Here is a 71,592-nt window from a genome sequence, read left to right on the forward strand (position 1 = left end):
GTACAAGGATGCGCTAATGCAAGCTAGCATAGCGGGTGCCACCGCCAACTTTGAGAAGCTTAATGCCAAGGGGGTGATTGACTGGAAGAAGGCTGCCCTGATGCAAGCGGAGGCAAGCCAGCCGCAGGGCGCTGAAGGTGGTCCTGAGTCGTTGCAGCCCGAAGGCAAGTGGTTTGAGAGCGGCGAGTCCCTCCATCAGTCAAGCAAAGGACCCCAGCAATCGCCCATGCCAACGGCCTTCGATGCCTCTCATGTCCGATTCATGGTGGCCCATACCCGTGATGACGGGACGATAATTACGCCAAGTCCCACCGCTCCTGGCTCTTATCAGACGAACCGCATCATCGCTCAACCAACGCAGGTAGACCGCGACTGCGTTGCCGCCCCGCAAGGAGAGTCTCAGGAGACCTAGGCTTTTGATTTTGTATGGTCGTTGAGGCGTTTTATAAGTTGTAATAGAATTACTAGCCTTTAATGAAATGAATCCATTTCTTTCTTGAATTTTTTTTCCTCTAAGTGTCGAGTTGCCGCTGATAATATGTTGGCGTTGTCTGAATGTTTTTATACCGTTAGAACTTTGACTTAGGCTTTTGTTGATCAATGAAACATTAAAGGAATTAAAATTGTTCCAAGTGCACGATGTAGCGGCCCACAGGACGTGGTCCGCTGGCTATTGTTGGCGTGGCCAGTTAACTTGTGCTATGGAGAACAATGGTTTGAATAATTCCTCGTTTCATTGATAGCTGAGAGATCAGCGTTTACAAAAGAGGGGTTGTACCCGTTGGGTGGCTTCCCTTAGCTAAATATTGAGCAAAAATTTAGCTAAGTCAAGATGCTCTTGGGTAGCAGCGAGACTACTTGTAATAATATCGAAGGTATTCGGTATTCCAAGGGTGGGTCGTTGTGACGCTATCTTTGTCCATTAAGTAGAAGGTGTCGGGGCTGATGACTTCCACTATTTTGTATGGTCCTTCCCATGTGGGACGGAGTGCCGTTGGCGGTGGAATAACTTCCTTCATAACCCAGTCTCCAAGTTGGAGTTTCTGGGCTTTGGCTCTGGAGTTATAGAAACGTGATACCTACTGTTTGTTTTGCAAGTTGTGCAAAAGGGCCTTTTGGCGTTTCTCCTCGGGGAGATCCTTGTCAAGGTTGATGCCTTCACTATTGGTCTCGGAGGAGTAGCCCTCGACCTTAGCGGTAAGTTGGGTGACCTCGATGGGTAGTACGGCCTCAGTTCCAAACATCATGCAAAATGGTGTCTCTCCGTTAGCGGTTGTTAGGGTTGTCCTGATGGCCCACAGAACTTCCGGGAGCTTCTCCGCCCGTAAACACTTGGCGTCGTCGAGTTTCTTTTTTAGCAACTTCTTGATTATCTTGTTTGTCGCTTCAACTTGGCCGTTGGTTTGGGGGTGAGCGATAGATGCAAAGCTCATCCTGGTGCCCAAGTTAGCGGTGAAAGATATGAGCTCCTTGTTGTATAACTGTGTTCTGTTGTCTGTTATGATGGTATGGGGGATGCCGTAGCGGCAATAGATGTTCTTCCAAAGGAAGTGAGTTACCTTGGCGGTAGTTATTTCTGTTAGCGGCTCCGCTTCTATCCATTTGCTGTTGTAGTATATAGCAACAATGATGTATTTGAACTGACCCCTAGCAGTTGGGAACTTGCCAAGTAGATCCAAGCCCCAAGTGGAGTGAATCCATGGGCCGATGATGATCGAAAGGGGCTCCACCGGGGCATGGGGGAGGTCAGCGTACTGTTGACACTTGTGGTAAGACCTGGAAACCTTTCTGGCGTCGTAGCCCAGCGTGGGTCAGAAGTAGCCTTGTCGCATTGTGCGATTGGCTAGAGACCTAGCGCCAATGTTAATGTCGAAGATTTGGCTGCTAAATCTCTATTTACGCTGGTCCGATGGGCGGACAGCTACTTGTGATATTCTCAGAGTTCACGCTATTTGTCAAGTAAAATACAAAGGGGAGTCAGAGGGAGACCGCGTTGGGCGGTCTTCTCTTCTCCGATATCTAAGTTAGTCAATGTATTTATGTTGACAGAATAACAGTAGGTAAGTAGTAAATGCGTAGGTGGGGAAGAGGCTGACCTCTTCCTTGTTTTCGATGTGGGACTGATATGCTTCAGTTCCCAGCTTCTGATGCTTCAGCGAGGCGATCTTGGAGCAGCGCATGGCGGGGCGTTAGCGGTGATCTGGGGGTGAGCCGGGGCTCAGGTGATAGCTTGCTTGGCTGTGTTTCCGTAGGTCGCACAATTGGTGGTTGTTGGTATCGCCGACGGTAATATGAGCATGGCTCATTATAGCTAATTATGTTTGGCAAATGCTTATGTAAGTACATCAGGCATAACTACAGCATTCGGCAGCCTAATGGGGAGCCAACGGTCCTGATCGACGTGCCTCCTCCTCCTCTTGAAGCTTGCGGCGGTAGTTCACGGCAATTTGGCCAGAAAACTGCAAATCAAAGCCTTGAAGTTTACTGTAGCAATTGGAGGTCATTGTCGATTTCTCTCGATTCTGGCCATCTCCGGCGACTAAACAGGTTCTGGTAGAAGTGCCTTGGTATGCACTTGAAGCCCTCCAAGCCTTTTGTAGCAAATCGGAGTGTGAAGGAAGAATTGAAGGTTTGAATTTCTCACTGTTCAAAATCGGAGATTTACTGTTGGGCTTGATTTCCGTCCATTCTAGGAATTTTTTGACTTGGTGGCAGTTAAGAAAAGTGTTGGGCTTGTTGAGATGATGTTGTTGCTAAAATTTGGTGACCGGAGGTAAAGTTGTCTTGCGGCGAGTGGGCCCCACACGCCGCCATTGTGGGTGGCGCGTGGAGGCGTGTAGGGCAGGATTTTGGCTTCTGTTTTTAGTTAGATAAATTACTTGTGAGTTGTAGAATATGTAAATGTATTTTTGGTGGAATTGGAGAAGTTTGTTATCGAATGTGGATTTCTGAAGTTTGGAGTTTCGAATGTCGATTTATGGGAATCTGACCTTCGGGTTTCTCTTATTTTTCTGCTATGGAATACTGTAATCGACAGATTGTTATTACTGCTGAAGTTTGGGTTGATGTGAGGTTTTCGGGTTTCGTTTTAGAATCGTATTTACTTGTCGAATTGTCGTTTACGGAATATAATTTTGTACAAGACGAGGTTTCGACCCATTGCTCGATGAGGATCCATATGTTTGGCCACGTTAGCTGTATACTGTGAGTGTACCTTTGATTTTAAATGATGCATGCAAATTTTTTCTGAGTTATTGATTTATTGATTTATCGGGCATATATTTTAGTTTTGGATTATAATTTGATTTCGGAAATGAATTTGTTTCGGATTATAATTTGTTTTATTGATTGGTTTTCCATAATGAATTTCGGATGTGAGTTTGTTATGCTCGGATTTGGATTTACGATTTAGGTTGATTTTCGACGAATTATTTTCCGATGTGATTTCAGGAATTAAACATTATATTTTCATTCGTCGATTTGAGATTTTTGAAAAGTTTTCAAAAATGGGATTTTCGAGAGAATTATACTCATCAATTAATTCTTGCTTATTTGTTGTTGGATTTGAGAATATTATTTTGGCGTGCGGGGTCATGTCATTGGTGTGGTGTGTGTGTGTGTGTATGTGTGTGTGCATATATATATATATATATATATTTTTTTTTTTTCTCATGAGATTTTTGGGAAGCCTTACTGATTTTCAATTTTTGTGGATTTTAATCTACCATATCTGGGTCGTTTTATTTTATTGCTAGCTAGCCTATTAGAACTCCTCCTCACTTACTATGTATTTGCGACTGAGTTGAGCAGAACCTCCCAGGTTATAGAGCCTGGGAGGCTCCCTTACTATGGTGATAACTCCTTCCTCATACTCTACTATTACTTAACTAGCGGGGATAGTCTGATGTACGTCTCTCAACTAGTGGGGCTGGTATATTTTCACGAGTTTACGAACTTAAAGAAATGTGTTTTATAAACGTTGCATGCATCGAATTTTTTTTTAAGGAATAAACGTGAGAAAGTATAAAATCTCTTTTCTTTACAATTACTTATTTTTGTCCACTCACGCTAATATTTTTATGTGCTTTCCCCCTGGGCCCTTTGATTTCAAATGCCCAGTTTGCAGAGTAGGTAGTTCAGTATAGTAGGATTCGGGGCCTAGCATCTGCTGCTGTTGTTTTCTTTATTGTAAAGGAATAACCGTGGGAAAATATAAAATCCCTTTTCTTTACAATTACTTATTTTTGTTCACTCACGCTAACATTTTTATTGCTCTCCCCCTGGGCCCTTTGGTTTCAAATGCCCAGTCTGCAGAGTAGCTGGTTTAGCACAGTAGGATTTGGGGCATAGCATCTGCTGCTATTGTTTTCTTTATTGTAGGTTATTTATTGAAGAGAAAATGTTACAAACAGTACCCGAACTAAGGCTCATTCTTAACTTCAGTACCTGACTATGCAAAACTATCACTTTGGTACCCCAAGTTTGAAGTCCGACCCAAGAATGTTACACGCCATCCATCACGGCGTTAACTAGCTAACCACGTGGCATATTTTGAGGGCCCTCATGGTTTGCCACGTAGCAAAAACTTAACGTTGTGATGGACGACGTATACCATTCTTGGGTCGAGCTTCAAACTTGGGTACCAAAGTGATAGTTTTGCATAGCCGGGTACTAAAGTTAGGAGTCGGCCTAAGTTCGGTACTATTTGAAATATTTTCTCTTTATTGAACCTACTTGTATCTTGAATTCTTATCCACTTTTAGATTGCTTTGATAACCTATGGGACAATAACAATTGTTGTAAAGTTTGGGAATTACATTTGTGTATTTGGAACATGTTGTATTTCGAATCTCAATTGCTTGCAGAGTTGTTGTAATTTGGGGAGCCGAGTGGCTCCAGGAGATTAAGGATGGCTAGCTTTTTAGAAGTGTGAATGTTTTTCTACAAGTTTTGGGTAGTCTATTTTTAGGGGTGACTCAGCCAAATTTTTGGTAGAGTTATTCTTAAAGTGGGCCCCACAGGGTTGTCTCGGAACCCCACAAGGCCACCTCGGATTTCAGGGTGAAATTCGGGGAGGGTCCTGTCAAAAAGACTTATTCTTTCTACATCAATAAAGAATATGATGATGCTGCAATGGTGACTCATTAGGCCTAGAAAAATTTATGAGAACTAATTTAACTAATTTTTTTCTTTTCTTTTCTGGACCGGTGACTGTACCCAAAAAAAATGTGTGACATATTCTTTTGAGTTAAGGCTATTTCCACCCTATCAATTTCTCATTCGACCGTACATTTGAACTTTTATTCGAAATGTCCACGTTTATCCTCATATTAAATTTAAAGAAAAAATAATCTGAAATTAAGAGGGAGGAAAAAAAAATGTGAGAGAGTCGGTTGCAACCCACCACACTAATGGTGCATTAGCCTCACACGAACATGCCACCAAACCATAACTAACTTAGAGCAACCTATTTTCGGTTTCTTTCCTCTTTCTTTTCTTCTCTCTTGCCTTCTTCTCTCTCTTCTCTCTTTTCTTACTCTCTTTGTTTTCTTCTCTCTTGTAGTGATGGAGATGAGAAATACGATCATACCCGGAGGAAATTGTTGAAGCACAGACTATGCAAACACAAGAACACAATAGTATTTGGGAGTTTGAAGCTTATTCGTTCAATACATCAATGTGAAAGAAACATGACAGCCCACGTTATCAACAACCCTAAGAACGTGGTACATGGATAGGAATAATTCAAACCTAAGCAACTGAACCCTATTAACTAGGGATTATTAACAAGAACAATAAATAACCAAACATTAAATGTGTTTAACCCTAACAGTTTAACACAAAAAACCCTAATGCTCCATCAATTCCTCCCTTAAACTGTATTGCGGTTAGCAATCAGTTTATTCACAAGGCACCTTGCATATTCCAAGCAGCTCACGCATCCTTTTGAAAGTATCCAGCTTAAGAGGTTTGGTCATGATGTCTGCAATCTGACTTTGAGAACCACAATGTACTAGCTCCACTACTCCATCTCTTTTAAGATCATGTAGGAAATGGAACCTAACATCGATATGCTTGCTTCTTTCATGCATAACTGGGTTTCTAGACAACTTAATAGTGGAACTGTTATCACAAAAGATAGTCGTGCACTTACTTTGATTGCAGCCAAGCTTATCAAGAATTCTCCTCATCCATATTCCTTGGCATGCACATGAAGCTGCTGCAATGAATTCAGCTTCGGTAGTGGATAGAGTGACTACAAGTTGCTTTTTTAAGGACCATGACACAGCTCCTGAGCTTAGCAAAAATACATACCCTGAAGTGCTCCTCCGGTCATCAAGGTCTCCTGCGTAGTCACTATCTGAATAGGCTGCTAGCTTTCCATCATCTTCCTTCTTGTAACAATCTGAATAGGCTACTAGCTTTCCATCACCTCCCTTCTTGTAACAAATTCCCAAATTAGTTGTTCCCTTCAAATATCGAAGAATCCTCTTAATGGCTTGCATGTGTAACTCTGTGGGTCTCTCCATATATCGACTTACTAAACTCATCACATACATCAAATCCTGTCTAGTGGCTGTTAAGTACATGAGGCTCCCCACCATTTGCTTATACGTCGTTGCATCAACCCTAGCCCCTCCTTCATCCTTCACTAACTTACAGCTTGGAACAATTGGGTTCTTTACTGAGTTACTTCTCTCCATGCCAAACCTTTCCAACACTTCTTGGGCATATTGCTTCTGGCTGATGTATATTCCTTCAGAATTTTGCCCAACTTCCACACCAAGAAAGTGCTTCATCATGCCCAAATTTGTCATGTCAAACTCCATCTCCATTGAAGCTTTAAACTTTCCAAACATAACTTCATCATTGCCTGTGAAAATTAGATCATCTACATACAGACTTACAATCAACATCTTACCTCCCTCTTCGAATTTTATGAACAGAGTGTGTTCACATTGACATCTTTCAAAACCCTCTTTCACAAAGTAAGCTTCAATCTTACTATACCAAGCTCGGGGAGCTTGTTTTAACCCATACAATGCTTTCTTCAACTTGTACACTTTATGCTCTTCTCCCTTCTTCTCATATCCCTGTGGCTGCTCGACGTAAACATCCTCATATAACTCCCCATGCAGAAATGCACTTTTAACGTCTAACTGATAAACACACCAATTCTTTTGTGCTGCAATTGCCAGGATCATTCTGATTGTGTCCCATCGAGCTACTGGAGCAAATACTTCAGTATAATCAATGCCATATTATTGAGCATACCCCTTCGCCATAAGCCTAGCTTTATACTTATCAACTTCTCCTTTCTCATTCAACTTTGTTTTAAAAATCCACTTCACACCAATTTTTCTTGCTCCAGTTGGTAAAACAGTCAAATCCCACGTTCCATTCTTTTCGATAGCACTGATCTCCTTGTCCATAGCTTCTCTCCACCTTGGACTTTCATTAGCTTCTTCAAATGAGCTCGGATCTCCAGTAGATGTATACATGACCAAATTATGCACTTCTTCCTCTTCTGACAAACCCTCGCCTGTTTCGTAATCTTGCATCCACCATGGCCTCTTTCTACTCCTCCCTTCTCGTTCATTCGGTGAAGCCGTTTCTGAAGAATCTATGAGTGGTGTGCGGTCGACTCCACTCCCATCAATTTGTTCTACTTCTCCTCCATTAGTTTGCACATTTTCTTCATTCTCATTTTCACTTTCAACCTGCTCCTCATCCTCTTCAATCTCTGATTCATCACCCCATTCTAAGATATCATTCTTCATCTCTTCTGCACTATTATTCCAGTCCCACTTCGCATTCTCGTCAAACACCACATCCCTACTCACCACAACCTTCCTTGAAACCTGATCATAGAGCATGTATGCCTTAGACTCCTCACTTAAACCAAGAAGCACACACTTGAAGCTCTTGTTATCCAATTTAGTCTTATTGTCAGGAATGTGAACATGGCCAATACACCCAAAAAATCGAAAGTGATCTACTGTTGGCTTGATTCCACTCCATGCTTCCTCAGGAGTCATGTCTTTGACAACTAGGGTTGGGCTTCTGTTAAGTACGTGAACTGTCCAGTTGACAACTTCGGGCCAGAACTCCTTTGGAATTTGCTTCTCTGACAGCATACTACGCACCAAATTCATAATTGTTCGGTTCTTTCTTTCAGCCAGCCCATTTTGTTGAGGGGTGTAGGTTGCGGTGAGTTGTCTACGTATGCCATGTGTGCTACAAAACTGATTAAACTCATGTGAAGTAAATTCTCCGCCTCTATCTGTACGTAAACAGCAAATAACCTTCCCAGTTTCCTTCTTAACCAAGTTTTTAAACTTCTTGAAGATGACAAAAGCTTCAGATTTTTCAGATAAATAATACACCCACGCTTTCCTACTGAGGTCATCAATAAAACTAATCAAGTACCTTTTCTTGCTGTTCGATTTAGGCTTCACAGGTCCACAAATGTCAGCATGCACCAATTGTAGTTTTTGAGTGGCTCTCCATAAACTCTTCTTAGGAATAGAGTCTCGGTGTTGCTTCCCTACCAAGCAATCTGTGCACAAATTGGATGGAGCTTTAAGTAGTGGTAGGCCACTCACCATTCTTTTGTAATGAAGTGTCCTCAATCCCTTGAAGCTAAGATGTCTATACCGACGGTGCCACAGGTGCGTTTCATCCTCAGAGACAATTTGAAGGCAGGTTGACACTTTAGGTTTTTGTGCAATGGATGCTAGCAGCACAAACATTCTGTTAGCCGACATTGTAGTCTGCATAATTAGACCTCTTGTGGGATGGCATAGCTTGCACAAACCATGCTTAATTAAAATGGCTAATCCCTTCTCTTGGAGTTGACCAACACAATAAGTTGTTCCTTAACTCAGGCATATAATAAACTTCACTGAATACTTGAGTTATTCTACCAACTTGTAGCCTAATATTGCCTTTCCCCATCACAGCCATTCTTGAATTATTTCCAAGTTTTACTGAGTGCCTAAACTTCTCCTCCAAATCCAAAAACCAACTCTTATTACCACTCATGTGGTGACTGCAGCCAGAGTTGAGAAACCATACCTCTTCTCTCTTTGAGTTGTGGAGTTCTACATATGACATTAGAAGCATCTCCTCCTCCTCATCAAACTCTGCGTAGTTGGCCCCTTTTTCCCAGTCAGGACACTCATATTGAAAGTGTCCTAACTTATAACATTTGTAACACTCAATGGTAGCCTTATTGAAAGGTATTCTGCCTCTCCCTTGACCTCTTCCTCTGTAGTCACCACGAGTTCTTCCTCTCCCTCCAAACCTCTCTTCCTCTCTTCCTCCAACCCTTACCTCATTTGTGATCTTCAAGGCATGTTCATCCTCCCTATGACCTTGCATCCTTTGCTCATGTACGAGCAGACTACTCTGTAATTCATCAATGCTCATTGTTGTAAGGTTGTTTGACTCCTCAATAGAACATACTACATAATCAAACTTCGGAGTCATTGACCTTAGGACCTTCTCTACTATCACGATCTCTTCCATCCTTTCACTGTGAGCCTTCATCTTGTTGGCAATGGTGAGAGTCTGAGAGAAGTACTCATTGACTGTTTCTCCCTCTTTCATTTGAAGTATCTCAAACTCCCTTTGAAGTGCTTGTAACTGAGCTCTTTTCACCTTGGTGGAACCCTTGTATTTCTGCCTCACTGAGTCCTATATGCTCTTTGCTGTTTCTTTATTAAGGATTGTCTCCATAATTGTCTTGTCGATGGCTTGGAACAAATAATTCTTGACTTTCAGATCTTTCAGTTTTGCATCTTCGATTGCTTTTCGCTGTCCCTCAGTGAGTTCAGCCCTTTCTGCTGGTATTCCATCCTCCACTAAACCCCAGTACTCCTTTGATCTAAGGAAATTCTCCATCAACATAGCCCAATGGTCATAGTGACCATCAAACCTTGGTATTGTCGGCTGCACGAAGTTGTTCTCCGTTGCCATCCTTCGATTACTCTTCTCTCTTTGTTGTTTTCCTCTGTTTTCTCACTCTTTCTTCTTCTCTAAGAAACTGCAGTTTCTTGATCACTCTCAATCAGGCCCCATGATGGGGCTCTGATACCACTTGTTGAAGCACAGACTATGCAAACACAAGAACACAATAGTATGTGGGAGTTTGAAGCTTATTCATTCAATACATCAATGTTGGCTTATAACCAAGCCTTTTACAACTAGAAAGAAACATGACAGCTCACGTTATCAACAACCCTAAGAACGTGGTACATGGATACGAATAATTCAAACCTAAGCAACTGAACCCTATTAACTAGGGATTATTAACAAGAACAATAAATAACCAAACATTAAATGTGTTTAACCCTAACAGTTTAACACAACAAACCCTAATGCTCCATCAGAAATTTCAATTCAGGTTTAAAGTGAGGTTGATTTCTGAATGAGATTTTAGTGGTGGTGTCCTATTCAAGATCGCCGCGGGTCATGGGGAAGTGCATTTGTTGTTGACAGGGATGGTGCAATCATTGTTGGATTGCTGGGTATTTTTGTTAATTTTTTTTTTTTGGAAACTTTTTCTTTCTTTCTTTTCCTATCTTTTTTTGTTTTAATTTATTGTTTTTCTTATCCTTTGTAAAGGTAAAACGAAACATGTAAGAGTGAGAAAAACTTGATACCAATTTGAGAAAATCCTAGCTTTCTCTCCTCTTATTGCCACTTAGGTCCTCCTCAATCTATCAACGCTCGTCCAACGGTAGCTCGACTCCGGCACCGACCTTGGTCGCACTGATGTTGTGGTGTCACTGCCAGACGGGTAATGCATATAGGGTGTTCTCTATGGGTTTTGAGATAGTCTTGGCGTGAAGGCTGAACATGATGGTGTTGCCGGACTTGGTCTTGCAACTGATTTGTGGAGGATTACGGTCGTGGCTGGGTTTGGATATGTTTCCAGGTGGCGGCTCGATGACATCGGTTTCTATGAGATGTGATGTGAGGCACTGGTCTATGGGATGATGGTGGTTGCGGCGTGCATTGACAACTACACAGGGAGGCAGCGCTTGGCTGAGGTAGACCAAGCCATCTGTTTGGGCTTTGGACTGGGATGTTCTCTTTTAGACCATTGGGTTATTACCCTTCTAATTAGCTTAGTTTTTCTTTGCTTTCATATTCCCTATTTTTGTAGGGAACTATGCACTTTTGTGCCTATTTTCTATGTATGTTTCATAGTTCATAGTCTCGCTTTTAATAAGTAAGCATTGGATATAACAGTGAGTGGTGCTAGCATGCAACTTTTCTTATTTGCCCGTTGTGTTGGTAGTAAAATGTATATAGTCGTGCCATTCTGGTTGGAGTTGAATGAAAATCGCTATGTTTGATTCAAAAACATATAAGAGTGAAAAATCAATAGGAGACTGAATTGAGAAATTCACGGGGTGGCAATAGGCACACAATTTTGTTTTTATTATTTTTTTGGGAAGAAACTTCATATGGTACCTGAACTATCGTCTATTGCATTTTTTGGTACCTTAACTTTTAAAACTACTCTGATGGTACTTGAACTAAAGCACCGTTTCCCCATATGGTACTTTCATCCATTCTGTCGTTAAGTTTGCTTACGTGGTGCCAACATGTCCATATTGCCATTAGGGAAAAATCCTCATATGGTACCTGGACTATCGTCTATTGCATTTTTTGGTACCTTAACTTTTAAAACTACCTTAATGGTACCTGAACTAAAGCACAGTTTCTCTATTTTTCAAAAACGATATATTTTCTCCTATATCCCTGATATATCCCCTACATTTCCGATATCTCATTTTTTTCAAAGTTCCGATAGATATGTAGATATAGATATTTTAATCCTTGGTTGTGAATTATCAATTATATTTCAGCTACATGAAACTATTTTTGATTTTTTTAAATATCTTCCCCTATCAATTAGAACATAGCAAGGTCAGATTTTTAGGCTTACTAAAATTTAGAGAGAAAAAGTATGTATTTTGGCGGATGATATATTCTCTCCTATATCCTTGATATATCCCCAACATTTCTGATATCTTTTTTTTTCAATGTTCCGATAGATATGTAGATACAGATATTTTAATCCTTGGTTGTGAATTATCAATTATATTTCAGCTACGTGAAATTATTTTTGAATTTGTTACGGCAGAATGGATGGAAGTACCATATAGGGAAACTGTGCTTTAGTTCAGGTACTATCAGAGTAGTTTTAAAAGTTAAGAGACGATAGTCAGGTACCATATGAGGATTTTCCCTAACTTGTAATAAAGACACGTTGACACCATATAAGCAAACTTAACTGTAGAATGAATAGAAGTACCATATTGAGAAACGGTGCTTTAGACGATAGTCAAAGTACCATATTTAAAAACGGTGCTTTAGACGATAGTCCAATTACCATATGAGGATTTTTCTTTTTTTTTTCTAAAAAAAAGGACTCAGAAAAGACATAGACAAAGTTGTGTGGAGTTGTGGACTGTGGACCCTCCGACAACATATTTAAACGAAGTTAAAACCTCTACGCCTCCTCTTCTTTGGAGCCAATTTTCCATTTTCGAACGCTCCCAGTCTTCATCTCCCTCCCTCAGAACTCAAAACACCCTCAGATCCCTTCCAAAGCTTCAACAGGTAATTATTCTCTGCACCCTTTTTCTCTCGTACTGTTTCTTTACCCCAAATACGCACTGGTATTGATTACGTAATTATCGAATCTTCTACACTTTCTACGGTTCGTCAAGTTCTTCTTCTTAGGGTTTGTATATAATCTGGCATAATTGTTCAATTCGCATCTAATTTTGGGTCAACTTGTACTTCCTTACAATAGTTACAGATTTTGTTCACTTCCCTGGTTCCAATTTTGACTGCAACTCTATTGTACTAGACTACTAGGTAGTTTGTCTGCAAATCAATGGATGAGTACCCAAGTTAGATCTGAAGTGATACTCTCAGTTTTGACCATAAAAAACGAGATATGTAGGTGCCTTTTGTCATTCTGTTTATTATTGTTGCATATATATATGCTATAAAAAGTCGATTGATGTTTACATATCTAATCTGGAGTAGTGGACTGATCAATTTTTTTTTTTTTTCCTGTTACCATTTGTTGAAATTAGATTGGATTGTTGATTTTGCGTTACGTAATTGAAAGTAACTGCCTTCCTCTCTAAGTGGGCAAGTTAAACTTGAGATGCTTTCCTGATGGAGGGCGCGCTCCAAAGTTGTGTGCTCTTCTAATGTAATTTTACTTATTTCGTTATGGGGAATATGAGTCAATTTTACGATGATTACATTTTCGTCTCAAATTGCTGAATGCTTCAAGAAGTGGTATTACCTCATTAGTCTTACGCATTGATTTGGGGAGTTGTCAATTATGTTAATTTGATCTAGGTAATTGAAAGCCACTAAGCATGTGTTTGCTTGTGTGTGTTCTACATTATTGTTTCTGTTTGTTTATTCCACTCGAGTTGTCCATCAGAAGGAACCATTTGTTTTCTAACCTGTGTGTTTAATTCAATGTGTGTTTCCTTTGGAACAACCTGTGTAAGAAATAGCAGGTATTGATAGGAAATTTGCATCCCATTTTGATAACTGTTAGGCATAGTTACATATTCTTTATGTACAAACTGTCATCATTGCAAGGATAACCATTTGAATTTTTCTCTACTGCTAATTCCTGTGCAGCCAGGACATTAGGCTACTCAATTCAAGTTTGTTGTGCTAGTCCCTCAAATTAATGGTGAACTCTAGCCTCGACAACAATGCACTGGGTGACAGTGTGGTTAATTCACCTATCTCTCATAAACAATCAACATTAAGAATGAAAAAGGTGGCATTGCGAGATGTGCAGAATGATAATAGGATCTATATGCCTAATCATCCTGAAAATTCTTGTAATCTAGGACGGCAAGTTGGGGATCTTATTAAGGTTACTGGAACTAAGATAGTCACCCCTGAGCGTCCTCGGAGCTCCCCTTGCCACCAGTTCTCGAACATCAGTGGTTTATGTGAGCAAGCACTAGGCAAGAGAAGAATTCAAGACGTGACAGACCAAAGTGCTGATTGTCTCAATTCCAAACGACATTTACAGAAGCAGGCAGGTGTAACTGATGACAGAACCAAGAAGCAGGAGAATGAGAGTCCTTGTGCACCTTCATTTGCACCAAACTTTTTGACTTCTCCCATTTCCTTTTCACCTGGTAAACCACCAGTTCCACTTTTTCTTGGGAAGTCTAGTAATGCGTCGCCAGGTGCTCGTTCCAGGCACCTTAAATTTACTCCTGATCGTATGGTTTCTAACTTGGTTGATCCTAAGAGGAACAATGATGAGAACAGGACAGAGCGGTTTCTATGTCTGCAGAATCTCTTGAAGCTCATTGATGAGTCTAATCAGGGTGAATATATCCAGAGTATGTGATTCTATTAGCAATGCTGCTTCTAAATATGCAAGTTGTTTATACATGCTTTTCTGCCTTTAGTTTTGCCGGTGCTAAAAATGCTCCTCATTTATATTGTTATCAGTGCTTCGTTGTTTATCATCATCTGAGCTTAACAGACATGCTGTTGAGCTAGAGAAACGATCAATGCTGCTATCAGTCGAGGAAGGTAATTCTATATAAAATGTCTAAGAAAACTAGAGTGAAGATTTGTTAATACATTCAAGTGTGATTCACTGTTTCTTAATTGTTTTACAAACAATGATGCAAAAGTCACAATCCTTCATTCATTGAAGATGGCATGAATGAGTTAAAGCATTAAACGCGTCTTCCTGATTTTTCTTTTTCTAAGATTTCATTATGGCATAATGCAGTAGGTACCAAATTTATTTTATGGTTCTTTCATTGATATAATAAACTAACTTAGTAATCCATGCATCATATGCAGCAAAAGAGATCCAAAGGATGAAGGCTCTAAATATTTTGGTCAAGTCCCCAATGACAAGCAATTCCCCATTGACAGTTGAGCAAGTTCAATCCAAGAAGTGAAAAGCAATTACAACATTTTTTGGGTGCCGTTGTTTTAACTTTAGTGATGACCAGGTGAATGGATTTAGCTCATTCATACATATCTTCTTCTATAGGTACTTTGGTGATGTAAATTTAACTTTACTGCCATTTTTGATTTGCTGATAACCAGGTGATTTAATGAAACCTGTCACATTGAGGAATCGATGCTGTGTCTTCTACTGTAATATGCCCCTCCCTTGCTGTTTCTCAATTGCAGCAATGCAATAGGTAGTCTGTTACCAGATTTTTATCTCCATTCATTTAAGCTAAAACCCCTGAACTTCTTGTGGTTACATATAACTTTAATTTTCCCTTTTGTTGGGTGCCTTTCCTATGCATTTTTGTTTTACCACAGCAGAGGTTATAATTTCAGTACCTTGTTTATCCAACATTGACCAAGTTATTTGGTGTCTAACAAAATTAAATAATAAAACTATTTTGGACCACATTCGCGTGCCATGATGTTAGGTATACAATGGTACAGAAATGCGGTTCATCTTACATTGTCGATCAATAGTGTGGTGCAGAAGCACAAGTTGAGAAACATGACTGGCCTTATAGCCTTAGTCCAGTTACTGTGAGCCTTGAAATTATCCTCAGTGGCAATTGTTATTGTTATTATTTTTTTTTTCTACAGCATGATTGACAATTATTTGGCCTGCAGCAATTGTGAAACGCATAAGCTTCCATTCAATACAAAATTCTAGGTTGTGATGTCTTATAGGGTGAATTATATGCTGCTTTTGCTTTTATGGCCAAGATCTTGGTTATTCTCTTTTATGAGTAATATAAAAGACTAGTGTATAGAAGAGTGATATAACAAATACAGGAGGACATTTGCCGTCTTCCCCCCAAAGTTTTGTGGTTTCTTTGTTAACATCATTTTCTAATTTCATCAAAATTTCATTTCAGCAAATAGGGATTCTTAGTTTGAAAATAGACATTCTGCTGAGTCTTATGGTATTGGGAAGTGAGTGCGGCATTTCTGAATGGCACAGTTTATCAGTTTAATGACTTTAGTAAAATTGCACTAAGCATGCTTCTAAACTCGGATAAGAAGAACCTCCCAACTGATCATGGTGTGTAGAGTATCTTTTGTAGTTGTGGTATTTTCCGTCATAGAAAGAAAAAAGAAAAAAGAAAAAAAAAAAGGATTATCTGGTGATATTATGTAACAAAATGTGGCCAAGCTAATTACCTCACAGGCCCATCCCAACCTTATCAGAATATTAGAAATATTGGAAGCGTTCACACAGTCTCTTCATATAACACCAAAATAGGAAGAGCAGGAGCATATCCCCTGGCCTCTTAGCTGATAGTTTGTGTTTGTGAGCCAATAGCACACGTTTCGAGGCCCTTTATTTGCAGACGTGGCGTCTTGTGAGTGGAGCATGACAACTATTCATAAGTGGCTGTGCGCGAGGTTTTGCAAAACCCCAAAACCAGGATAAGGAACCATGACTCCATGACGTTCTCAATTATTAAATGATTATCATGCCTCAAGGCTTCATCTACCATAAAAAATATTTCCTTGTGGGTCCCCGTTCTTTAACTATCATAATAGAAATATCGGCGAGGATTTCAATATGTTGCATGATGTTCTCACTCGCGATAATTTTAGAAGTTTTCGATGAAAAGCGCCTCTTCACGTCATGGATGGCCATCTTCCCTTCTTTAGGTATTAAATAAGTAAATAAAATCATTTCATCTGTCTCATTATTCTCTTAAAATTTAAAGCATAAAAATAATTAAGCACGGATAAATAAAAAATCAAGTATTGTTCAAGTAAATTTAGAATATGTGTCACTCTAAGTTACTTGACCTTGTTGTAATAGAGTTTTGAATTAGAGATATTATCGGAGATATTTATAGATATCCGATTAATTGTACAACTATCTTTCTTTGTACAACTCTGATTCTATGTTTTGTAATCCTCTATATAAAGAGGCCCCTATTATCAATGAAAATACGACTCAATTCTCTCTCAATTTTGGTTTTCCTTAAACACGTTATCAGCACGAAACCCTAACCCTGAAACCCTAAATTCGTAGCCTTCAACTTTTAGAAACCTCTATCGACACCTTGAAGCCCCAAATCTCAAGAGTCCAGAACTGACGGTGCCATCTCAAGAACTGGCCGGATTTATACCAAACCGGCCCCTAGAAGAAGCAAAAGCTTCCCTGCCCGGTTCACACCTTTCCAGTCCACCTCTTACTGTCATCTTTCACCACCGGCGGCGATCCAAACCAGAATCCGAGAACTAGAAATTTTTTTCCCTTGAACCAGCCTAAAAGAATGTGAACCGACACAGAGAAAAAAAGAAAAAAAGAAGAAGAAGAAGAAGAAGAAGAAGAAGAAGAAGAAGCTTGGCTCAGAAAGAAAGAAGAAGCAGCCCAACCCAAAAGAAGCCCACTGATGCAGCCCAGAAGCAGGCCCACTGCCATGTTAGTAGCATCGTCAGCAACCACGTCAGCAGCCACATCAGCTGCATTGTCAACAGCCACGTCAGCACTGGTGACAAGTCACCGCCGCGCGACTTTTTCGGCGATTTTCCTATCACTATTTTGAGGTATTTTTTACTAAAAGTTCTCGTTTTTGAAGTTTTTTTTTTCTCGGGGACTTGCAAACTCTCTTCTTCTACCCCCCTTTCTTCATCATAAGAGAGACCTAATTAAGCCGAACTGAGGGGGTTCGTGCTCACTCCAAGTTTGGAGCTTGTAGAGTCCTCCAAACTCAAAAGTTTGTTGAGAAGAAACGATCAATCACAAACATCATTGTTTCGATTTAATCCAATACCTCTTGGAATCAAATTTCTTGGAAGCGAATACGCTCGAAAATTCCTAATTTCTTGAAAGCGACTACGCTCAGAAATTTTATATGTTTTCGTGATAGCTTTTTCTGCTCCGAAACTAACCATTTTTCTTATTCTCTTTCAGGATGAGTAACCTGAACAAATTGGATTTTGCTCCATTGGGAACAACTGGCTCTGGATATCACAGGTAGGTTCGTGATGTCCACCAGCATCTCAAGGCCGATGGAATCCTAGATACGATTCTCGAGCCTAGCCAGGACATGCTAACTGTTGACAAACTCAAACTTTGGAAGAAAATAGAGCAGCCTTAGAGGCAAATAAGGCGAAAACCATCATCCTAATGACTCGTCATATGGATGATTTTCTCAAATATGAGTGTATGAATGAAGAAGACCCCAGAAGGCTGTGGGTCTCACTCGAAGAAAGATTTGGCAACATCCGTGACTCCCTGCTTCCTGACCTAGAAGTGAGATGGCATAGCCTCCGCTTCCGTGATTTTAAGTTAGTTCTTGACTACAACTCGGAAGCACTTTACATTAAATCTTTAATGGAATTCTGTGGTAAAGAGATCACAGATGTGAAGTTGATTGAGAAGACTCTCTCTACTTTCCCCGTCTCTGCATTGATGGTTGCTAAGAACTATCGAATCGATGGTACTACATGACGGATCAGAAGGTTTCATGAGCTCATTAGAGCTATGAATGTCGCTGAAAAGCATGACAACATCCTTGTGAAGAACTATAATTCGAGACCCGTGGGAACAGTGCATATTCCAGAATCCAATTATAGTCGCGCTCCTAAGAGAAGGCTCCAAGAGTGAAACCGTAATCTTAGGGATACTTCTAGACGTTTTGGTCCATATAATCGCTTTACTTGGGAAGGTAACAGCCAAAATAGGCGAACACGGAATCGAAGAGGTCAAAGTGGAAAGAGAGAGGGAGGCAACGCTTCTGCCCATATTGGTGGCGCCACCAACACTAAGAGCCATCTAAATGAAGCTTTCAAAGCGTCTCAATCAATGGAGTCTGAGCAAAGATATGTATGTTCTTGATGTGGAGTATCCACTCATTGGGCACACATTTGTAGTGCTCGTGAAGAAATTGTCACCGCCTACAAAGCATATTGTGAAGCAAGAGAAGCTCACTATGTGGAACAAGAAGATCAAGAAGATGATTTAGAGTGAAGGGTTGAAGACTACAAATCTGGCTGGGATCAATAGATCGCCAATCTGTTTAAGTCTTTATTTTTCTAAGAGATGTAATAGGCAATTGCCATATACTTTGTAGTAAATGTCATTGGTTTAGTTTTTCTTCACATAGGCTCATCCAAAATGAGTATGATGTCTAGGAAGATTTTTGAGATAAATGGTATTTAAGCCAGCTTTGCTCCACTAATATTTCTCTACTTACCTGGTCATATTTATTTTGGAATTATCGAAAGAAGTCAAACGACTACCTTTGTTTTGCATTAGCTAGTATTTGGATTAGATTCTCCTAATGGTTAAGAAACAATGATGTAGTCCGTTGGCTTATGAATAAAATTTCAAGTTCTTTTTATTATGACTCCATTTTGATTCTAAGCATATTACTTTGTGACTGCGATGGCTGAGTCATCAGTTTTAATTCAAGGACATGGAATAGCCCAAGTTCCACTTACCAAATGGTGCTTTGATTACTGTCACAGAAACTCTCTACGCTCCTAGGGCAAATCGCACCTATGAATAGCCAACGGATTCCATACGAAAACACATATAGAGGACAGAAATGAGTTCATTATTGGTTGCTTACGAAAACACATATATACGAAAACACAATATAGTCAACGGATTCCATACGAAAACACATATATACGAAAACCAATTTGTTCTAACGATTATGAACAAAGGCGCATCTTAGAGAAGTTTATGTATCTCTGTAGTAGACTCTATGTCATTATTCAAGTTATTAAATCAAATAAAGTTATGAGAGGAGATTTCTTGGATTTAGACATATTGGCTTTATCACAACAGGATAGGTCATCTTAGTCACGATATGATGATCCGTATACTAAAGACTTCACATGGACATCCTTTCTCTTGAGCGAAACGAAGCATGAATCAAAAGTTGATTCCTGGACTAAGTGTGACCGCCGCCGTCCACCACCAGCCTAAGGCTGGCACAGTCCCTATCCATGACGTCATGGATGGTGTCCATCATGGTGATGGCGCCCTAGGTGATGCTGCAGTCACCAACTTTGCTTCAAATAGCGTTTCAAACGCTCAGGCCCAACCAAAATCCTTATTGGTTGCTTATACAGCCTCTCGCTCGTTTTACAAAGTCGGTTCCTTAGGGAAATTAGGACTGAGACAGTCTTATGCAAAGGATATGAAAATACTCATTATGTTCTTACATAGAGTCTGTGGGGATTATGTGGACTGATTCAACCAACTTGCGGATGTTTAAATATCTCATAATGTTGGTTGACACACAAACACGCTGGTCACGTGTTGTGTCATTGTCCGTCTGTAAATGTTGTTTATACTACACTCCTAGCACATATCATATGCCAACGGGCTCACTCCCCGGATCATCGTATTTTGTCAATTGAACTTGACAATGCTAGAGAGTTTACATCGAAGACTTTTGATGGTTATTGCATTAGGGACTGATGTTGGACATCATATCTCATGTACACACCCAAATGGTTTGGCGGAAACAACTACGATGGTAGCCGGATATTGGTAATGTGCACTAATCTCCCTATATCCACTTGGGGTGATGCAATATCGCATGCACCTATGCTAATTCGTCTACGACCCACCTCTACTAAATCTATCTCTGCGTTAGAGCTAGTGATTGGGTACAAGTATTTCGTACTTATGCACATTTTAGTAAGTCATTTATGTGCCAATTGCGCCGCCACAGCGCACTATGATGGGTTCTTATAGATGGGCAACTACGTTGGATTTGAGACTCCAACAATCGTTCACCACTTAATGCCCTTGCAAGGCGATCTTCTTACAGCTAGATTTGCGGGTTGTCACTTTGATGAGACAGTCTTCCCATCGTTAGGGGAAGATAAGAACTCAAATGTTCAGCAAGAACGATAAGAATTATCGTGGTCTGTCCCCACTATGTCTTATCTCGATCACCACTAAAGTGACGAGATCACACATATATGCTGCAAATATGTCTGCAAGGAATGACGTCCCTACCACCCTACATGGAGGTAAGCATGGCGCCAATGCCATAGAAAGTAGCATTTTGGAGTTATAGGTCATGGGCCCAGCTAGGATGCGTGGGAGGCCTGTGGGTTCGAATAATACTTTGACACATTTCAATTCTTTGATCATCAACACTCAAAATCCGTCTCATGAGAATCTTCTGGATTATAGTTATCATTGGGAGACGCCTCAACATCAGAACCTATTCCTGAGAATATAGAGCTCTATGAAAATTAAACTAGTGTACATGAGACGTGGGATAGAAACTCCATCATGATTGATGATGTAATCGCGCATTTCGTTGCGCATGAGTTTGTTTAGTCCGATAATATCGAACCACGCTCCGTTGATGAATAAATGCCAACGTAGAGAAAATTGGCCTAAATGGAAAGATGCGATCTAGATTCAGTTGGATTCTCTAATAAAGAGGAAGGTGTTGAGCTAGTGATGCCAATACCTCCAAACATAAAACCTATTGACTAATAGGTATTTGTTAGAAAAGCGTGTTGAGAAAAAGATATAGTAATCTCGCCTTATGGCACAAGGCTTCTCACAAAACGCCCTGCAATCTACTACGATGAGACATATTCTCTCGTAATGGATGTCATTGCACTCCACTACCTTGTCAGTTTGGTAGTTTCCGAATAACTGAACATACAACTTACAAATGTGGTCACTACATATTTCTATGGGGATCTAGATACGGAATATACATGAAGATTCATGGTGAACTTCATTTACCCAAGTCAAGTGGCTCTAGACCACGGAGTGTGTTTACAATAAGATTGAAACGCTCACTAAAGTGATTGCTTGATTAGGAAGGGATATACCCGCGCGTTTCCATAACAAGTTTCCAATTCTGTTCGTGTTGGACATGATCTTCATTGGAAGCCCTTAAAAAGTTAAGGGAAACCACTGAACACTTGAAATCCGAGTTTGAGATGAAGGATTTTGGGAGAACACAATCATGTCTCAGTTTGGAACTTGAGCATTGTGTTGGTAGATGCTTAGGCATTTTGACAAGGTCAAACCTTCAAGCACCCTCATGATCGTCCGTAGTCTTGATCCTGAAAATGATCATCTTCGTCCGAAGGATGATGACGAATATGTGCTAGAGGAGTGCCCTACTTAAGTACAATAGGTGCATTATTGTACTTAGCTCAATGCACAATACCGGACATCTCATATGTTGTGAATTTGTTAGTTAGTTATAGCTCTGCGCCAGGCCATTGGATTGGTGTAAAAGATATCTTTCAGTACTTGAGATGTACGATTGATATGAGCTTGTTCTATATCTACAGAGAGACGAGGGATTCGGATCTATCACATACCAGGAATGCTGCTAACACTGGGCTGCATCCTCTATCCCTATTCCAAAACTACATGTGTTTTGGATGTAGTTTTGGAAGGTTTTGCTGATGTTAGGTAGCTCTCTGACCCACACAAAGGTCATTCCCAAACTGGTTAAGTGTTCACCATGGGTAAGACAACGATATCTTGGAAGTCTACAGAACAGATCCTAGTCGCTATATCTTCGGACAATATAGAGATTATTGCTCTTCACAAAGTGGTTCGTGAATGTATATGGATTGGATCCATAATCACGCATGTTCGAACAATTGTGGTTTGAAGTTTACCACATATGAGCATACGAGCATTTAGGATAATGTTGCTTGTTTTGAACAAATGAAGTAAGGCTACATCAAAAGCGACAGCACCAAGCATAATCAGCAACAACAGATTCTCCTCAAGATCAAAGTAAACTAGGTTCGATCTGAGGACAGTGTGGCAGACTTGCTCACTAAGTCATTGTCTAAATTCCACTTTCGAGAAACATGTTGGTAACATCATTTGTGGAAGTTATTCGAACTCCCATGACCGTAGTCATCTGGGGGAGATGCAGACATCAGGTGAAGATGTCTACATGAATGGTCTCGAAACATGAAGGGTATGTTGTGCTCTTTTCCCCCTTTGACCGAGGTTATTTTTGTCCCACATGGTTTTTGTTACTCAGCAAGGTTTTTAATGAGACAATAAGAGGAGCACCACGTTTAGGCGACACAAGAGGGAGTGTTCAAGTAAATCCAGAATATGTGTCTGGCCCAAACTCTAGGTTACTTGACCTTATTGTAATAGAGTTTTGAATTAGAGATATTCTCGGAGATATTCATAAATATCCGATTAATTGTACATCTTTCTTTATACAACTCTGATTCTATGTCTTGTAATCTTCTATATAAAGAGGCCCCTATTACCAATGAAAGTACGACTTAATTCTCTCCAACTTCATTTTTCCTTAAACTATAATTAACTAACTATCTGAATATGTATGTAAATGATAATTCTATCCAACACACAATTGACACTTCACAAAGAGACATATAAATTTACAAGGTGTTGAAATTGTGCACCCTTTTTTTGTTCATCCTTTCATTATTATGTTGATTGTATAAATGCAAAAGTAGAGGAGGGAAGGGTTTTCATTCCCTCCCTAATATTATAATTTCTATATTATCACGTAAATCAATCATACTATTCTAAATCATAAACACATATATCAAGTATATGATTTCACTATTTTCTCTATTCTAGATTTGTGCGCACATCATAGAGGAGTCCTGTCATCTCGACAACTAATAAAAATAATTAAAAATTTGGGCCCATTGGCTTTATCATTATTTTAAAATCAGGATCGAGATTGAATTGAGTTTGATACGGTTCAAACTTAGACAACCCCAATTCATCAATTTTTTTTAAACAGTTCGGGCCGAATGTGATCGAACCGGTCAGTCCTGATTGGTTTTCTTGTTTTTTTAATTTTTTTTTTTTGCCCACCCTTATCAAATAGAACATTTTATGAGAAAGCTAACATCATTAAGCCAAATTATATTTAGTGGACCGTATTTAATCATCTGTGCTTTTAATGAAATAAAATATTTAATCTTAAAAAGAAATTTCCACTATTTGTTGAATGAAAGGACTGGCGAGAATGGTAGCGACTCGTGAGACGGTAAATTGGGAAAGATGATGATAAATAGATGGGATGTGTATGAGGGTGCGAGCTTCGAGAGAGTGTGTCTGTGTGGATAAGGACCCACGACCCTCCTGAGTTTATAAATTTCCCAAAATTACAAACTCCACCTCCGATTGCCACACGATTTCCATTTTGAGTGGCTGCCTTCTCTATCTCTTCTCTCTCTCACACCTCATCTCCTTCCATGGATCCTTACAAGGTACGAATCTCAACGATTTGTTCGTTCATTTTTTGATTCGTTTACTTTAATTGATGAACTATCCGCTGTTTAATCAATCATCAATTATTGGAGGAATCACACACAAATAGTTACAGAATCGTTAGCAGCTCTTTTGAATTGAAATTGTGAATTGAATTGGCCTCGAAATTGGTCATGGTTTTGATTCGTGCAGTTCCGCCCTTCAAGTGCTTTCGATTCCCCGTTTTGGACCACCAACTCCGGTGCGCCAGTGTGGAACAACAACTCTTCTTTAACTGTTGGACAGAGAGGTATTTCCTACCTCCCCTTCTTTTTATATGTTATGTTTCTGTGGGTTTTCAATTGCAAAACATTATCCTTTCTTGTTCTTATTTCGATCTACATCATCATCAGACTATCTAGTTACTTTCCAAGGGACCATCCACTATATTTTTGCTGTGTTTACGGCGTCTTTCGTATGAAAATTGTGATGTTTTGTTGATGTAGTTTCGTAAATGGATCCAAAAATTTTAGGAAGCTCAGTAGTTGCATTAAAAGAAGCAAGTACTTTGTCTGAAGAATTAAATACTCGTGTCTGTTTTCAGGTCCAATTCTCCTCGAGGACTATCATTTGGTTGAGAAACTCGCCAATTTTGATAGGGAGCGAATCCCAGAGCGTGTTGTCCATGCTAGGGGAGCCAGTGCAAAGGGATTTTTTGAGGTCACCCATGATATTTCTCATCTTACATGTGCTGACTTCCTCCGAGCCCCTGGAGTTCAGACACCTGTCATTGTGCGTTTCTCAACTGTTATCCACGAGCGTGGCAGCCCTGAAACCCTGAGGGATCCTCGTGGTTTTGCAGTGAAGTTTTACACCAGAGAGGTGAGGTTGATTAATATTGAATGACCTCAACATCCTGACTTTAGCTGTACAAATCATTACTTAGATAGACATCAGTGAATATCATAATTGTATATAATGGATGATGTAGGTGTAATGATATCGAATGTACTCAATATACTGAACTTAGCTCCATAGCAATAACTGAGATTGACATTGTGAGAATCATAGTTGTATATAATTGATGCAGGTGGCGCTTTTGACAAACTATGAGTATTTGTCATAGTTAAACCAATCAGTCTCAGAAAACTATGCAGTCTTATAACTTATTGAATAATGTTATTCATTTCTGTCATTTCATTGTTTATTTAATAATAAAGAAGGGATAGTGTGTGTGTGTGTGTGTTTTGTGGGGGGTGGTGGTTTGGCAATAGTTGTCTGTTGAAGTATGTCTATGCGGGGTACCATTTTGTTATGCATATGGGAGTTCTTTGGCAACCTCTTCTTGTGCAGAAAGTTGGTTTCTTGCTAATATGGTTATTAGTTTCATGTAGTTGTAATTTGGGTTATTTTCATATTGCAATGGTAACTCATGTTATGCATCGTCCTTCTTGAACATAGGGCAATTTTGACTTGGTGGGAAACAATTTCCCTGTCTTTTTCGTCCGTGATGGAATGAAATTCCCGGACATGGTCCATGCTCTCAAGCCTAACCCGAAGTCTCACATCCAAGAGAATTGGAGGATTCTTGACTTCTTTTCCCACCATCCAGAAAGCCTGCACATGTTCACCTTCCTATTTGATGACCTGGGAGTTCCACAAGATTACAGGCATATGGAAGGCTCTGGTGTTAATACATACACTCTTATCAGTAAAACTGGGAAGGCACACTACGTGAAATTTCACTGGAAACCCACGTGTGGAGTCAAGTGTTTATTGGATGAAGAGGCTATTAAGGTTGGAGGATCTAATCACAGCCATGCTACCCAAGATCTCTATGACTCGATTGCAGCTGGGAATTACCCTGAGTGGAAACTTTACATTCAGACAATTGATCCTGATCATGAGGACAAATTTGACTTTGATCCACTTGATGTGACCAAGACTTGGCCCGAGGATATTCTGCCCCTGCAGCCAGTTGGCCGTTTGGTTCTGAATAGAAACATCGACAACTTCTTTGCAGAGAATGAACAACTTGCATTCTGCCCTGCCATTATTGTCCCTGGTGTCTATTATTCAGATGACAAGTTGCTCCAAACTCGTATCTTCTCATATTCTGACACCCAGAGGCACCGTCTTGGCCCAAACTATCTGCAGCTCCCAGTTAATGCTCCCAAGAATGCTCACCACAACAATCACCATGAGGGATTGATGAATTTCATGCACAGGGATGAGGAGGTACTTTGTTATTACAGTATTACTGATTCCCTTCTTCAAAGTATGATATTGGTTAACATTCTTTTTTTCAATTGATGCCGTTGTTGCTGTACACTCTCGTTACTGAAGAAGCTGAGAGGTTACTCTAATTGTATGCTTGTTTACTCACCTAAATTTGCCCTTAATGGAGTTTCTATTGTTATTGTTTAGGTTAATTACTTCCCATCAAGGTTTGATCCTGTTCGTCATGCTGAGAGCCACCCCATTCCTTCTGCTGTCATTACCGGAAGGCGTGAGAAGGTACAGTTTTATCAATTCGGCAATGTTGATTTGAGTTTTCCCTGACTTCCCCGTTTCAGTGCCCTCTGCATATAAATCAAATTTTCGGTTCTCTTTCCCCTCTCTTCTCTAGTATTCCAGCATCGCAGATGATATTTTTATCTCTAGTTGAATAGAAAATCATATGTGACTTTTTAAGATTTGCCACACGGCACGGCTTTGTACTTCAGGGAACATATTCTCTCTTGAGAAATCAACAACTTTTGATCAGTGTCCTCTCCTTATTGTAGTGTTTTTGAGTTGCATGCATGGCTGTGTCTGTAATTAAAAGTGATTATACTGGCTTTGTTGGTTATGCAGAGCATCATTGAGAAGGAGAACAACTTCAAGCAACCTGGAGAGAGATACAGATCTTTTGCACCAGACAGGTACCTAGCCCTATGATGTCTGTACAAGCAAATAAATGTATTTAAATGGTATAACTTGCATCATTTTATTTCCTCTATTTCAGGCAAGAACGATATATCCGCAGGTGGGTGGACGCCCTATCTGACCCACGTTGCACCCATGAGATTCGCAGCATTTGGATCTCATACTGGTCTCAGGTGAGTCTTTTTGCAAAGTATCAAGTTGTGAATTTGTATACTTGAACATCAGTCTATACAGGAATATAAAGAGTTGGTATTAGTTTGAAGGAGTCGTGTTGTTCTGATGCTATATGCTGGTATTGACAATGCAGGCTGATAAATCTCTGGGTCAGAAACTCGCATCTCATCTCAATGTGAGGCCAAGCTTTTGAGATTGAAACTGAGCTAGATGTTCAAGTTGGGCAAGATAAACATATTGAGAGAGGATAAATCACATGTTAAATTTGTTACTCCTTTGAAATGTGTTGCACTAAACCTTGCATGTAATGTGACCTGTTACAGCAGTGTAATAAGTGCCAGTCTTATGTGCCGATTTTATCTTGTTTCCAAACATAACATACATAAATTATTTAGTTATACATATACCTATTTCGCTTAAACTGCTGAGTGCTGACATATTGCCTATTAGGGTTTTCTATAATGTGAAATTTCAGTGCATGAACAAAGCAGGATGTGAGAGGGTGCTCGGTTCTCATTGTTCGCTAACGTGCACATTCTGCTTTGATTTTGCATTGAAATTCTACAATGCACAATGCTCGCTGGCTAGTCTGCGTTATGACCCCGATGAAATCAAACCTTGTTTTGGTTTCGCATCTCTGTTCAACTGTTGTCGTTGGCGTTGTTGCTGTAACAGTACCGAGTTTGCTGTGTGCATATACAATAGAAAAATTTACCCTGCCTGTGCGTATAATTAAGGGAAAGAAACCAGTGGTGTGAACTGAAGTTTATTTTATAGTTTCTTCAATTGTTCTATCAAAAGAATAACCCTTGGCATCTGTACCTTTACCTCCGACAGAATAACATATCAAATTTGCTTCTGCTGGAGTCATGAATTTCTTCAAGTTCCACTTTCCTGCTGTGGTCCTTTGAAGGCTACTCCCTAATTTATTTTTATTTTTATTTTTTATTTACCGCAACTTGCACATCACTGATGTCAGTGCTTCACGATGGTCACAAAACTACATAAACATTTTTTCTCAAGATTAGCCGTAAGGTTTCTAGGCTCGATTCATTAATATCAGGATCAAGGAAAAACAAAACAAATTCCGCCACTGTGCTTGTAGAAGAATGTTAATTTCTGCTCCACGCCCGGATTGAGCTTCACCAATCTTTTCAACACTAGTTTTGAAACATCGTATCAGAATCTGCATCTCTCCTTTACATATATCAGCTAATCAACTAATAGAACTATAGAAATCCACCAAGTAGGTTCCCAATCAATTTGAATTTCTTGGGCTCTTATTCCACCAGGAAACTAGAGCCTTAACAAAGCTCCATGAACCACCGTTAAGAACCTTGTTCTTGTCCTTATTGCTCTCGAAAGAGAACAGGGAAGTGCAAAGCTACATAGTCATATAATCCAATATGGGTTTAAGAGGATATTGAATTTAATTTTTTGTTGATCGATTTGAGTAATGGAATACACGAAAGTGAGATCGTAAAATCCATCAAGAGCTGGCTAAAGTCACTGGGGAGTTCGAAAACAATTTTTCAAAGATGAGCAAGTTGAAAGTGTAAAATGAATAGAGAAGTCACAACTACAAAAAAATGCAGTGGATCTCAAAGAATCAATGATTAAATTTAACTTGAAAGTGTAAAATGAAAAGAGAAGTCACAACTATAAAAAAATGCAGTGGATCTCAAAGAATCAATGATTAAATTTAACTTAGAGAATACAAGTTTAACTTGTTATCTGTGACGTCAACTTTAGAATATAAATATAATGCAAAGACATTCAGTTCTTCTCCTAATTGAGATGTGACAATTCTCGTCTCTGAAACTATGATTTCACAATGCAGAAACTTAATACAATGTAATATTAAATAAAGTTTGTGATGGTAACGGGGTGAGGAGATTGAACAGTTGGATCAAAAACTAGGTAGCCATCCTAATCAACCGGTTGGTTATGACATTTGAGTTGGAATTTTCCAGATGATCTAATTTTTTTAATGACTAAAAGTATTACAAAGAAGATTCTCTTGAGAATTGGGATCTTTATGAGGTGATTATATAAATAAATTTTAATTGTACTTCGATCGAGCAATTATAAAAAAAAATAAAAAATAAAAAGAGAAAGGGAATGATATTTTAAATGCTAAATATGATGCATCTTATTCCAACATATTTCTTCAAAATCATGCCTAATTAGGTGAGCTGTGAAAATACTTAGACAATATTGTGAAAAAATCTGCTTACTATTCTTCTCACTAGAGGGAAAGTGAATGATCTTTTGGTCAATGTTCTCCTTAATGAAACGTCAATCCACTTTCACATGTTTCATCTGATCATGTTATACAAAACTATGAGCAATTTGAATGGCTTGCTATCATAGTTCATATCAAACTTAAACTCTAAGTCTGGCCTTGGGAGCATATTCCTAATCCATAATAATTCACATGTTCGATGAGTTATCCCTTTTAACTTTACTTCAACATTAGATCTTCAAATTACCTTTTGTTTCTTACTGCTCATAGTAATCAGATTGTCTCAACATGAAGTCGTTGGCAAGAGTTGTTTTCTAGTTTAATTTAAAATTTTCAAGTGACTTCTGCCGATGACTAAATTGTTGGAAAGATTGTCAATTTCTTAATTTAATTTAAATGAAAAGTTGATATTTGTGGGCAAAGGTTGTTTTCCAATTTAATTAAAAAAAAAAACAAGAATAAAATCTTTTATTATAATGGAGTCGAGGGAAAATAATATATTTTAAATTTAATTTACATCAAAACTTAGATGACCGACGAATAAATTCTTGAAAAAGGTTAGAAGACATTTTTGCTATTTGATTACAAGCGTCCAAAGCTAAGTTGCTACTTGCCATGAGTATTGACCTTCTCCACAGGTATGCTCAAGGCACCTGCAAGTTAAAATTGAAATCATCTAGTGCAGATTTTAAAACACATTAAGTGTAAAATATACACTAGATGATTTCTTAAGCCCTAAACTCTAACCATGTCTATACTGGTTTAAAACGAATGAAATATTGAGAGCTAAATATAATGATTAATCTATCGTTACATGATGTAACTTACATCAAATACACTCATCCAATACAGATATAGACTAGTTGAACCTCAAGCCAATCTATCTTCATATCTATCGAATTAACATCCATATCTCAATAACTCGCAAGAATCCAGAGTCCGATACCATAATTGAAATTACCCAAAATTTAATAAAAAACCAAAAGTCGGAAAGTTTTGTACTTGGGGAACTGGGGCGAAAAGCCGAAACTGCGCACCAGTCCTGAACGTACTGGAAGTGGAAGAATAATCGGTGCAGGTGGCTGGCACTCATTTTGTATTTCCTTGGTTCTCTCCCATTTGAAAATTCAAAATGAATAAATGGGAGGGCGAATAGTACAAAATAAAGAAGCGTGAGAGAGGGAGGGAGCTGTGGTAGAGCTGCACCATCTCTCTCTATTTCTATTTCTATATTGGTGAAAGAGAGTGCCAAGCCACGACCCCCCCTCCCCCTTCCATTTTTAACTCGCCGTTGAACAAATCATGATTCCCATCGATTCCCACTTCTTCAAGTCATTGCGTCATCAACCTAAAGAATCACCTTTCCTGATTCTCTCAATCCCTTTCATTCAACTCTAGTACTCTACCCTCCCTCTCTCTCCTCTTCCTGCACTCTCTGCTTCATATGCTGTTCTGTAAAGTTGACTTTGGAGCGTGAAGTACAATGCCTATGATGGGTTTGTTTTGCCTACGTATGAGTGGGGCCCCTCAAGTGTGCAAAGTTGGAATCTTTCTGATATAATCAAGATTCATAATAGTCGGCCCAGATTGAAAGCTTTGGAATTGTGGAGGGGATTTGTTCCTTTGTTTCCCTTCAGACTTCAGATTCAGTGTGTGTGTCTGTCTGTCAAGTGTTGGCTCTTCTTGTTCCTTGCGTTGCAGACAGTGTGTTTTCATGGGTATTTCAGGAAAGAGTACATATAAACTATGAGAAAACAAAAACCCACTTGGGTATCTTGAGGAATCCTTAACCAGTAAGTTATTCTGATTCCTTTTCTTGTTTTATACGTACTTGTTTCATTTGGAAACTACTGGGTTTGAACCTGGATTGGTTTCTATCATTCTGTTTTTGTTTCCTTGGTGAAATGTTTCTGAGTGTTACACTTTCTTTGGCCAAATTTTGAATCGTGTAAGTGAAACGGGATTTCACCAGTTGAATTCAAAGAATATTTGGAAAGTGGCGGGTTTTTGATTTTGTTGTTTCTTTACTATTTTGATTTGCGCCATGAATATTTGCATCTTTTAATTTGTATTCTATGATTTCTATTACAATACTCGCATTAACTGTTGGTTATTCGATTGGTTTTTGGGGCTTTTCGCTAGTTTGACATGTATGAGATTTGTTAAAAGAAAAGAGAATCTAATCTTCATATAGGAAGATGTACAATACTAGTTGTTGCTTTTGTTGTTTGCTATGATTGGTGAAGTTTACTTTTATATATTCTCTGGGAGAATAGTTGTTGATTCTTGTTTATGATTTTTTTGGAACCTGGACAGACTGGGATTTGAAGGCAGAACACTGGAAGTTGGATTGCTCTTGTGACATCTTCGTTTTTAATCTGTTTGAAACTTCGAGTTCATTCATTCTTGGTTCTAAGATACAGCAAAAAGGTGAGCATGGAAGATGGTGTTTCATCACCAGCTACCATGCTGGGAGCTCCAACTGATTCCGCAATGGATTTAGACTTCATGGATGAATTGTTCTTAGATGGATGCTGGTTGGAAACAATAGATGGAGCTGGATTTCCTAATCAGAGTCCCCTCAGTTCTGGTGCCATTTTGGACTCCTCGTTTTTCTGGCCTACTTTGGGGACCAATGGAAATTTCAGCACGAACCCATTTCAGACCAGTAATCAAGAAGAGACACATACACCACTGTTCAATGAACTCCAGGAAGAAGCTCCAGCCAACATGCAGTCTCCTAGCCAGAATATGACAGATGTTGTCAGGTACTCTGGTCAATCAGGAAATCATATTATTGAAGGTCATGATTTCAGTAGAGGTATCTGGATTGGTCCCATAGAGAATCAAGTTTCTGCACCGTCTGTGATGGAGAGATTAAAGAGGGCACTTGTGTACATGAAAGATGTCATGAGAGACAAAAATGTTCTTGTACAGGTATGGCTGCCTGTAAATAGAGGGGGTAGACGTGTTTTAACAACTAATGATCTACTTTCCTCACTTGATTCTAGCTGTCCAAGGCTTGCCAAGTATCACGACATCTCTGTGAATTATCAGTTCTCAACTGGAGAAGATTCTAAGGAGTTTGTCAAGGGGTTGCCTGGTCGTGTTTTTTCAGGTAAGGTTCCTGAGTGGACTCCTGATGTTCGATTATTTAGAAGTGACGAGTACCCACGGGTTGATGATGCTCAACGGTATGATGTACGAGGAACTCTTGCCCTTCCGATCTTTGAACAAGGTAGTAGAACTTGCTTGGGTGTAATTGAGGTTGTTATGACCACCCAGAAGATGCAGTATCAACCTGAGCTTGAAAGTGTTTGCAAGGCACTCGAGGTCCGCACTCTCTCCTTGAATCAGCACATTGTTCTTTTGAATTCCTTTCAATTTCAGTGAGTGAGTGCCATCTAAAACACTGCAAGAGTTGACATCAATCAAAGCTCCATCAGTCTCAGAGATGTCATCACTGATATTTAAAATTTTGAATTCATATATGTGGTGAGCGAGACTTTTTTGAAATAATCATCATGCTAAATTGAAGTGTATATGACGGCTGTCCAAATTTTACATTGTAAAATATTGGTTTTTGTGCTTTTTTCTTTTGCTATTCCTTTAATCTTGTCTCCTAAATTGGAGAGATTAGCTGATGCATTCAAACTTAATCAGTAGGAAGGCAAGCCCAGCCATGATCTAATAACAGATATTCAGTCCCCATGCATTGGATAGTTCAATCTGATGCCTAAGCAATTAGGAATTTCTGAGAAGGTGCATATAAGTTCAACTTAAGGAGGGCTTTATGAGAAGAATTGACCTCTATTTTTTCACCCCACACTTCACCTTCATTTGAGTTACTAATGTCTGTGAAAACCTTACATTATGTCTTATGTAGATAAACTTCCCTTTACTGCTTTGTACATGGCACTATGTCAAGTATTCCCCTAACCACTGTAGTGCTGGAGAAAGGGAAATATTTTCAGTTTTTGATCATTAGCTGTATGCTTTTATTTATTGTTATTTTGGTTTTTTGTCTGTGGTTTCAGCTTTAAGAGATACAAGTGTATGAATTCCAAATAGTCTAAATTACAAGTCATTGTACGCTTGTGATATAAAGTTCTTTGATCCATGCTCTCTCCTTGGATAAGGACGAGTTTTCTTTCTTTGCCTTGTTCAGCTGAGTTATTCACGTAAATCTTGTTTTCTAATATGGACAAGCCTTTTGATTTGCAGGCTGTTGATCTTCAGAGTTCAAAAAATTTGAATACTCATAATTTAAAGGTAACTGGATAGTTTCCATGAAGGAAAATTGATATATTAAATATTCTGATATTCCTTATACAGTTATTTGGTGGGTTTATCTTAGCAGGCGAGTGACAAGCCCTACAAAGCTGCATTACCTGAGATCCGAGAGGTCTTGAGATCTGCATGTGAGACGCACAACTTGCCCTTGGCACAAACTTGGGTGTTATGCATCCAACAAGGCAAAGATGGATGCCGACATTCTGATGACAACTACGTTCACTGTGTTTCAACCGTGGATGATGCTTGCCATGTGACTTATCCTTATATCAAGGGTTTTCATGAAGCTTGCTCTGAGCATCACTTGTTAAAAGGCCAAGGCATCGTTGGGAGAGCTTTTATGACTAATCAACCATGCTTCTCAAATGATATAACTTCCTTAGCCAAAACAGAGTATCCTTTATCTCACCATGCCAGGATGTTTGGATTGCATGCCGCGGTTGCAATACGTCTACGGAGCATCCACACTGGTTCAACTGATTTTGTCCTGGAGTTCTTCTTGCCAGTGGATTGCAGGGATCCTGAACAACACAAGAAGATGCTAACTTCACTGTCTTTCATCATACAAAATATCTGCCGGAGCTTACGGGTTGTCACAGACAAGGAATTAAAGGAAGAAACAGATTTGCCAGTCAGTGAAGTGATAGTCCCTTCAGATCCCAGGCCTAGTGGTATTTCCTCTTTTGCAGAGGTGCAACAGACTGATAATGATGTCTCAATATTCCCAAAGGAAAAGGCAAGGAAGATGCCGAGTGCGAAATCCTCAAAGTTGAGGCCACAAGACTTGAACAAAAAAGAAGGTGTTGACTGTGTTGGAGAGTTTTCTACATTCGGTGAGGGTAGCTTCTCAAGTGTTGGTGCGAGTAAGACCGGAGAGAAAAGGCGTACCAAGGCGGAGAAAGCTATCACCTTGGAAGTTCTTCGAAAATATTTTTCTGGCAGCCTGAAAGATGCTGCAAAGAGTCTTGGAGGTATGCATTTGTTTTGAGAAACGTGTTTCATGCTCTAGCTTTTGTGAAAATTTTTGTGGTATATTAGGTGCCCTTTCGAATGATTATTTTACTGGCGGTGCGTAACTTCTTCACTTCATTTATTTCATAACCTAATGTCCTTATATTCAATCAATTGAGACTCTATAGTAATGGAGCTGTATATATATATATATATATATATATATATATATATCCTTTGAAAATATTTTGTATAAAGTAAATATTTAATACATATATAATCCAAGATATAGTTGCTTGTGTCAGTATTTTCGGTTTCACCAGCTAATAAGATTGAACTATGCAAAAATCATAGTGCAAAATGATTTTATTTTATTTTAATTTTCCTTCTGTTAATGTGGTTTCATTTCATAGTTTTCTTGTAACATTGCCTTTTGTTTCTTCTGTGTTCAACTTTATCATGTTTAGTTTGCTCCACAACCTTGAAAAGGATATGCCGACAACATGGGATTAAACGTTGGCCATCTCGAAAAATCAAGAAGGTTGGTCACTCCTTAGAGAAACTCCAACGTGTAATTGATTCAGTCCAAGGTGCGTCCAGTGCTTTCCAAATCAATTCTTTCTATACAAGCTATCCAGAGTTAGCCTCTCCAAATTTGTCTGGGACCAGCCCATTTTCAACTTCAAAGCTGATTGATCGGCCAAGGCCATCAGACGTGCCACCTGAAGGTGGTGTTTTGAGTCCCCAAGCTACTGCATCAAAATCTCCGTCGTCCTCATGTAGTCAGTGTTCCAGTTCAAGCCAGTGCTGTTCCAGCAAGACAGAGCAGCATCTTCCCACATGGAGCATCGCAGATAATGACGATCCAATTGCTGGAGATAATAGAGTGCTGAAGAGGGTCAGAAGTGAAGCAGAGTTGAATGACCTTCGTCAAGGTGGAGTGGATGAGCTAATGCAAAGATCCCAGAGCCATAAATATCTCAGTGAGCAACAAAACTTGCAGTCTTTTCGACCTCCACTGAAATATGATGGCCAGATAGCTGAAGAAAGGGATGCTCGAAGAGTAAAAGTCGCATATGGGGATGAGAAAACTCGATTTCGCATTCAAAATAACTGGAGATATGAAGATTTGGGGCAAGAAATTGCAAAGCGATTTGGTATAGAGGACATGAGTAGATTTGATATGAAGTACTTGGACGATGATTCAGAGTGGATCTTGTTAACATGTGATGCAGATTTAGATGAGTGCCTTGATGTATGTCGCTCTTCACGATGCAGTACAATTAAGCTCTCCCTCCAGCTTTCTCGTCGTCATTTAGAAAGGTTCTCAGGTAGCAGTGGCCCTTCATGATGGATTGTAACTAGTAAAAAGCTTCATGAGTTGCAACACGGATGAGGTGGCAGAATTTTGCAGTGAATATAATGGAAGTGAACCTTCCGGTTGAATGGAATTTTCATGTCTTCCATGAACTGTTGGAGACAATCAGCGTTGTTATCTGGGACCTCCATCATCTGCAGTTATTTGGTATACTTTCTATTAGCTAGCTAGTTAATAGTTGTCTGTACATTGTAGTGAATGAACATAATTGTTCCTTTTGTTTTAATTTTGAAATAGGCCTTGTGTTTCTTTTCCCTCCATTTCTGATAAATTATATCAAATATCATATGATTTTGTGATCTTTTCTACTCTTTTATCTACAAACAGGCCATTACTTGAGAGAATTATTGTAGGCAAATAGTAGATCCTTACCGAGCATTGCAATGTCCATGAGAATTAGCACGTACCTGGGCAAGCCAGAGCACAAATATGATAGGACCTTTCAAAAATCACTCTCACCATCTCCGATTTCAATTCCTTGCACAAATGATATACGCTAGTACTTGATCTCTGCCGAGCAATGCACTGCAGCCAATTTCCTCCCACAAGTAGGAAACGTCTTGGCAAATGTCAAGAATTTCTTTAAACCCTCAACCATATTGATAAAGCCAGCATGATCATGAATATTGTTTTGAATTGAACTTGATCACATGTTGTTGCGTAATCCATTTAGCAAATAAGAATTCTGACATGGCTTTCTTCATCCAAGTTTCTCATAGTTGCCTCCAGTCCATGGCAATTGCCCCCATATATTACTCTACAATCACCCTGCAGCTAACGCTACCAATTCATGGCCGATCATCACCCATCTATCACTAATCATTAATGACAACTCTGCTACTTATGGAGGCCAATTCTTCATGGGGGTCTCTGATGATCCTTATGCATTTGATTGAGGTATTTCATTTTTTTTGGATAAAACCATCCTAGTACACTATGACTTTCTTTGATGGGGTATTTTTTTTTTTGAGGGAAATGAAATCATATTCCAATATATTACGACGTCACAGCGTTAAGATAGAGGGTTTCAAGAAACCACTCATAGTACAAGCACAAGCACAATACAGACTGCGCAAAGCAGCCAGAGCCTCCTAACCAAACTGCCCAAAGCAGCCAAATTATTACTAGCCAACAAATCTAAAACCTAAAGGAACTGCAGAAAAGAAAAGTAAAATAAAAGAGCTAAAATCATTTTACCACCCTGAACTTTACACTTAAAATAAGTTGTGCTCCCAATTTTCTAATTTGATCGCATATTTGATCAATTATGGCCAATCCTTCACTAATCTATCAATTTGTTCATATATTGTTGTCCACTCATACTTGTTTTTAGCCTTTAATCATGCAAGAAACACACTATTTACACGGTCAAGGCTAAAAATTGACCCTAAATGGGCATGCATTGTCACTAATTTATGAAGAAATTAAGAAATTAGTTTACTAATGATAAACTAGTGATTATGATTGATCATATTAGAGAGTATAAGGGCATATGTGATTAAATTAAAAGTTCGGGGGCACAAACGATTTTAGACATAAAGTTCAAGGCGGTAGAATGAATTTAACTCTAACTCTAAATAAAACTTCCCTAACCCTACCCTATCTAAAGATGGAGCCACTGTCTTGAGCATCTTGATGGCTAAGACCCAAATGGTGTACAACGTAACATTACAACATAGAGCACGCCCTCAGCACGGTAACATCCATAAGACATAAATAGGGCTAGAAAAAACTGACTACCTCCTCAAAAGCCCAATCCAGCCCAAACTAAGTGAAAAGGAAAGAGGAGAACTGGGCCCAAACAAGGCCCAAGTCACTAGACTGCAACCACAACCTAGTAAGGCAGAGGCCCAAGCTTACTACCAATATCCAACCTCCTCACACCAGCCGGACTAGACTAGCCTTCCCGGAAGGTAGCCCGGCTGTTCACCGTTCCGGCGACCTCCAACTCTCCTCCACCGTCGCTAGGTCCTCCTAGAGTCCGGCTTGAAAGCCTACTTCAAAAAAAAAAAAAATCGATCAACGGATCCCGGGATACCTCCGCCACCGACTGAACTACACCCACTCGAGCTCGCACCCTTAACCGTCGTTGTCATTGCCGCGATTGGAGCTTCAATAGACTGAACCGCCGAGCCCAACACCGGAACACCACCACTATTGACTTCTCAGATGTCGATATGCACCAACCCAGAGGACGCCCAGATTGGAACAAAACCGAAACCAATCCGCCGCTGCCAAAGCTTGGAACGAGCACTGAAGCCGCATGATCTAGACAAACTCCACCCCGCCGTCGCACACCACCCGAGAGCGCGCCGCAGCCTTGCTTGGTCCGGGGAGTGAAGCTTCACCGCCGCCAGCAACATGAAACCCTAGGTTTCGTAAACTGAGGTTGCTCCAAGAAATTCATAGGCCTCCACCCATACGAATTAATTTGATTGTAATCAATATTCATGCTTTCTTTGATGGGATGTTAGTTGCAAGGTATCTTGTTTTATTGTCAATTTTAAATTGAGCAGAACTAGATATTTCTTTCAAGTTAGACTCATTTTGAGATTGTTATAATGATTCATGTTTTGCAAATGCTCTAAAAACCTTTGAGACTTCAGTACATGTACACACTACACTACACCAAATCGAAGCCTTATTGCCGGTTTCCTCTTTTGTTTCGGGTTGGGAGAGTCTTGGTTTACTCAGCTAGCCGGCATGTAATTTGATTGACATTCTTGGTGGTCATGCTTCTTCTTCTGCATATGAGTAGGGCATTTTTACTGATCCAAGTACAGCAAGTGTATAATGCTTGTAAAATATATATAATTTGTCTATGTAACAAAATTGAAATCACATTTTATGTACTTAATAGGGTATACACTGAAACTAGCATGCACTTCAACTATGTGCTTACTGCTAATAGATTCTGAACAAGGACAAGATTTTAGGGATTCGGTGATATGCTTTAATTTTTACTTTTTCAGATTAGAATCACGACCATGAAGCCCAAAAAAATCCTGTTTTGACGTCACAATTGTCAGCTCCCAAGTACATGAATTTTGATATCGATTTTGGCTCTTCATCACATGGATATTGTATGTTTGCTGATCTCTTCCTATATGCGATTCATAAACCAATCATTCATCTGTAGTAAAATTTATTGTCGGGCGGCATACGAAACTTTGGTGAAATTTAAGTATGAATTTCCACTTTTGCAAATATGTGTAGATATTACAGAAATTAAGAATTTTAACAGAAAATTTTGAAACACTTATGACGAAAATGACATAGCATATGAATTTTGTCGGAAAATTTTAATAATTGATTATGTTCAAGCCTGTGGTCTGACTTTAGTTATAAATAGTCCATTAATAGCTTGAGTTTGTCTTATTCATACTACTTTGTAACGCTTGCTTGCATATTAATGAACTCATTTGATAAGAATCGAAGATTAGATCTAGATACTTTGATTAGGAAAAGATATATTGGGCCTTTTATTAAGGCCCATTAAAAATTTGTCATAGCAGAAAAAGCCCAATAGATTGGTATATAAACAAACGACAGCGGACAGCCTCAGTGTAGTTTCATTTTCCTTTTTGTATCAGAAGGCTGTGCGCACAGAAGAAGAAAGAAGGCAAAAACAAGTCCCCCAGTTCCAGAACTTGATATAAGATGAGAAAGGTAAAACGACGTCACAACGAATTGGTGTTATATTTCGATTATTAATATCTTGGTCTTGGTTTGATTGATAAATTGTTGATGTGCTTTCGATAGGTTCGGAAATACGGACAAGAGAAAGAGGTGGAGGCTGAGACTATGCTTGCCTCCACCAACAATGAGTCGAAATCGGTTAGAGCCGAGCACGGGAGGAAGCGAAAGAGGAAGAGAAAAAAAAGGGAAGGGTCACACAAAAAGAGTGAGTGAGTTTTGGCGCGAAGCCAATAGAAGGATGGCCGTTGCGCTCCCCTATAAAATCCCTCACTTCCACTTCACTCTCTCTCTCTTTCTCTCTCTCTCTCTCTCGCCATACTCCTCCTTCAACCTTCAACGCGACTGAGACAAGCAGACGCAGACGCAGACGCAGACGCAGACGCAGACGCAAACCCTAAGGTACTCTCTGTTACTACATTTTGCCTCGTTAAACTGTTTACATGCTTCGTTACTGCCATTTGTGCTTGGTTAAATGGCGATTCATGCGTCGATTCTCTGTGCTTATTTTTTTTTTCCGGTACAAATTTTCTGTGCTTCTCCGTACTCGTTGAAACCAAATTTTCTGTGCTTCTCTGTGCTCATTTGTGCGATTCATGCTTCTCCATACTCGTTGAACTGCGATTCATGCTCTAGTACCTGCGATTTATGCTTTTCTTTCATGTTTTCTACTTGCGTTTCTTGGCTATATGATATGAGGATGGACCTTGCTTGTGGAAGAAGCTGGAAAATATGATGTATTTGGTTTCTCATCTTTGTAAATTTCACGATGACTGATAATTGTCATGCACTGCAAGTGTTTCTTTAGTTTTGTTCAACTTGTTCATAGCCATGTGTTGAATTTAATTTTTGGTTGGATTCAATGTGTGTTCATATGATGATAGAGAGGAACATTAGTTTTGTGGCTCGTTGGAAATCCCTAGAGAATTGTAGCTTGTATTTTCTTCTCCCTCTGATTAGATTGTTTCTATATCTAAACTGGCTGGATTTTGTTTTTTGCATCTTTGTTGCTTTTTTATTTTTCAGTGTATTACTGAATGGCATCAAGTAGAGGAGAGTAGGAGGGAACGGGGCGAAATGTGGATATCTCGTTATCAACCCCCCCCCCAATCCCCTAAGTCCATTTTCTCTGCCAATGCCACACCACTAGCTGGGGTAGCAGTGAGGAATGTGGGTCAGACACACTCACGGAAGCCTGCAAAGAGGGGTAAGCCTGGATTCAAGTAGCACCGTCCTGTTTTGGGGTGTTAATGTTTGTAATTGGGGGAGGTAACTGTCCGACAAGAACATTACAATTTCTTATGATGAGTATTCAAATTTATCTTTGGTTCAAGGCTACCCTCTTGTATATAATTTGAGTGTCTCGAGTTGATGATAGACTAGCTTGTCCTCTCCTTTTGTAATTGAGGTTCATTTCTTTTATCTCTAACAACAGGAGGTGGTGGCATGGGCCCAAAGCTGTTTGATGCTGGTGCTAAATCCCAGATATATCGTAATGTCTTCAATAATCATCATGAGAAGGTATTACTTTTCGATTTCAGCATTTCCTGCAATTATTATATTGTATTTTAATTAGGTAGACAAGATAGTCTGTTGTCGGTAGCAGTCATACTAACAGCATGTTATACATTTGTGTGCTTCTTCAGGGGTTTTGTTTTAGAGTTGATTCCTGTACAATTGAATGTTTGTTAGGTTTCTTTTAACTTATCTTTTCTTTGAAGTCTGTGTTAGTAGGAGCCACATCAACTTGTCCGGTGGCCAACAACATGTGCTTCTTTAGGGGTTTTGTTTTAGAGTTGATTCCGGTAAAATTGAATTTTTTGTTAGGTTTCTTTTAACTTGTCCTTCCTTTGAAGTCTGTTTTAGTAGGAACCATATCAACTTGTCTGGTTGCCAACAGCATGTGCTTCTTTGAAGTTTTCATTTTAGAATTGATTCTTGTAAAATTGTACTTTTGTTTGGTTTCTTTTCACGATTTCTTTCCTGTGATGATTGTCTCCATACCAGCTTGTCCCGTCAACTGGAGGGGATCCCTCGGATGAATACAAAAAAGATATTGCCTACATTGTTAGGGAGTACTTCCGCACTGGTAGTATTGTACAGGCAGCATGGCAGGTCAGAGGAATGCCGAATCAGTATCATCCTTCCTTCGTTAAGGGACTCGTTTCCATGGCAATGTCCAGGGATGATGAGAAGAAGGAGATTTCTTCATCTTTGCTTTCAGCATTGTATGCTGATGTCATTAGCCCTGTGCATATTGAAGATGGATTCAACTTACTACTGCGCTCTGCTGATGTACTGGATGCAGTAGACATTCTCCCTCTTTTCCTTGGTCGTGCAGTGGTTGATTCTATCCTTCCTTCAGCCTTCATCACCAGTGCAAAGGAAGCTGATGAGCTCGAAATGAGTTCTCAAAATTAACCCTGTTGACAGTTGTTAGTATATAGCAAGTAGGGATCGTTCTATCCCGGGATTGAGGGTGCTCCTGTCATTTATAAGTCAAGAAAAGAATATTAATTATAGAAATACAATATCTACGAAAATTACAAAGAATTAAGAGGGGATTTTGAAAGTTTGTGTCTAAATCTAACTACTAAATATTATACAAGTCATCAAACAAATCTGAATCAAAGTAGATGTAGATGAATGGAGGAAGTAGAGATATAATTAACATCCATTAACACATTAAGCAGATTATCAAACATAATTTCGAATCAAATATATCATAGAAAGAAATCAATCAAGAACAAACCATGAATGCATGCATAAGTTCTTATTACTTCCCTTAATTAGATTAACTAGATGAGCACACCATAATTAACCCTATTAATCATGCAAAGCTAGTGAGTGATCAATTCCCCAACAAAACACAATTAACGCATTAAGAACATGTGGAAGTTTGATTGATTTAGCAAAGACGACAAGTTAGAACGCTAATCTTATCATGCAAAGCTCATTGTTGATTTACCTAAGGAATTATAGGTTTTCCACTTAGCAATTAAGATCTAGAACGCTAGCATATTTGAATTTGGATGCAATTACATGCTTATAATTCTAAGTTGCGCACCAAAGAACATAATCACATAAAAGGTGGGATTGAAGCACAAAATCAACAAACAATCATGACATATATGAAACTAAAAATTATAATCTGAAAAACCTAAAATAAAACATGCTTCATGGTTATTGGAAATCAATCTTTAACATCCAAAACTTTAATCTAACAAGAATTCGAAACATCCAAAATAACAAAACAAAAATATGTTTTGAATTACAAGAAAAGAAAACCGAAATTAAACTAGAAAAGGACATGGTTACACTTTTGAAGATCTCAAGAACGCAAGAAAGCTTCAAAGGTGGTGGAGGCAAGATGAGGACCACGGCAAGGAGATGTTGATGGAGCTTGATCACGACTTCTTGACTTGAAGAGAGGATGATGAAATTTTGAGAGAGAAAAGGGGAGGATTGCGTATTTGATTCAGGGTTTGATGATATTTTGAATGAGAGAATGTGTCAAGTGGTCGTTGTTGATGCTCCTATTTATAGGAGGATGACAACTTAGTCTCCAAGTCTTCAAGAATGATCCACACAGCATTAGCCAATCAGATAACGCCACGTCAGCTCTGCTATGTCATCCAACCAATTAAAAAGCTCCAAAATCAATCCCTAATATTTTGTTGCTGATTTTCCCATGATTTAATCTGATTTTATTCACAATTTTTGGCCAAATATCTAGGCATGAACCTAGACAATGTATCCGGACTCATTTTGAACCTTTTCTCCCTTAAATCTCTCCATGGCTTTATCCTTAACATCCTCCCCTTGATTTTCTCTTGATTTTCACATTAAAATTGCAGATTTTATTCTCTAATTTCAGCCAACATATCTTGAGGGAATTAAGGAACGAATCTGGACTTGTTTTGAGCCTTTTCTTGTTGCACAATCCCATAAAACTCTCCCAAGATTTTCTCAACGTAATCTCTTTGATTTTCACATTATATCCATCATTTCCCATGCAAAAATCAGATTTAATCTCCCATAATATCTCCAACGTCATCTTCAAGCCATGTGGTTTCCTAGTGCCTTCAGGTTTCCTAGCCTCATCAGGATTCCTGCGTTGACTGGGATTCCTAGTTGGACCAGGAAAACTCCATTTCCTCATTTCTGCATCTTTTTAGCTCATTTCCTGCGTTTGAAGTTCATTTTTACCTAAATACAACAAAGTAAGTTAGAAATGACATTGTTAAAGGGATAACCAAGTAAAATGTAGGGAAAATGATACTAAAAACATAGAAAATATTACTCCGATCAGAAGCACTCCCAGAATCTTCCAAGGGGTTTTAGATCATGCAGACTGCAGTGGAAAATAACATTTTTCCTCCATACAACCCAAGTTTGGGTATCTGGGGTGGTAGGACGCAGAATACTCTTCAAGTGTTGGCGAAACAAATCGATTCTCTGTTGACTAAATATAAAGAAAGTAGAGATGCTCTCCTAACCTGTAAGGACATAAGGAAGGTGGTACCACCTTTGTTTGAACATCACTTTGTTGCCTCTACTTTAATTGCTTGCATGAAGAATTGGGGAGAAGCACCATGGGTAATATATCTATTAAAGGAGGCAGCTGGGGTAGGCGTGATTAGTTCATCTCAGATGGTGAAGGGCTTTATTCGAGTTGAAGAGAGGTTTGCTGTCCTTTGTTTGCATGATTCATCAGCAGCAAATATGTTCCAGTCGCTGGTCTTCAAGGCAGTTTCTGATGGTTGGCTGGATAATTCCCTTATAGAATCGTTTGGTAAATATTTTGCGGTAAGTACAAAAAAGACACTGTCTCCATTTGATGCTTTTCAATTCGTGCCTTAAAAGTTTTTTGGTTGAATGGTCTTTATTGTTAAATTTAGAATCTCAGAACTCATCCAGAGCTAGCATGGGGATCTGGGCCACTTTATCCTTTTGGTTTTCTTCATTGACTTTTTTTCTTTCCCTTGGTGTGATTCTCAGAACTTCCCCAGAGATGGCATGGGAATTGGCTCTCACGTATTGTTGTCTGATGACAGTGATTTTTGTTTTATATTTTTCTAGTACCTATTAGTGTTTCAGCTTTTTGTTTTGATATGTTTTCTTGTTTTTCTGGTTTTATCGTGTTTGTGTTAAAGTCGCTTTGTAATATAATATATATGTTCATTTTCTTATCATAGGCATTGGCAACACAAACACGTTGACCATTTTGGAGGATGCTCAGTCGCATCTTAATAAGCATGACTATGGTCTAGCTTGGGACCTGTCTATGGAAGGAAATCGAAAGGATCCCCATAATATCCACTTTTCAGATGGTGCCCAGAGGTGTGCGACTGTTTATCATGTTTGTTTTCTATATTAAACTTTTTTGTTTGCTGAGAGAGCTTGAGATTGATTCATCTCTCGCAGTTGCTCATGGAAGATATTAGGAGCCAGTCCTCTGCGTTGGCAGTTATATACTATATAGCAACGTTTTAAAAGGCGCGCCTGAGGCGAGCCTTGAGGCGTAAAAGGCGTGAGGCGTTCATCAAAGTGAGTGTGTTTTGCTGCCCAGGAGACGAGGCGCTAAGGGCGTTGATCAAGGAGCCAAAGGCGTACAAAGCAAACGCCCAGAATTTTTTTTTTTTTTTTAATGTATGAGGATTGAGGATATAGAAGATATTGATGCGCTGGGGTTTGGTTTACTTGATGGAATCAGTTTTGACTTTGAGCAACGTGGTCGGGTTTGGATTTGAGCAAGAATTTCATGACATTTCTTTTTTGGCAATATGGGTATATAAGAGAATTGCAATTCATAGTTTCTAACCTCTGATAGAGCCCTGGTGATCTAATCATGGTAGGAGAGTTTGCGACAACTTTTCTGATCAGATTGAGTAGGATATGAGCAGCATATTCCATATTGAATTGTCACTACATTTGATCCTCTACCAACCTAAGTCACTGCTAGGTACTGATTACTATGTTAATACCTTTTGTGTGTATTATATTTGCTCCATAATATTTTTCTGTGCAAGTCTACTTGGCTGTCTAATGAAGGTCATCTTTTAAGCTTACAGTTCAATCCGATGTTATTCTGTTTATGATATGGATTGTGTTATCCTGCTTCAATTTTGAATATCTATTTTGGTGAATGACTTATAGTTCAATTAATGATGTTTTTTTTGTTACAATACATATTATATATAGGGAGCTTCTATTCATACCTCCAAATTTGGCATTTGGACCTCCATACTTAATAGACCTCTAACTTATTTTTACAAATAACCAATTTGCTATCTACACCTCTATAATTTTCCTATAATGCCCATCGTCTAATAAAATCAATAAAAGACCCTTTTTTTTTTTTTTTTTAAGATTCTATTCATACTTTCAAATATCATTAATTGGATCTCCTTCAGTTTTTGAAGATTTGGAATTGCAGCGATTTTTTATTTTTTTTTTGGAAGTTCATCCTCCATATACGAGTAACATAGGTGCTAACACTTTTTCAATGAATTGTCGACTCTTGGTTAGCGTAGGCAACAATACCATGTTTGTTCATCATCTCGTACAAATATGTTTTCCAAGTATTATTTTCATTGCATTTAGGTGTCATTGTCCCTAAACTGATTTTCTCCTACTTGTTTCCATAGCAGCTTGAAATGAACATGCATGGTCTTTTTGTTTTAGATATGTATGGGATAGTGGAGGAAATTACAATAATCAACCATGAGTCTAGTGCATTCTCCATAGATTTATATCAGAGGGTCGAATTTTTCATCATATCTATAGAATAGTTCCACATAAAATTGTTGTGCACTGATGACGTGCGGGAAGATCTTGTGGATAACTACCCATTGCTGCGTTTGTCATATAAACGTGTTGAAGTACTACTTTTTGTCGCTGCTCGTTCACATGTTTGATTGCATTTAGAATGAGTAGGGCTTCATCAACTGAGGTGTCTTTGTATTTTCCATTTTCTCTCCTTTTATTTTTTATTTTTTTTTATAGCGCAGTGATAGATCTTGTAAATTGTCAGTTATGTGAGCAAGGAAGTCTATCACTTTACGAAGGAAAAATCAAATTCAGAAAATTTTGACTTCAACGTTAAATAACATATCGCCAATTTAGGGTTTACATTGGAGGAGAAAATTTTTCCCAAGTTGAAGACTATTACACTTCGTAGAGATAAGAAGAGATTTTTTTTTGGGAAAATGATCATTTACCCGATTTTACGTTAAAAATTGCCCACTTGCTCCACCAACTGTTTTTTAACCCCATTTACCCAAAACACTCTAAGGGATTATTTCCCCTTTACCCAATTAATTCTTTTTTCTTTTTTTTTGAGACTTTTTTGCCCTCTCCTTCTTTCTCACTTATAGAGAGAAGTCACCCTCCACCTTGCTGTGCTCCGGTGACCAGTGGCTGGCGCGGTCTCCGGCGAACGGTGACCGGATTCCGGGAACTGGTAACTGAAATCCGGCAACCGATGACAGGAATCCGGCTATTATTGCCCCCCAGTAATCATATTATTGCCTCCCAAAAATCATATTATTGCCGTCCAGTGAATTGTATGAACTCCCAAAACCAAAATGAATACACTACAGGCACAATTGATCAATTTATAATTATATTAGTGCCTCCCAATAATCATATTATTGTCCCCCAATACAAAGTCCAATGTCTCTACTGCCTCCCAATAGACCACCAAAAATGCACCATTTTGTAGGATTCACAGATAATTTGACTTTAATACACTTAAAACAACATGTAACTTATCAAAACACCACACTATAGTGATCCATGTACCTCGTATCAAAGTCTACTGGGGGCCAATAATGTGTCTACTGTCCCCCAGTAGACCATTAAACAAACCCCACAGTTACATTGCAATCTCAGGATACCGGAAAAAAAAAAAAAGTGTTATGGGCACCCAGAAATTGCTCTGGGCACCAGATCAGAGCGACTGGGGATGAACAAACTCGATATCCGACCGGAGCGCCTAGATCTTGAAGCTTTGGGCCGCGATCTTCTGCTCCAGCACCAAGCACCGCTGCCCTATTGCCCCCATGCTCGCAAGCTTCAATGCCAGATCCTGAGACTTGCAGCGCCGGCGATTCTTTCTCCGCCTGAAAACGAATCTGGAATTGATTAGGATCGGTGGGATGGTAGAGCAGATCATGTCTGTTGGCCGATGATGGTTCTTTTCTTGCTGGCTAGGGGTTAGTATCGGTGTGTCGGCGTAGATTCGGTGGTGGACTGGAGTTGATGGGATTGTGGTGACGTTGCTTGGCTCGGCGCAATCTGGCCCGATATGGGTTGGATCCGATCGGAATTTTTCGATCTGCGTATGGGCTTTTGATTCCGGCATGGGGAAGGGAATGGTTGGAGACGGTTTTCCACTGCGTTGCGGGGATGGAATGAGGTTGACACCGTTCCGGCGAGGAGAGAAGGAAAGTCTACGGTGAGAGAAGAAATCAGTGAGAGAGAAAGAGAGTCTGAGAGGATAGAGTTAAATAATAGGGGGCAAAATTGTCTCTAGATGTTAGATTGGGTAAATGGGGTTAAAAAACTCTTGGTGGAGTAAGTGGGCAATGTTCATGCTGAAATTGGGTAAGTGGTCGCGGCCCCTTTTTTTTTTCTTCCCTTATTTGTGTCTTTATTGGTAATTTGACATGAGTTGACAAAGTCAACTATTACTTGGAAAAAGTGAGAGGTCCAAATACCAATTTTGGAGGTATGAATAGAAACTCCTTTATATATATAAGACTAATAATTACATAAATATAGCTCGTTTATACGTAAGGCTTACGCCTTACGCCTCAAGGCAAACGCCTTACTGAGGCTCTCCCGAAAACGCCTCGGCTACGCCTCAGCCTTTTAAAACATTGCTATATAGTCACATTTCTTTTTTCTTTTTGTTCTTTTTGCTTTTTTTCTTTTCTTTTGTACTAGACTTATGAACTTATCATACTTGACAACCGGTTGGCATGGCAGTTGGTACTTCAGCAGATTTTTAATTCTGAGAAGTTGGTACATATCCTAGAATGGTTTGCAATTCTTGCAGACTGGAAGAGCTTTAGGGGTTTGACTCTGTTCTTGTCGGTGTTTCTGGTAGTTTGTCATGTGTGCAGCATCCGTAAACAGCATGGACACATGAGGATTGGATTTACATTTGCAAAAATCTTACTAGCAGTTCTCTCGGGTATTGTAGCTGTTATTGGGTTGAGGGCTGACCCCGAGCACACCACCCACCTTGAACATCTTAGTCACTTTGTTCTACTTCCAGTGCACTTTCTGTTTCTTATCTTTGCTTATTGCTGCTAGGAACAGTTAAGAGGGTGACTTCTGGATGAGCTGCAGTAAGAATAGTTAGAGGGTGACTTCTGGATGAGCTGTAGTACGAATGTTTGTGGTGTTTATGGTCTTTTAAATTTGCACAAGATCCAGTCTGAGATCTTTTTGGTGGTTTTAACTCAGAATATATACATTCTTGTAATCTCTTTGTTGTCTCTCGCACTTTGACAGGGTGAAGGCTTGTCAGGGAGCACATATGGAATTTTCAGGATTGACTTCTCTTGTTTCCATATCTCTTTAAACTGTCGTGTGTTTGTTTGCCCTAGGTTCAGCAGAGGCCTGGCTTCTTCCCTCGATACTTGCTTGCCCCTACATATACATTCATAGGTGAAGAAAGTGCATAGATTTGAATGAAACCATAAGGTAGTATCTAAGTTGCACCGATACGGGTACGAGTATCCGGATACGATACGGTGCGATACGTGGATACGATAAATCTTAAATGTAATAGGATACGGGTACGGGAAGGATACATCAATTAAAATATATTTTAATAAATATATAAATATATGTGTATCTATATATAAATTAAGAAGAAGAAAAAAACATATGAAACATAAACAAAATACTAGTTTATGAGTCATTATTAAAGTCTCTGATGATGGTATAGGACGTGGCAAGAATATGGAAAGGGGCCTGCATGCATATCACAATTCAGTATTCACAAACCATTGACACATCTCACAATTCACAAGCCATTAACAAATATAGTCCATTATCATATTCATAAACCATCAGAACTTCACAATGACCCACAAGCCATAATTCAATCAGACGCACAGACACATAAACCATCAGACGCACAGACCCATAAACCCACAAATCTGATGCACAAAACCCACAAACCATCACAAGCCATAATTCAATCAAGAAGAACTGAAGAGGAGAACAAAACCGAAGCAAAAGAAGAGGCTCCAGCTGGTTTCCTTTGAGAGAACCGGAGAAGTCTGTAGTAGAAGAAGACGCGATACGAAGAAGAAGCTTCAGCTTTGATTGCGTCTGGAGAGAAGCCGCGAACATCAGAACAAGACTGAAGATGTGCGGCTCAATTAGGTCTCGATTCGATCTGTTTTGTTTTGTTTTTGTTTTTTTTTTTAAGGGGAAAATGTCCGATCTAACCTCGCGCATCCTATTTATTTACTAATTTACGTATCCAATACAGATACGAGCGTATCCGTGGCGTATCAAAATCTGGATGCGTTGGATACGCGTATCCGGCCGTATCCGAGGTGTATCGCACCCGTATCCCGTATCGGTACGGGATACGTAGGCATTTTGGCGTATCCGTGCATCCTAGCGGTAGTATGCTTATTTTGAATGTGGATACGGCAACAAAGCTTTCAAAGCATTTCCCAACTCCTGCTTTTCAGAAATAGAACTTTTATTGTCCAAGACCAGGTCTGTTAACAGAACCAGGTCTGTGTTTTCCAACTCCCCAACTGCATTTGCAACAAGAATATAGGATACGTTCTATTGCAATAGGGTTTGACAACTGACCTAGCTTTTCACCGTTAATCCAATCCAGTAACAGGTCGGCACCCATGTAGCCAATCCCTTTGCATGCCTCAAATACTTTTAACTGCTTCCTTTTCCTAGCTGGGTTTGTTCCTATTGCTCAGCATTTTAGCTTTGCAGCCAACCTCTTGGCCCTGGCTTCCTGCATCCATGACCAATTGGGACCCACTCTTAGCTGCTGACTTAGCATTGCATTGGCACACTTTCTCCTTGCAGGTACACTGATTATGATTTAGCCTCAAAGTTCTGATTCACTAGCGGTTGTGATGGTGAGTCACTTAGTGGCTTGGAAGCATATAATCAATACAATAATCTCATGCCTCTTGTTGTACTTAAATCTAAACTTTTTCCCATCCAAAACTGCCCTGACAGCTCTCCTTAAAATGTCACAATCAGCAACCTATCTCAAGCAGTGGATTTTTTTTACATCTGCCAAGGTGAATTGTTTGAACGTGGACACTTTTTTCTTCCTTCTCTTTCTTTTGTTTCCTTCCTCGTCACCAGATTCAGAATTCTCATCCATGTTTGTTAAATCAGATCATATTTCATCTGATGAAATCTCCCATGTCTTGAAACTCTTCGACTACTTTTGGATTATCCATACGTGTCTCAAAATTCAACCTCATCATCTACTCCATTTTCTTCATAACTACTATCTATCAAGTCTTTATCATTTGGTTCCTGATGAATATCTTTATCTTCTACACCTGAATGTTGTTCATTATTCTCGCAATGGGAATTTGAACTCACAGCAGACTTCCTCGTCTTCCTAGCATTTGTTTACAGCTCCAACTATTATTCCCTCACTTTGCCTTTGTGTATTTCAAAACCCTACATAAAACAACTCTCGTTTTTGCTAAGAGGAACACTGGACAATTGGAATGTCTGATAGGATATGAAATGGTGATAAAAACCCAACTAAAATCAACAGAGACAGTAAAATTTGGTAAAGCCCAACGAGCTAAACAATGAGCCGCTGCATTGCCTTTTCGAAATATATGGGTGAAGGACAACCCTGAAGCTCTGAAAAGAGGAGATATCCTCAAGTACCATTCGAAGATTTGGGTTTTGAAACCCCTTGAACAAGTTGGGGACATAATCCATGATCCTTTCGGCTACTGCTTCCACATGAACTGGTGAAATAATATGAGGCACTGTGATTGCCTCACCCAACAGAGACTTTCCATCATGGTTCCGGACTTCCGGACCACCAGTCCAACCTTGTTAGTGCAAAAGTTTATATTGGTGCCATTTCCTGTACAAAACACTAGCTTTACGCTTAGACTAGCTAGGTTTTATTGAAAGAGATTTGAGGATCAAAGATTTTAAGCACCTATCAAAGCCCCAATATTCGTGAAGCGCCCTTAAAGAATTATTCATTACATATCATAACAATTTTATTTCTTGATTGTGTGTTATCGGGATTGAAATGGAGCTATCAATCCTGAAATGTCAGTGGTATCAATGCATATTTTTATGGTCAATTTTCCAAGAAGGATTACCAAGACATACCACTCACTGATTTGTACGGTTGCATCTTAGGTATTTTTAATTGATTAAAAATATGCATACCCTTTTAATTCAGATAAGAACAATTTTTATTAAATAATATCTTTTAGGGAATATGTTTCTTAATAGAATTCAATCAAGTATACAACTTCAGTCATCACAAGTTCTAGACACATACATATAGAAGGAAAAGAACGTAAATCCCATAGGTTGAGAGAATACATCCATTATTATTATTTTTTTTTCTATTTTTGAAATAAAAAATATTAAAAAAAAAAAAGCCGTGTCCAACTTGAAGCAAGAAACAAACGAAACCCCTATATATTTACAGGCTTTAATTTTTCTATTCTTGAAAAAAAAAAAAAAAAAACCGTATCCAACTAGAAGCAAGAAACAAACGAAACCCCTATATATTTACAGGCTTTAATTTGTTGATTGTGGCAGCCTTGATTGCAAGTATGCCCAAATACAGTCGTCAGTATGTTACCGAAGTTGACTGGGGAAGTATCCCTCACCACGTATGAACTGTACCTTGGGCAGCCCCGACGTGCTTCAGATCCAATTTAATTTCCACGCGCCACCCGGCAGCCTCGATCCTTATGGTGAATTCCTCAACTATGATTCTGAACCACCACGAGTCCTTAGGCTCCGTCATGCCGACCTCCCAACAGTTTGCAATTTGATTTGGGACATTCTTACGAGCTTCTTCAATCTCAGATCAACTAGGAACAAGTCTGACTTTACAAGCAGCAGGATCACTGAGGTTCTTAAAAGCATGCCTCTTGCAGAAGAGGTGCATCCAGTTATTGTTGACAAAATACTTGGTCTGCTTCCTGTAACGACATTATTGATACCTAACAGTAATTTCATTCAAGTGGACATATTTGACGTGACATGGATGTCCATGGCTCGAAAGCCGGAATCTGCTGTTATGATTTGGTTCCAGAATATATCCAAACGTAGGGCTAAGTATGGTGCATGGCGTGCAGAGCAGTTGGAGAATGTGAGACTTGATAGGTCATGTCCTATTTGTATGGAAGACTTCGACTTTGACGATGGTCTTATAGCCACTCGTCTGCCTCGTTTACACATTTTTCATCTGCATTGCATTCTCCGGTGGCTGGAAACCAATTACAAGTGTCCTTTATGCCGATACCCATTACCTCATTATTAATCCATACAAATATTTCTTGATTTGTCTAATTCGTAACTGTCCTTTGGTTGATTTTGTTTTCTGGTCATTGTGTTGTGCGGGCCGAGAGTTACCAGGATCGCTGGTTACCCACGCGACCCGCGTTCCGGATCGTTCGATCCCAATCGCAGTACGTCCGCGAACTGGATCGCTATGTTTAGCGATCCCATATTCAAACAATGAAGCAACATGTATTAAAGATTGCTCTTTGGTGTTATTGAAGAAAATCGCTGTCTTTTGCGGTTAGACTGCCTTCGTCTTCCACTTCGTAGCAATCAGCTTGCCATTGTTTATCTAATTTGACAATCAGTTCTTTTCACGTCTCTATTTTTTGGTTTTTCAAATTTTAAAGGCACCAGCTGCCTCTCTTTAATTCATTGGTCGGTAAACTCTTTTTAATTGTTGTTATTTGCCAAACCAAAAATTCCTTTCAAATGGTTTTATTTACATTAAAAACTCCCTTATTTGTAATGATCTATTTATTTCTTCAAAACAAAAATTAATTTTAAGAACGTATTTATACGACTGTTTTTTGATTAATGAATTCTTTTGATCGAAAAAAAAGAATGTATTTATAAATTAGAGTAAATTTAATTTAGAAGTCTACCCCTATCGTACCGCGTACCTAAGTAGCTAGCGTACCATGTACCCGTACAGCCTATCCGTACCTAAACGACCCGCGATCCAGGTGTGCCTAGCTATGAGCAGTTTTAGCAAGCTGCTAATTCTGGTGTACCAAGATTAATTTAAAATCTTGGATGATTTTATATATATCAGTATTAAAGAGAAAAAATATTTGGGAGAATGTTTGGATAATTTCATTGATAATAAGTGGGGAGCTTCTATTCATACCTCCTAAATTGGTATTTGGACCTCTCATTCTAAAATTTACACAAATCTTCCAATCTTACCCTTTTTTTGTATCCACATAATTTTTTCCAATACAAATCTACTAGCTAGTAATATCTTTTTTTTCATCACTTAAAACTCAGTTCATAGCCATAACTTAACACCATTCACCTTGTAAGCTTGGATACTCTTATGAACCTCCTTTTATTTCTTAATAAATTGTGCAATTTACAATACCACAAGAGAATTATTATCAAAATCAATTTTCCTAAACCCAAATCAGGCTAGCAACATAGTCTACTCTAGCAAAAAAAAAAAAAAAAAAAATCATAAAAAGAGATCAAGATAACAATTAACGATCAACTCCATGAAGTGAAGCAATTAAGCCAAACTAGAAAGAAACAAAAAGAATAGGAAATAGAAATTGCTTTTTGATCATTATTTTCTCGATTGTTCTTCTCTATATTTTTTGTCCTTTATTCCATTTTGCAATCTTTAACATTCTACCTTAATCAAAGTTGCCCAATAATCCTCATGTATGGCTGTAAGAGAATGAGAGAGGGAGAAGGGGGGTGAAGAGAAGGTGCATATTTTATTGAATTTTTTTTTTATCTTTCATTTTGTTCATTTTTTAGAAGGGCAAAATTGGATTTAAAAACTTCCAAAAATTGTTGGAGGTCTAACTACCATTTTAGGAGGTATGAATAGAACTTCCCCCAATCTCTTTATATAGATGATTATAAGTATAATATCTTGGAATACAAGGAAACCTAATCAAACATTGGTTAGGAGATCTAGAATATTACCTTATTACAACTTGAACTATAGTAATTCTAGTTGGGTCAGGCACACATAATTCGGGTTTCCTTCAACACTCCTCCTTGTGCCTTCCCCCAACCACTGCAGTGTTGGAGAAAGAGAAATATTTTCATTTTTTGTTATCTGTACGATTTTATTTATTGTTATTTTGGTTTTTTTTACAAGTCATTGTACGCTTGTGATATAAAGTTCTTTGATCCATGCTCTCTCCTTGGATAATTTGTACCTCAAGAATTTGCATTGTGGCCGAAAGCCTTGCATCTCGAATACATATTGGAATGCCATTTGCATTACATCTGCACCATCCTTATCATTTATCACTAATGAAAGGCTGATCCATACATTTTGACGATCCACTTTAAATACAAAACTAGGAATATAATCTTCTAATTCTCCCTCTATTTTCTTCTAACCCCTACACCAACTAAACCAAATCATATCTAGTGCATCCCTGTCACATATAACCAGGAAATACCAAATTCCATCTTCACTACCAGGTATCCTATACCAATAACTTATAGAAGTGCATTTGATCATAGGTCATCTGCTATGATTTTTCTATGTATCAGGATCATCCGAATTTAACTTCCCCTATATTCTCTCTTGCCACCATCCACATTGAAAAATGCTTCTCCATGATGTATTTGTATGTTGTATCTGTCCACTACTATTAGAAATTGAAACTAATTAATTAGTTTACGGGTCGTAGATTATGAATGGAAAGATTCTTCACAAAGTTGGAACCGCTAAACATATATGGTTATGAATAGAATGATTCTTAACATACCAGCTAGTGTCTTACCCACGCCAGCCTAAAGTATCTCCAGTATATCTCCTCCATCACTTGCTATAAACCCTAAATCCTTTTCGGAAAAAATCTTATCAATATTGTCACTCTAATCCAACACAAATCCCTAAATCAAACAACTCTGGTTTTTGCTAAAAGGAACATTGGACAATTGGAATGTCTGATAGGATATGACATGGTGATAAAAACCCAACTAAAATCAACATAGACAGTGAAAATTGGTAAAGCTTGTTGGAGAGGAAAGATCCCACATTGAAAAAGTGACAAATAAAATATAACTTATAAGTGGGTGGATCACACCCAATTGTACTGAGGCCTTTTGTAATTAAAACCCAACACCTAACAGGTGGTTAAGTTGGGACAGTATCGGTACAATGGTGGGCCACGGGCCACACTTGTCGTTGTTTAACATGGTATCAGAGCGAGTCTCTCTCCAATTGTGTCTCCAATTGTCATGGGCCCGAATTTGGGTTCCTTATATTGCCATCGGAATATTCCGATTGGATTGTTACCAAGTGTCCAATGTGGGCCTTGGATTGTTATATTATCGGAGATTTGTGTCCCAATTTTCACTGTGAGAATTTGATTGTTAATTAATTTCACGTGCAGACCTAGTACTAAGGTTGCACGTGAGGGGGCGTGTTGGAGAGGAAAGATCTCACATTGGAAAAGTGACAAATAAAATATAACTTATAAGTGGGTGGATCACACCCAATTGTACCGAGGCCTTTTGTAATTAAAACTCAATACCAAACAAGTGGTTAAGTTGGGACAATATCAGTACAATGGTGGATCACGGGCCACACTTGTCGCTGTTTAACAAAGCCCAACAAGCTAAACAATGAGAATTAGCAATTTCGTGTGCTTTGATATATAGATTTGGTACTATAGCTTACTGATATGTGATCTTCCGATTAACTTGTGATTATCTCCTCACTAGTATCTTACATATGAATTCATAGAGGTTTGATTTCAAAGCCACCATTTTTTTTTTCAGTTGAGCTTTTAGATGGGGTCTGAATTTGCTGTGCAATTTGATTTTTGGTAGGAACGATGTTGTCAATGGACATGGCACAGGAAAAGTATTATTAACGCTCTTAGTTCGGCAGCACTATCTCTACCATCTTCTCTAATAGATTTCAGGTTGGCCTTTATCTTTTTCTTTTTCAAATTTGTTTCTTCAATTTGTGGTTGTGTTTATGTTGATTTACTGATGAGGGACAACTGTAGGATGTGAGCAATGTTCATCAGGTTCCTGATCACCAGGTTGGTTAATGGTTTTGCAACTTTCGGCATGAAACTTGTGTTTGTTGTGGATTTCTATTTAATTTGTTGGGTTAGGTTGTGGATTTTATTGATTGTTAAGCAACATTTGGCTCTTAACATGTGTATTGTTTGTGTTTCAGAATCGCTAATAGCTTATTTCTATAATGCCCACCATGTGTATGAGATATGTCCTCTGGGTGAATGCGATGGCCTTTTTCTTTGCAAGTCTAGTATGGAATTACATGTAGACTAGTCAGTGTGGCGAAACGAATAAGATAATAAATGCAGGTAACTAGTTCAAACAAGTCAATCTAATATCTTGCAATTTGAATGTACAGATGATAATGGATTCATCTGCCAACGATGCGGACGTCTTAAGAGCAAATAAGAGATACGAGAGATGGAAGTAAAATAAAATCATTGCAGGAAAAGGCTCGTATAGCTGTCGAGTCTGCAGGCTTTTATATCAGTATCCTTCTTTCTTTGTCTTAAGCATTACTGATGTTATTTTAGCAATTGGAGGTTTTGATTATTGACAATACTTTCCATGGTTGTCATCATTAGGATTGACAGTGGTTGCTTAATATAATAGCTTTTGGACTATGGAAAGAGAATTAATTACATATTTTGATATTGAACAGCTTGATCTTTGACCAACTTTTGCTTACCAGGAAGTAATAGCTCTGTATAAGCAATCGAGACACTCCAAAGGCAACTATTTAATCCTCGCTGCATCTATTTGATCCCAACTTGGGAGGGGATTATGGAGGTAGCTCATTGAGTTTAATTATTTTCTTGTAATAATGAAAGTAGTTGGGTAATATTTATAATGGAAGAAAGTATATATTAATCAAATGGTTCTGGAGAAGAGTGTTTAGAATTGTCAATTTGGAAAAGAAACCAGTCTACGTATTTGATATGAATAATTCATCTTTGTCTTCAAAATTCAATGAAGCTGGAAGACTAGAGTGAAGCTCTAGCATATTGCAGATTGACCATTGCAATGTATCACAGTAAGTTTTTTTTTTTTTTTTGAAATAGAAGATTAAAATTCTTATAGTGAGGCTAAAAATGAAAAATATGTCCAATGTCTAGTTTAGTGTACGCCAAAGTTCTGGCTTCTTCAAGTTGATGCCTTCATGGTATAAGTGATATTGCATTTAGTGTTTTTTCTTTTTGGTTAATATATTGCATTTTAATTTAAAGGTAAAATTAGTGATGTTGGTTCTTGTTGCTTCAATTGGCATATGTAGAAACCAAACAGAAATAAATCAGTTTTGCTGGAAGAAATGGATATTTCGAATTGACCAGTGGAGATTTATGCGCTGCTTACATATATAGTTGCATTGCTAGATAAGGGGTTGATTAATGAAACTTGCAACGGTTGGACTTTAAATTCTCTGCAACAGTAGTTGTGCATTTGGCTTTCTCTTCAAAGTTCTCTTGCTATTTCATATAGTATTGTGTGCATGACTAATCTTGTGTAGTCCAGTTTGCTATTTAGACGAAGTACTCATTCTTGTTTTCAGTAATCTAGGCCAACGTTGTACCATAAGATACAAGTTCTTGACTTTGTCTTTTTGAAGGAAACATCAAAAATATTAAGTTGATTGTTAGGTTTCTGATTAAAACATTATTTGATTGTAGGATGAGTAAAGAGTAACCAGAGAACTTGATGCCATAATTTAATGCAGGTTACAGAAGCAAGAGCTGGCATCATTTGCTGTGTCGGCTAAAAATTTGGTCCGGGCTGTGGAGGAGTCTGTGAGTCAAGAACTTCTCAGTTCCTCCAATCTTCACCAGATGCCACGGCAGCCCTACCTCCGAAGCCCCAAGTTGAAAAAAAATGAAGTAGTTACATCAATTCAAAACAAGGATGGAGTCGAGCAATACTTTTGTATCTCAAATATATTTTTATAGATGGAATAAAGAGAAAAATCACCAGAATTTTGTTGGTGGTTGTATACTTTTTTGTTTGACGTATCATTGAATGCAATGTAGCCGTTAGAACATATGTCTTGCAGTATTTGTTTAACTTTTGGTGAGAAGTTCTTAGCAGAGATTTTTAGTCTGGCGGTTGGACAATAACATGAATTAACAGTGACATGGTCAGTAACTTTTCCAATGACTTAAGGTTAACAGTTACTTGGTTAGTGACCTAAGCTGGCCAATATCTTCACTGGCTAGTAACTTGGTCAGTGACATGTGTATGACAGTGACTTTAGATTAACAGTGACTTGGCTAGTAATTTGAGATTAACAGTGATTTGACTAGAGATTGGCAGTGACTTGTTCATAACAGTGACATGGCCATTGACAAAAGGTTAACAGTGACTTGGCCAGTAAATTTACTGGTGACTTGAGATTAATAGTGACTTGGCCAAAGATTGACAGTGACATGGTTAGTAACATATTCATAATTGCGACATAACCAGTAACTTGGCCAGTGGCATACTCAGTGACTTGAAGTTTAACAGTGACTGAGCCAATAATTGTGTTGGTGACTTGAGATTAATAGTGACTTGGCCAGAGATTGACAGTGACATGTTCATAACTGTGAAATGGCCAGTGACATGTTTATAACTGTGACAGGCTAGTGACATAGCCGGTGACTTGAGGTTAAAAGTGATATGGTTAGTGACTTTGTCGGTGATTAACAGTGACTTGGCCAAGGATTGACTGTGACATGATCAGTGATTTTGCCGAAGACTTGAGTTTAACAGTGACATGGTCAGGGATTGACAGTGACATGGTCAGGGATTTTGTCAATGACTTGATCAGGGATTGACAGTGACATGGTCAGTGATTTTGTCACTGTTATACAGTGACATGGTCAAGGACTTGTAATGTAATATGGTCAATGACATGAACATAACAATGATTAGCCAGTGACTTGACATGTTCTTGTTCCATTTTAGATATAACAGTGACATAGTCAAAGACTTGCAATGTAACATGGTCAATGACATTAATATAACAATGATTAGCCAGTGACTTGACATGTTCTTGTTCCATTTTTAAAATAAGAAGGTTAGCATTGAGTTTGCAAGTTACATGACCAGTAACTTGGCCAGCTACTGATCTGGCCAGTGAAGTCACAGGCCATGTCAATGACAATGTCAGTGACATGATCAGTTACATAGTCAGTTACATACATTGTAAGTTATATGGTCAGTTACATACATTCTAAGTGACATGGTCAGTTACATATATTGTAAGTGACATGAAGTTAACACACGTTGCCAAGGAGTTGGTCACTTCCAGTGACTTCTCTGGCCAATGACTTGTCTAGCGACCTGCCAGTTTCATTATATCATCCTATAAAGCATGCATTTGAACTATCAGCACTTCCATTTTAGTAAAACATACAACCTAAACAGCATCACACACAAGGCATAATGAAATGTGACTTTGCCTTGAAGTAACATGTCATTGACCATGTTACTTCAAGGCAAAGTCACTGGCCATTTAATAAGGCATCACCTTATTAAATGGGGACTTGGCTCGACCAATGACTTCACTGGCCAGTGGCCTCACTAACTATGGACTTGAGATTAATAGTGACTCGGCCAATGACCTCATTAATTAGAGACTTGCCCTAGCCAGTGACTTGGCCCTGATTAACAGTAACTTGAGGTTAACAGTGACTTGGTCAGGGATTGACAGTAACATGTTCATGATTGTGACATGGCCAGTGACTTGAGGTTAACAGTGACTTGACCAAGGATTGACAGCGACATGCTCATGACTATGACATGACCAGTGACTTGAGGTTAACAATGACTTAGATAGTGACCTCATTAACTAGGGAGGGGCAAGTGACATGACCAGTGATTTTGTTGGTGACTGACTAAGTTACTGATCATGTCACTGGCCCCTCCCTAGACAATACAACAGGGATTGATAATAACTTGGTCAGTGACTTTGACAGTTACATGATCAATGACTTAGTAAGTTACTTGAGGTTAATAGTCACCTAGACAGTGACTTGAAAATTCCAAAATATGTAAGTGACATGCAGTGTGACTTGGGTCAGTGCCATGTGTATAACAGTGACATGGATATAATAATGACTTGACAAGTGACATGTTATTCACAGTGACTTGAGTACTAGTGATAAACATTGGACATGACCAGTGATCTGGCCAGTGACTTGAAGTTAACAGTTGCCTGACCAATGACCTAAATATAACTATGACTTGAAGATTCCAAAATATGTCAGTGACATGCAATGTGACTTGTATAATATTGACATGGTCAAGGACTTGCAATGGGACTTGGCCTAGCTAGTGACTGGATCAGTAACATGTGTATAACAGTGACATAGTCAGTGATATGCAATGTGACTTAGCCAGTGACTTGGTCAATGACGTGGATAACAATGACATAGTGACATGCAATGTGACGTGGCCAGTGACGTGTATTGCAGTGACATAACCTAGAAGAAGGATATCATCAGTAACTTAAAAGGCATGTTGCTTGTAAAGATTAAGAAATCCTCCATTTGGAAACCAAGAATAAGAAATCATTGCCTTAAAACAAATGGTATTCATAAACCTTTATGAGAATGACTAAAGTGCATAGAGCATATGGAGCATAGACCATTATAAAACTTGCAACATTGTACAAATCATTCAACAAAGCTTCAAGCATAAAAAAGTGAGATTGAACGGGACGAATATAATCTAGATGCCCGAGAAGAGTAAAAAGACATCTATGCAGCTTGTAGTTACAAACTTTAATCTTGTAATCGTCACCTGCAAAAACCGAACACAGATTAATTGAAACCTGAATTGTACCATCTACAAGTTAATGATCTTCTATAGAAACAAAATACAGAATCCCCTATCCCCAAGGGTAAATCAATTTGTGCAAGAGTAACATGGGTATCAACTAGTCAAGGAAAGGGAGCTTGCTTGCCAACAATACTCATACTAAATCAATTTAGTTTCATTGGTAAGCTATTTCTAAACTATAATAACATAAAGTTTTCAAAAACATATCTTACTAGATCTAAAAGTAGTTAAGCTAAAAGCCCAGCATTACAATAAATGTGAAAATAAAACTTGCTCCATTTCTAGATCAATCATAAGGTGTTAAGGAAAAAAAAAACAGAGAGAGAGAGAGTTCATTCGTTTATTTATGTAGCCATCATATGAAACAAAACAAAAAAGAAGCCAAAATTGCTTACATGTAATACAAACATCATATGAAATCTGAAATCTGATTGTATTTTATGTATAACCCATTCACAAAAATGGTGGCATGGTACGGGAGCATTCTTCATTGTCTCTTGCTGCAACCAGAATCATTCTTTAAATATTTTTGAAGGTGTTACATATCCAAGTATGGCTATTTCCAGATAAAATTGAAAACAAGTACAAACACGAAAATTATAGTCTCAATCAGATAAACCACTCTATGTGCTCTATCAATTGGAACATTAATAATTCATTACTTCAGCATTCCACTACTGCTATTCAGCTCAGTTTATGACAATTTCACATTCTCCTGGCATTCAATTCAAAATTCCTCTTCCATTTTTTCTAATTACAGTTTTCTTCAACCTAGATCTATACGATTTGCAACGATAGCAAACCAAAACCATATACCGCAATCACCAAAAACAATTGCATATAACAAATGGCAACGAAACCGAAAATACACATGCACATACGAAATTTGTACCTCCAAACACAAAGAGAGGCTGAGATTTGTGGAAATGAACACCGCGAAGAGGTCCGTCCCATAGCTGGATCACACCACTGTGCAGAATCGCTAGGATCCATGACATCTTAGTGTGGAAGCTCAGTCCCTTCACTCTTATTACTCTTCGTCTCGAACTTTGTCCGCATCTTCACCATAGCGATCACTGTAAAACAATCAAATCAAATCAAAATTCACCACCGCCTGAACAAAATTCACAAACGAAATCGCATCCACTATAACTAACTTGATACCACAAATCAATCGACCAGTGCGAGATCTGACTGGAGGATCCAAACTCCAGCAACCTCCATCGAGACCGTGTTCGACTCATCGAGCTACTTTGTCCTTAAGATTGAGGACGGCACCGGTAAGCACGTCTTCATAGGCCTCGGGTTTACCGAGCGCAACGAGGCGTTCTATTTCAACGTCGCGCTCTCCAATCATGACAAGTACGTCAAGAGACGAAGAAGAGTCGGATCGACCTGAACGATCTGGAGTGATCCGATTACAGGCGAGTCAGCACCGCTTTAAGAACTCATACACCTATCCTAATGAGGTGTTATTCTTCTCCATTCACACTCTTTCGAGGTATGTGTTTGTGTGGAGAAGAAGAAGAAGAAGAAGAAGAAAAAGAAGATAGAGAGAGAGAGAGAGCAGTTGATAAAGGTTCAAACGAGCTTGAGGGAGAGAGAGATCTATCGGTGGCAGTTTTTGTAATTAAATGTAACTCTAGTGGTGGGTTGTGAAGATGTGACTTTAATTATCATGGGGACATTTGTGTATCCTGAATTATAGTAAGACACTTCAAAATGACATCTTTTATCATTGGCCCATAATTATACCAAAAAATATTATATGTAAAAGTAAATTGACAATTGGAATGGTCTACTCATTTCATTTCATAGCACCTTTATATAGGGAGAGAATTACATCAAAAATATCAATTACAATGATGACATTAACTACTGATTGGTCCTTGATCCATGCTGATTGATGGTGAATTATTTGATTCCCTATCCGTCAATCACTTTGACGAAGGCACATAATGTGTTTTTTCTTTAACACTCCCCCTTGTGCCAAGTCAAAGATGAAATGATGCATGAGTTGTTGCCTCACTAAAAACCTTGCCAAGTAACAATAAAAACCCTGTGGGATAAAAAATACACATTGGTCGAAGGAAAAGAGCACAACACACCTTTTACATTTGAGTATGACATGTGTGTGTTAGACTCCCCCTGACGTCTACACCTCTCCCTGATACTTACATTAATCAGGGGAGCTTGGAAAGTCTTCGCATTCCTATGCTTTTCACATATTTCTCAAATATGGCCTTGGGCAATAATTTGGTGAACAAATCTGCCACATTCTCCTCAGACCTTACTTGATTCACTTGAATCTTGAGGAGAGCATGTTGTTGCTTATTGTAGAACAACTTTGGCGATATGTGTTTTGTGTTATCACCCTTAATATAACCTAGCTTCATCTGTTCGATGCAAGCTGCATTGTCTTCTTAAATGAAAGTAGGCTCTTCAGTGGTAGAACTCAAACCACTAGTCCTTCGAATATGTGTAATGATAGTTCTTAACCATACACACTCACGAACTGCCTCATGTAGAGCAATGGTCTCTGAGTGGTTCTAGGAGGTAGCCACAAGGGTTTGCTTGGTTGATCTCCAAGATATCACCTTATTCCCATTGGTAAATACATAACCAGTTTGGGAATGACCTTTATGTGGGTCAGAGAGGTACCCAGCATCAGCAAAACCAACCAAAACGTCATTTGGCATTTCGGGGTAGTGAGTGGCGTTTTCGCCATCAACATTTCCTTTAGGGATTGCAGTTCCATTTGCGGTCCCTCTTGTCTCTCTGTAGGGGAAGAACAGTCCCAAGTCAATGGTTCCTTTTAGGTATCGGAAAATGTTCTTGATACCATTCCAGTGACGCTGAGCTAAATCTAGCTAACAAGTTCACTGAGAATGCAATGTCTGGTCGAGTACATTAGGCTAAGTACAATAATGCGCCTATTGCACTTAGATAGGGATTTTCAGCTCCCAACACCTCTTCATCATCTTCCTTTGGATGAAATGGATCTTTCTTTACATCCAAGCTTCGACCGATCATGGGAGTGCTAGCAGGATGCGCTTTGTCCATGTTAAATTGCCTGACTTTTGGACATATGCAGACTGGTGGAATAGTATTCCACAAACTCGGTGTTCTAGTTCCAGGCCTAGATAGATTCGAGTTTTCCCAAGATCCTTCACCTCAAATTCGGATTTCAAATAGCTCGCGGTTTCTCTTATTTCATCAAGAGTACCTATTATGTTTATATCATCGACATATACTGCTACAATTGCAAATCCGGAACTTGTTTTCTTTATGAATACGCAGGGGCATAATTCATCGTTCTTATATCCCTTCCCAATCAAGTAGTCACTTAGACGGGTATACCACATCCTCCCGGATTGTTTCAATCCGTAAAGTGAGCGTTTCAACCTAATTGCAAACGCACTCCGTGATTTAGAGTCACTTGACTTGGGTAATGTAAGGCCATCAGGCACTTTCATATATATCTCTAAATCTAGATCCCCATAGAGATATGCAGTAACCACATCCATGAGCTGCATTTCTAGTCCTTCGGAAACTACTGAGCTCACTAAGTAGCGGAACGTTAGAACGTCCATTACGGGAGAGTATGTCTCCTCGTAGTCAATTTCAGGCTGTTGTGAGAAACCTTGCGCCATAAGGCGAGCCTTGTACCTCAGGACTTCATTCTTCTCATTATGCTTTTTGACAAAGACTCATTTATGTCCTACAGGCTTTACACTTGGTGGGGTTAGCACTACCTGACCAAATACCTGTCTCTTTGTTAGAGAATCTAATTCTACCTGGATTGCTTCTTTCTATTTAGGCCGATCTACTCTTTGTTGACATTCTGCAACAGAGCATGGTTCTATATCATTGTGCTCTATGATTTCTTGAGCAACAATGTATGCAAATTCATCATCAATGTGTATGGAAGATTTTTCTATCAACTCATACGTACTCTCATAATCCATTGAGATTTCTTTGTTCTCTGGAATCATTTCAAACATCAGAGCGTCCTCCAATATTGATTTATGGACATAACTGTAATCAGAGACAATCTCATGAGAGGGATTCTCTACATTGATGATTAATGGATCGGTTTGTGCCTTACTCACCCTCTTCTTCCTTGGGTGAGTGTCAATCGAACCAAGTGGCCTCCCCCTCTTCCTTTGGGGAGCCACAGCCTCAACCACACCTCCACTAAGTATGGTTGCAGTGCCTTTATCTGCAGCACCGTGCCCCTTGTTGGAGACTTCTAACCTTGCAGGCACATTTGCAGCTGGTATATGTGATCTCGTCACTTTTGCTATATCAGTAAAAGCATCAGGCATTGAATCTGCTGTGTTCTGAAGATCGATTATTCTTTTCACTTCACTTTCACATTGTGAAGTGTGGGGATCAAAATGAAACAGAGTGGGAACAAACCATGACAATTCCTGTCGTTCCCTTGGAAAATCCTTTTTCCTATCTCCCCCTAACGATGGGAAGACTGTCTCATCAATTTGACAATCCGAAAATCTAGCGGTAAAGAGATCGCCTGTCAAGGGTAGCGAATAAGTGTTGGGGATTCGTATCCAACATAAATACTTAATCGTCTCTGAGGACCCATTTTGGTGCGTTGTGGGGGCACAATAGGCACATATACTGCTCAACCAAATATGCGTAAGTGTGAAATGTCAGGCTCATATCCAGTTACCAACTGGTACGTAGAAAATGGTTGGCTAGCAGTGGGTCTAAAACGAATAAGTAAAGCTGCGTGCAATATTGCATAACCCCAGGCAGATATAGGTAGGTTGGTGAGCATAACCAATGCCCTAGCCACCATCTGTAGCTCTTTGATGGTGACTTCTGCGAGACCACTTTGTGTATGCACATAGGGAATAGGATGCTCTACATCGATCCTGATAGACATGCAATAATCATCAAATGCTTTTGATGTAAACTCTCCAGCGTTATCAAGCCTTATAGACTTGATAGGGTGATCAGGGTGGTGAGCCCGTAAACGTATAATCTGTGCTAGGAGTTTTGCAAATGCAGCATTTCTTGTGGACAATAAAACGACATGTGACCAGATTGTCGAAGTATCTACCAAAACCATAAAGTACTTGAATGGTCCGCATTCTGGATGGATAGGTCCACAGATATCTCTTTGTATCCTTTGTAAGAATGGAATGTTTTGTTTTGTATCTTTAGCATAGGAAGGTCTCAATCCTGTTTTTGCTAAAGAGCAGGCTTTGTGAAACAAGTGATGTACCTTTGAAATAGTCAATGAGGCATAATGGGAGGGAGGTAGTGTTTCTGGTACTTCAAAAGGCAATGGCTGCATTTGAGCAGTACTGGGACCGACACCTTGCAGTGTGGCGGACTTTTCTCCCATTTTATTGTTCTTTGAAATACGGATCATCATGTCACGACCGGGGTGCCCTAGGTGGTCATGCCAAAGCCTGTATGGGTCAGTGTCCCACATTTCATTGTTGGTGACAGCATAGGATTCAATGATCCGAATCGTAGTGAGGTACAGTCCACTAGATTGACTCATAAGTTTCTCTAAAATGCGGTTCATTCCACATTCATTAGAGTTAATATCAAGGTATTCAGTTTCATTCTCACAGTGTGTTTCTACTGGATAACCGTTGGCACAAATAGCTTTGAAACTTAACAAGGTTCGATTAGCTCTTGGTGCATATAGAGCGTCTGTGACTTGAAATGTTGTGCCATTAGGCAGCAAAAATTTGGCAGTTCCTCGCCCTTTTATTACTTGTGATGATCCAATCATCGTAGTCACAAAGGAATTATAGGCTATTAATTCAATGAATAATTTCCTATTTCTTAATATTGTGTGGGTAGTCCCACTATCAACTAAGCACTCAAGTTCTCCTCCATTCATTCCTACAAATAAATGGGAGGTATTTAGAAAATATAACTCATATTCTTTAGAGTATTTCTATTTGCGTAGAATGGTATTCTAATAATTTTTCCTTTTTCTAGATGTATTGCTTTACATCTTTATAGTACTATTTTGAACCATGCATTTAGTAAATAAAATCAAATAAATTCAATGCTTCAGAATAAAATCCGAAATTTATTAGTAAGCCAACAATAATCCAATCAAGGTCTTGTTCAGAAATCTAATTTATCAAACCATTATTGAAATAAACTTTAAGACCAAGTAGTAGTCTAATTAAAAATGAGGCATTATGCTTTCACAACTGTTTTTGGAAAATAAAGCAGATTAGTCAAGATTGAGAGCATCCATTGACTTAGCAAGTTCCTCTTTTCCATTGAAGTCTGCAATTGTAAGGTTGACGTCTAGGTCATGACCTCCTTCTTCCATATAGTGAGCCTCTTGTTCTTTAGACTCTCTATACCTCTTGTAATTGGCTACTATTCTGTTGTTTGCTTGGCAGTTCTTGTACCAATGCCCAATGAATCCACACTATAGCATGGTTCATTGTCAATTCTTTCCTTTTGCATCTTGTTTCCACGATCCCCATGTCCCTTTCCACGTGGTGCATTGTTGTCACGTGGGTAGGGATCAGCACGTCTAAACCCCCTTGCATTGGAGTTATTTACACCTTTCATTTTTCCATAATTAGCCTTGGGAATTTTCTTTGTCCCAGTAGGCCTGGCATTGTTGTTTAAGAGAACCTCATTATGTCTTTCAGCCACTTGCAGTAGGCTGATCAGTTTATTGAAGGTTGTGATTCTTTTGTTGTCATACTCCAGCCTATACTGGTCCGCTAGTATAAGCGTTGAAGTAGGAAAGGTGAAAAGAGTCTTGTAGATCATATCCTCTTCTGTGATTTCCCTTCCACAGAAATTGAGACGTGCCTTTAGGCGCAACATGTCCTTGTTGAAGTCATTGACCCTTTTGTAGTCAAGCAAGCGGATTCCATTCCACTGAACGGCTAGTTCTGGGAGCAAAGTGTTATGTATGTTCCCAAAACGTCCCTTAAGGGCATCCCACAGTTCTTTGGGTGTCTTCAACTGAAGGTACTCCCAGCGTAGGCTAGGATCAATATGCCGCCTCAGAAATATTAAGGCATTTGCTTTCACCTTATTAGATAGTTCATTTGGGGTCAGTAATGGTGGCAGCGTAGTCTTTTGCCATAAAGGCAGTTTCTACATCGGAAACCCAACGGCGGTACTCAAGTCATTCTGAGTCCAAGATGTCAAATTCAGGTCAAGTTAGATCAGCCATCTACATAAACAAGAGATAAGATATAAATTATGCAGTCATAAAGACATCCACGTAAATTATTTTCCAAAAATGTGAATTAGATTTCAAGACCAAGATTCGTAATGGTCACATTTTTTTTCTTTCGATGCTATGTGAAAATGCTTTATCACAGTAAGTGTGTATGGATAATGTACATGAATTTTCATTATCATGGCAAAGCGGATTGTATATGTTGCATTCTAAAAATAACCATAGCACATTTAATTATAAATAAAACATAGTATATATAAAAATAAACTACATGGCATGCTCAAATTTCACACATATACAACAAATTATATACTAAACATAATAATTAGCAATAATATATCATGAGTAAAATTAAAAAAAAAAAGAATCACGAAACATGCTTTGATTTCATGATAATAACATAAGCAATAAAATATAAAACATGCTTAAACATATTTATAAATCATGCTTAAAGATAATCATATAAAACATAAATAACAAGGCATGCTTGAAATGATCAAAATTATCTAACTAAACATGCTCAATAATAAAAGCATAAACAATAAAGTATAAAGCGTGCTTAAAAATAGAAAAGATAAATAAAATTCACATGCTTGGTTAAAATCATAAAATAAAATACTTGATGTCGAGAAAACAAACTATCTTAGCGCACGCGTGTGTTGATGCAGGCGTGCGTAGCGATGTTTTTGTGCTTGAGGTTTCTCCCTTTCTCTTTTCAGCAGCGGGCCAGGAGGCCTTGTTTTTTTTTCCTTTGCTTTTCTCTTCTTATTTTTTTGGGCTGCAGGCCTGCTTTTTTTTTTTTTCTCTTGTCTGGGCCGCAAGGCCTGTTTCTGTTTTTTTTTTTGGTTTGGGCAGCAGTTTTTCTTTACTGGGCCGGGTCACAGGTTTTATTTTCTTTTCTCCTTTTTTTTTTGTTGGGCCCGGTCTTTTCTTTGGGCTAGGTCAGTCCTCTTTTTTTTTTTTTTTGGTTTTTTTTTTCTTTCTTTTTCCTCCTCCGCGTTTTCTTCTTTCTTCTGGTTTGCAGGTGGGTTGTGCAGACCGATCGGTGATGCAAGCGCTGGGGCTGGAGGCTGTGGCTCACAGCCTGGTGGGCTGGGCTGCTGGGCAACGTGCTGCAGGTGGGTGGTGGCCGCGCAGGAGGCTAGGTGAATCTGCAGGGAGGATCGGATCTGGCAGTGCTGGGCAAGGAGGTGAGGCCGCTGGGCTCTGTAAGGCGGTGGGCAGGCTGCTGCAAGCGCAGGGAGGGCTGAGACTGGGTCTGGTGCTTGCAGGGATTGATGCTGGGATGGGCTGCAGGTGAGGCTCCGGTGAAAGGGAGTTGCTGCTAGCTGGGCGGTCGGGGAGAGGAGAATATTTTTTTTTTTTTTTTTTTTTTTTGTGTTTAGGGCGGCAGAGAAAAAAAAAATTCTAGGGTTTGAGGGATTTTTTTTTTCGAAACTAATTTTTTTTCTTGCATGTTTGCTCTGAGCGTGTTGATAACATGTAAAAGTAAATTGACAATTGGAATGGTCTACTCATTTCATTTCATAGCACCTTTATATAGGGAGAGAATTACAACGGAAATATCAATTACAATGATGACATTAACTACTGATTGGTCCTTGATCCATGCTGATTGATGGTGATTGTTAATTACTTGATTCCCTCTCTGTCAATCACTTTGACGAAGGCACATAATGTGTTTTTTCTTTAACATTATATTTATTTTCTCTAGATTTTCCAATTCAATAAAATTAGATTGCATTCTTTATTGTTTTTCTTATTTATTTTCATTTTCCAATTTCACTATATACTCATTAAAGCATTTATGTATATTTAATAAGAATTAAAGCTATGTTGAAGATCATGTGACATAAAAATTTCTAGCATCATACATGCAGAATGCATACTGGTGAGCGAGAACAAAAGAAATCATATTATGACCTGAATCTAAGTTCTATCCATTATATTTGCACAAAAAAAAAAATTTAAAAAAAATCTTAAGTAATTAAATATGAGGTACAAAAAATAGTGGGAAAAAAAAACATTAAGAAAAAATGATTACTTTTCATTTTTTTTGCACATCTAAAAAAAATTCTGGGTTGATTAGAAATTAATTTTTGAAACCCAATATTGTGTTTGATTTTTTTAGGGAAAAGAAATTTATGTTGTCCGATTAAGGGATAGACATGTAATTCAGATTTGTAATTAAATCATTGAAATGGTTAATTTTTTTTATTTTAAATATAATTATTTATTTAGAATTTATATGAGTGAGGTTTAATGAGGAAATTTAGTATTTAAAAATTTAATGAGAAGCGTAAAAAGCATAGAAGGTCAAGTGAGTAAATTAGGAGGTTCCAATTGAAAAACTCCTTTGTAAATTGGTTCAC

General features: G+C 38.8%; 4 protein-coding genes across 10 annotated transcripts; all 4 read left to right on the forward strand.

The window, feature by feature from the left end:
- Positions 1-12,504: 12,504 nt before the first annotated feature.
- Positions 12,505-15,460, forward strand: LOC112179291. Of its 4 annotated transcripts, none has more exons than XM_024317670.2 (6): positions 12,505-12,639; positions 12,901-12,984; positions 13,693-14,417; positions 14,530-14,613; positions 14,893-15,047; positions 15,145-15,460. In XM_024317670.2, exons 3-5 carry the CDS (start codon positions 13,745-13,747, stop codon positions 14,991-14,993), a joined length of 858 nt encoding a protein of 285 aa, XP_024173438.1. In that variant the 5' UTR covers positions 12,505-12,639; positions 12,901-12,984; positions 13,693-13,744; the 3' UTR covers positions 14,994-15,047; positions 15,145-15,460. The 4 variants fall into 4 exon arrangements, with proteins under 4 accessions (XP_024173438.1, XP_024173437.1, XP_040367714.1 ...); XM_040511780.1 differs by having other exon boundaries at positions 12,558-12,639; positions 12,893-12,984; XM_024317671.2 differs by having other exon boundaries at positions 12,578-12,639; positions 12,905-12,984.
- Positions 15,461-24,102: 8,642 nt separating this feature from the next.
- Positions 24,103-27,764, forward strand: LOC112176552 (catalase isozyme 1). The gene is made up of 8 exons (XM_024314536.2): positions 24,103-24,261; positions 24,455-24,551; positions 24,846-25,123; positions 25,703-26,479; positions 26,669-26,758; positions 27,098-27,165; positions 27,249-27,342; positions 27,477-27,764. The coding sequence occupies exons 1-8, from the start codon at positions 24,247-24,249 to the stop codon at positions 27,534-27,536; spliced, it is 1,479 nt and encodes a 492-aa protein (XP_024170304.1). The 5' UTR covers positions 24,103-24,246; the 3' UTR covers positions 27,537-27,764.
- A 3,016-nt stretch (positions 27,765-30,780) lies between these two features.
- On the forward strand, positions 30,781-36,513 carry LOC112176615 (protein NLP5). Of its 3 annotated transcripts, none has more exons than XM_024314636.2 (5): positions 30,781-31,381; positions 31,905-32,921; positions 33,813-33,860; positions 33,946-34,852; positions 35,300-36,513. In XM_024314636.2, exons 2-5 carry the CDS (start codon positions 32,025-32,027, stop codon positions 36,181-36,183), a joined length of 2,736 nt encoding a protein of 911 aa, XP_024170404.1. In that variant the 5' UTR covers positions 30,781-31,381; positions 31,905-32,024; the 3' UTR covers positions 36,184-36,513. The 3 variants fall into 3 exon arrangements, with proteins under 3 accessions (XP_024170404.1, XP_024170406.1, XP_024170405.1); XM_024314638.2 differs by having other exon boundaries at positions 30,783-31,381; positions 33,949-34,852; positions 35,300-36,512; XM_024314637.2 differs by lacking the exon at positions 30,781-31,381 and adding an exon at positions 31,450-31,536.
- A 3,276-nt stretch (positions 36,514-39,789) lies between these two features.
- On the forward strand, positions 39,790-42,439 carry LOC112180040 (MA3 DOMAIN-CONTAINING TRANSLATION REGULATORY FACTOR 3). 2 transcript variants are annotated; one of them, XM_024318538.2, is made up of 5 exons: positions 39,790-39,879; positions 39,973-40,308; positions 40,933-41,175; positions 41,342-41,427; positions 41,914-42,439. In XM_024318538.2, exons 3-5 carry the CDS (start codon positions 41,157-41,159, stop codon positions 42,325-42,327), a joined length of 519 nt encoding a protein of 172 aa, XP_024174306.1. In that variant the 5' UTR covers positions 39,790-39,879; positions 39,973-40,308; positions 40,933-41,156; the 3' UTR covers positions 42,328-42,439. The 2 variants fall into 2 exon arrangements, with proteins under 2 accessions (XP_024174306.1, XP_024174305.1); XM_024318537.2 differs by having other exon boundaries at positions 40,933-41,113; positions 41,914-42,438.
- The last annotated feature ends 29,153 nt before the right edge of the window (positions 42,440-71,592 follow it).

This window comes from Rosa chinensis, chromosome 7, assembly GCF_002994745.2.
Source record: "Rosa chinensis cultivar Old Blush chromosome 7, RchiOBHm-V2, whole genome shotgun sequence".
Classification (NCBI taxonomy): Eukaryota; Viridiplantae; Streptophyta; class Magnoliopsida; order Rosales; family Rosaceae; genus Rosa; species Rosa chinensis.

Excerpts from the sequence above, each read along its gene's own strand:
- LOC112176552 (XM_024314536.2), top strand. Across the intron at positions 26,759-27,097 it reads TTACCGGAAGGCGTGAGAAG|AGCATCATTGAGAAGGAGAA; the intron begins GTACAGTTTTAT and ends TTGGTTATGCAG. Across the intron at positions 27,343-27,476 it reads GGATCTCATACTGGTCTCAG|GCTGATAAATCTCTGGGTCA; the intron begins GTGAGTCTTTTT and ends TTGACAATGCAG.
- LOC112176615 (XM_024314636.2), top strand. The coding sequence starts at position 32,025 with ATGGAAGATGGTGTTTCATCACCAGCTACCATGCTGGGAGCTCCAACT. Across the intron at positions 32,922-33,812 it reads GTGTTTGCAAGGCACTCGAG|GCTGTTGATCTTCAGAGTTC; the intron begins GTCCGCACTCTC and ends TTTGATTTGCAG. Across the intron at positions 34,853-35,299 it reads TGCTGCAAAGAGTCTTGGAG|TTTGCTCCACAACCTTGAAA; the intron begins GTATGCATTTGT and ends TATCATGTTTAG.
- LOC112180040 (XM_024318537.2), top strand. The coding sequence starts at position 40,984 with ATGTGGATATCTCGTTATCAACCCCCCCCCCAATCCCCTAAGTCCATT. Across the intron at positions 41,114-41,341 it reads ACGGAAGCCTGCAAAGAGGG|GAGGTGGTGGCATGGGCCCA; the intron begins GTAAGCCTGGAT and ends CTCTAACAACAG. Across the intron at positions 41,428-41,913 it reads TCAATAATCATCATGAGAAG|CTTGTCCCGTCAACTGGAGG; the intron begins GTATTACTTTTC and ends TCTCCATACCAG.
- LOC112179291 (XM_024317670.2), top strand. The coding sequence starts at position 13,745 with ATGGTGAACTCTAGCCTCGACAACAATGCACTGGGTGACAGTGTGGTT. Across the intron at positions 14,418-14,529 it reads TCAGGGTGAATATATCCAGA|TGCTTCGTTGTTTATCATCA; the intron begins GTATGTGATTCT and ends TATTGTTATCAG. Across the intron at positions 14,614-14,892 it reads GCTGCTATCAGTCGAGGAAG|CAAAAGAGATCCAAAGGATG; the intron begins GTAATTCTATAT and ends CATCATATGCAG.